We start from the raw sequence: 72,089 nt of genomic DNA, 5'->3' as shown, positions 1-72,089 counted from the left end.
TTCGTTTTTCTTGATCTATAATAGCAAATTTTACTTATTTAATTGTTACATTGTTCAAAACATCCCATAAATCATACTTTGGAAAAATTATAGTTTTGCCCCTAGGCTCGTAATTACATTGTTCAAAACAGCCCATAAATCATACTTTAATATAATTACAAATTAGCCCCTAGGCTCGTAAAATGAAATGTGTTCATTTTCTTTGTTACTCAAGCCTAGCTGAACTTATGTCATACTTATAACAGCCCACATTTTCTTTCAAATAAAACTTTTACAACCTATTTTACAACTTTTACAAAAAGGTCCTTTTTAGGTGTTTTCATAAAAAACCACTTAGTAAAAGATGTTTATCATACATCAAACTTTCATATTCCTCCATTAAAAATTAAAATACATGCATGTCATACATGGGTAATTTTTTAACATGAACCCTAGCTCAAAAGAATGGTAGAAATAGCTAGATTGGTTGATACCAACTTCAAAAATGCAAAGAATATTAAAAACGGGGCTAGGGTGTACTTACAATCGAGCTTGAAAGTTGAAGAAAAACCCTAGCTATGGCTCTTCTAATTTTTGGCACACACTTGAAAAAGATGACCAAATTTTGCTCCATTTTTCCCTTTTTATTCTTTTATTAACCAAATGACCAAAATGCCCCTTTAGTGCCTTTCTTTCAAATTTTCCTATGTCCATTTTTGTCCATAAAAATAGAAATTGGGCAAATTCTATTTAAGAACCTCTAAGTAATAATCCATGGCAATTTCATGCTTAAAGCTTCTAGAACTCACATTTTGTAACCTTTGCAATTTAGTCCTAAATGTCAAATTGGACACTATCAATAAAATTTTTTCATGAAATTTTTGCACAAGCATGCAATCATATCATAGACTTCATAATAATCATAAAATAATTATTTCTACTTTGGATTTATGGTCTCAAAACCACAGTTCCAACTAGACCCTAATTCAGGATGTTACAACTCTTCACCTTAGCGATTTTCGTCCCCAAAAATCTTACTGATAAAAAAGTTTGGGTATTGGTTTCTCATGTTTTCCTTGGTCACCCATGTAGCCTCTTCGACCCCATGTCTTTGCCATAATACTTTCACAAGGGAAATGCTTTTGTTTCTCAATTGTTTGACTTCCCGAGCCAAAATCTTAACCGGTTCTTCGCCATAACTCATATCTGGTCGAATCTCAACCTCTGTCGGTGAAATACATGCGAAGGATCAGATCGGTATCGGCGCAACATAGACACATGGAACACATCATAAATTATTTCCAATTCAGACGGAAAAGCCAACAGATAAGCTACCAGCCCTATCTTTTCGGTAACCTCATACGATCCAATAAAGCGTGGACTTAATTTCCCTTTTTGGCCAAACCTCAAAAATTTCTTCCACTGAGATGCTTTTAGGAATACCTTATCACCGACTTGAAACTCAATCTCTTTTCCTTTCAAGTCTGCGTAGAATTTCTGTCTATCCGAGGTAGCTTTCAAACAATCACGAATTACCTTCAATTTTTCTTCGGTTTCTCTGACTAAATCAACTCTGTGAATCTGATTCTCTCTGAGTTTGGTCTAATACAAGGGTGTTTGGCACTTACACCCATACAATGCCTCATAAGGTTCCATTTTCCAACTCGATTGAAAACTGTTGTTGTAGGAAAATTCTACCAACGATTAATACTTTTCCCAACTACCTTGGAACTCAAGAACAAAATATCGTAACATATCTTCAAGAATCTAAATTACCCTTTCGAATTGACTGTCAGTTTGTGGATGGAAAGCAGTACTAAAATTCATCTTTGTACCTAAAGCCTCTTGCAACTTTTTCCAAAACCGTGAAGTGAACCTTGGATCTTTATCCGATATAATCGAGAAAGGTACTCCGTGCAATCTCACTATTTTGGAAATATACAACTCGGCTAACTTATCAAGTGGATAGTTAATGCATACAAGGATAAAATGAGCCGACTTTGCCAATTGATCTACAACAACCCATACAGCATCTTTCTTTCTCGGTGTCAAAGGCAAACCCATCACAAAATCTATAGTAATACGGTCCCACTTCCACTCGGGAACCATCACAAGCTGAAGTAAACCTGAAGGTACTTGGTGTTCGGCTTTCACTTGCTGACAAATCAAACATTTAGAAATAAACTCTGAAATGTCTTTTTTCATTCCTGACCACCAATACATTTTTTTCAAGTCATTATACATTTTCATACTACTCGGATGAATAGACAAACAACCACTATGTGCCACATGCAAAATCTTTTAAATCAATTCGGTATCTTTAGGAACACAGATCCTATCTCGGAACATCAAACACCCATCCGAACTAATCTAAAAATCTGATTCAATACCCGATTCACATAGGACTCTTTTCGCTTACAAATCACCATCACTTTTCTGAACTTTATAAATTTCTTGGAGAAGCATCGGTCTAGCTTTTAACTCAGCTAGAATCGAACCATCATCTGATAAGGCCAACTAAGTGTTCATAGCCCTCAAAGCAAATAATGACTTCCTACTCAAAGCATCGGCGACCACGTTCGCCTTTCCCGGGTGGTAGTCAATCACTAACTCGTAATCTTTAACAACTCCAACCATCTCCTTTGCCATAGATTCAAATCCTTTTGAGTCATCAACTACTTTAGACTTTTATGATCAGTGAATACTCGACATTTCGCACCATACAAATGATGTCTCCAAATCTTCAACGCAAACACAATGGCAACCAATTCCAAATCGCGTGTCGGATAATTCTTCTCATGCGGTTTCAGTTGCCTCGAGGCATAAGCTATTACCCTTCCTTCTTGCATAAGTACACAACCCAATCCATTCAAAGATGCATCACTATAAACCACAAATTCTTTTCCTGGATCAGGTTGTACTAAAACTGGAGCCTCAGTCAACAATACCTTTAGTTTCTCAAACCTCTATTGGCATTTTTGTGTCCATTCAAACTTGACGTATGTCTGTAACAACCTCGTTATCAGAGTAGCAATCATGGAAAATCCTTTAACAAACCATCTGTAATAATCGGCTAAGCCTAGAAAGCTTCTAACCTTTGACACATTCCTCGGCAGTTTCCATTCAACAACAGCCAAACTCTTACTCGAGTCAACTCTAATACCATCACCCGAAATAATGTGCCCCAAAAATCTGACTTCTCAAAGCCAAAATTCACTTTTTTCTAAACTTAGCATACAACTGCTTGTCTCTGAAAGTTTGCAAAACTGTTATCAAGTGCTTGGCATGCTCAGTCTCATCATGAGAATAAATCAGTATATCATCAATAAAAACAACAACAAATTTATCCAAGTACGGTCTGAAAATTCGGTTCATTAAATCCATAAATATAGCGGGAGCATTCGTTAAACTAAATGGCATAGCTAAAAATTCATAGTGACCATACCTCGTCTGAAAAGCAGGTTTTGGCACATCCGAGTTTTTAAGTCTCAACTGGTAGTAACAGGACCTCAAGTCAATCTTGGAAAATACTGTGGCTCCCTTCAATTGGTTAAACAAGTCATCGATTCTTGGCAAGGGATACTTGTTCTTTATGGTTACCTTATTGAGTTGCTGGTAGTCTATACATAGTCTCATTGAACCATTCTTCTTCTTCACAAATAACACCAGTGCGCCCCACGGAGAATAATTAGGTCTCGCAAAACCTTTATCTGTTAATTCTTGCAACTGAACTTTCAACTCTTTTAACTTTGTCGGAGCCATCCTATACGGAGAAATCGAAAAAGGTGCAGTACCAGGAATTAACTCAACACCAAACTCAACTTCCCTAATTGGAGGCAATTCGGGCAACTCTTTCGGAAACACATTTGGATACTCACATACTACCGCCACTGACTCAATTTTCAACTCAGACTCTTTTGTATTCAACACAAAGGCAAGATAAGCTTCACAACCCTTTCTCATTCATTTTTGAGCAGTCATAAAAGTAATCACTATAGGCAAGCTTTCAGATTCATCTAATTCAACCCGAAGAATATCTTCATTTTCACATTTTAGTTCAATAAATTTTCTTCCATAATTTACAATCACATCATGAGCAGTTAACCAATCTATACTAAATATTATATCAAATTCATCAAATGGCAAAAGCATAAGATTAGCCGGAAACAATGACCTCTAATTATTAAAGGACAATTCTTACATACTTTGTCAACTAACACATACTTGCCTAGAGGGTTTGACACTTTTATCACAAATTCTATAGACTCAATAGGCATATTCATGCTAGACACCAATTTCACACAAACATAAGAATGGTTAAATCCCAGATCTATCAAAGCAACAGAAGTATCATAAAGAGAGAAAGTACCCGTAATCACATTAGGAGATGAAGCCTCTTCATGAGCACGAATGGCATAAGTCCTCGCAGGTGCTCTACCCTCAGTCCTCAGCCAGATCTCTAGGTGCACTCTCGCTACTCGCTCCATTTCCCGAATTTTTCTGTGGCCTCTCTCCAAAAGCTATATTACCAAATCTTGCACTCTGAAATTTCTCTTTTTCAACCATCTCAGGACAATCCTTGATTAAATGATCATGTGATCCGCACTTGAAACATGCCCGGTTATTCATCCAGCACTCACCAGGGTGACATCTGCCAGAATGTTGACACTCAAATCTATTAGGTCAAGCATTACCCACACTCGCTATCGAAGTAGTCTGAGCCTTATGACCTGAATACTGTTTCCCATGGTTTCTGTTCGAAAACCCAACTGAAGCACTTGATCGAGTATTAAACTCTCTCGATTTCTTAAATAAAGACTGAAATGACTTACCCATCTGTCTCTTATTCAAATCTCGATACTCTAACTCAACTTTCCTTTTCTCTTTAGCCAATTCCTCGGCCTTACAAGCTCTCTCTACGAGCACAACAAATTCTTTCACTTCAAGGACAACCGCCAACAATCAGATGTCTTTGCTTAACCCATCTTCAAGTCTTTTACATATGAGGGCCTCAGTTGATACATATTCTCAAGCGTATTTGCTCAGTCTCATAAACTCACGCTCATATTCTGTTACTGTCATTCGGCCTTATTTTAACTCGAGGAATTCCTTTCTTTTCTGATTAATAAATCTATGGCTAATTTACTTTTTACGGATTCTTCTTGGAAAAAATCCCATCTAATTCTCTCCCTTGGTACAACCGACACGAGGGTGTTCCATGTAACACCCCTAACCTGTATCCGTCGCCAGACTAGGGTTAAAGGCATTACCGGTCAAATCAGAACATTTAATATTCATTTCACAATCATCATAGTATCATAGTCAAACATCAATATAAAGTCCCTTATATAGGTCATCGAGACCTTAATCATGCTTTAGAAAAGGAGCCAGGACTAAATCGAGCTCATACAAATTTTTTTGAAATTTAAACATTTTTTTAAAGTTGTACAGGTTACACGCTCGTGTGAACAGGCCGTATACCTCACACAGTTTTAGACACACTCGTGTGTCTAGGTCACTTCAAAACAGGGCATACATACTGACTTGTCCACAAAGCTACAAGACATGTCCGTGTGTCTAGCCCATGTTCGAAACTGACTTGGCCATAGAGCCTAGCACACGCCCATGTGTGTGACTGTGTGGTCTACCCTGGCTCATTTCGAAATGGCCCTCAAGCAACACGGCTGAGACACACGCCCGTGTCTTTACCCATGTGGGCAAAAATAGGCCATTTGCACGGCCAAATTGCCACCCAATTTGGGTCATACCTACAAGCATAAAACCAAACACATTTTCACTATAATTTCAGTCAATTTCAAACCCAAATCATGCATCTTTCATGCCATTTCATTATCAACAATTTCCACACTTGTAACACATATTAAAACCTATCATTCTATAAGCAAGAATCCTAACAAAACATATGGTTTATAAACCTTAATATACTTATTCAATTTCATACCATATTCTTACCAAACTTACCATTTCTCTTGGCCAATCATTAACTATCAAACATACCACCATCACATCACATATCATATACCAAAACTTATACATATACACCACCAAAACCAAGCCAAATCACATGGCTAGATATATACATTTCACAAAACATATCCAAATATTTCTAGCCTATACATGCCATACTTTAATATATACATTTTAAAAAGGTACCAAAATTTAGTTCAATAGTGTGGTGACGATCCTCGACAATCCCCAAGCTCCCGTGTAACGCCCCAAAAATCCCGAAACCCAAAAATCCCAAAATCTTGAACTTTCTTTATTTTCAATTTTGATAAAAATTGTGTTTTATGTTCCTAGCCATGTGATAATTATAATAGGTCTTAATTAAGGTTTGAGTTCGAACCTAGGAATAAATGAAATTATAGTTTACTTATTAAAAGAATCAGGGTTGGCAAGTAGGTGGGCTTTTAAATAAAAATAGGGGAAAAATAGCATCAAAAAGCCTTGTGGAGGAGTGGCTAAGTGACGCCACTTAGGGAGTAGGGAGGTGGCGTTAGTAGCTAGCAAGGAGATCCATGGTTCGAATCCTAGCTTAGTATTTTTAGGAGTTTAATGTTGGCCTTCTAGAAGGATGGAAGTGGCGTGAAGATGGACTCCAAGGGGAGTGTTCAGAAGAGAAAATTAAGGAAAAAATCAAGGGGTTATCAGGGAGAAAAATGAGGAGATGAGAAGGGAGAAGTAATGGAGCCGAATTGGGAATTGGGCATGGAAAATTCAGCAATAAGGGCTATAAATAGGGGCCGAATACAGGGTTGCCAGGCTACTTCCGAAATTTTTCTTCACCTTGTTGCCAGAAACCCCTTTCTCCAAAAGCCGAAAGCCCTTTTCTTTTCAAGATCCAAAAGGCCAAAACCCCTTTTATTTTTCTTTCTTTTCTTCCTGCCGATTTCTATTCTTCTCTACACAATTTTCTTTGCTTCACTTAGCCAATTTCTTCTTCTACTCTTCTTCTTTAATCTATACCAAAGAAACATTATTCATCATACTAAGTTTGAAAAGCCGAAAAGCCAAATCTCCCAAGGGCTGAATACTCTTTGACCGAATCTAGTGTAAGTGTTACTCTTCCAATCGGTTTTCTTTGCTAGGTATCGATTATTGTCCCTCACTCTTTCAATGAAATTTGGTAGGGAATTAGTATCAGATCTCAGATCTTAGCTCTCTGCTGAATTGCTCTTTAACTGTTTGCGGTTTTGGTAAGTATTCCTCATCCATTGGCTAAGGTTGGCCGAATAGCCATAGTAAGGTAAGGGGACTTGTGTTGGATACGAGTCACCTATTCATCTGGTTTTAATAGTTATGATTGTTGCAGATCTAGGAGGTGATCATGGTTAGCGAAGGGGTTGTTATACTTATCGCGCAAGGTAAGGTTAAGGTGAGATTCTGGCTTTTGGTAAAGTATTCGATAAGTTTGTAAGATTAATCTTTGAGTGATATCGATTGTAGGTTTGGGCTAAGGAGATCGCATCACGCTTTCTTACCAGGTGTGTACATACACTGCACGCACATTATGTATCGGTAAAAGCCGAAATGTCGAAAAGCCAAAATGCCGAAATGCTGAAATGCCAAAAAGCTAAAAGTTTGGCTACGATAGTCTTGTGAGTGCACGAAAACTCGTAAGAGGGAGACCGATAGGTTGCTTGAGGCCCACGGGCGATTCCATGGACTTAGGTTGTGATTTGGCCATATAGGTCGAAATGGGCTAAATGGGCTCGATGTGCTATTGGGCTCATAATAGACAAAAAATGAATGTTGATGCTATGTGATAGGAACTTGTATGTGAGCATGAATATGAATGTGATTGGGCCTAATGGGCCATATAAATGTGATTTGGGCCTAATGGGCCATATACAGGTGATTTGGACCTAATGGGCCATATGAATATGATTGGGCTTAATGGGTCAGATACAGGTATGTGAAATTGTTTGGGTTTTGCAAGGGGTTTTGGGCCTAGTACATGATACCCACATAAGACTTAATTAATATATTGCGACCGTGGACAAGTCAAAGGGTTAAGGTGTGGCAACGGGTATATGCATGTCTAGGATTGGATCTAGGGAGAGTTTGGTACTTAAGCGGTCTTAATGACTCACCTCCTCTTCTCTGGAATCCTACCTGGTGCATAGTGTTCGTTCATCTTAACTCACGGGACTCGTTAACGGGCCAAGGTAAGTGAAAACCATAATTAAGGGAAAATTATCGAAATGCCCCTTAAGGGTAAAAATGACCAAAATACCCCTAGGTGTAGAATGTAAGTTTTATGGATGTGGCATGCATACATATGATATTCTGCTTAGGTTGCATATGGGTGGGAGTTATGGAACGGAGGAAGTATTTGATGTAACACCCCTTACCCGTATCGAAGGCTGGAACAGAGTATGAGGCATTACCGGACTTAACAATACACATAGATGAAAACCAAGCCATAAAATTTCATTTAATTCAAAACTTTTCGAACGCATGCATAACAAACAAAGCTAACTATATCATCACATCAAAACATAGGACACGACACGATTAATTAAACTTATAAACCATAATGGATAAGGACTACATCTCATGATCATATACGATAACTCAATGCAGACTGATACGTATGGTCAAAATCATAATAAAAATACATATCACAAACCAACTTCCTATACATGCCACTCACTTGATACTTCTAATATTTAAATTAATTCTCCCAAAATGATAGTTTGATAGTGTGATTTTGCCTCCGACGATCTCCAACCCCGAGCCGACCTGCCAATACTAAAGAAATGGAGAGGATGGGTAAGCTTTACACTTAGTAAGTTCATATGAAAATAATAAGCAATTATTACCACGCTTTTCAAGATAAAACACTATAATTGTACAATTACACATGTTCAGGTTAAGCTGTGTTATTGAGTTATAGTTACTAAATAATTCATATATGAAGCTAAATTTAGTTTCGTTAATTTTTCTTGAAACTAGATTCATATATCTTTCTCCCGTAAAATTTCCAGAATTTTTGGTTTAGCCAATTAGTACAGTTTATTCATTAAAGTTTCCTCTGTTTCAGGGTAAGGCACTCTAACCCCTGTGAACTACGAACCAAATTTCTCCCCGTAAAGAATTTCAACGACGATTCTGTTTGTTTCCCTAAAAACTAGACTCAATAAAGAATCCATGAATGTAAGATATGACTCTTAATAATTTTTATACAATTTATGGTGAATTTCTAAAGTCAGAATAGGGGATCTCGAATTTATTCTGACAATGTCTCACAAAAATTATAATATCACATAATATGTAACTCTTTTTCTCCCCATGTTTCTTTTATATGAAAATAGACTTATTAATCTTTAATTCAATAATTTTTTTGAAATTTAATTCAACTTACACAATTTTTGGTAAATTTTCAAAGTCATGCATTGCTGCTGTTCAACACTGTTTTACTACTAAAGTTCACTTTTACACAATTCACTTAATCCATTCCATTTTACCGAGGTTCGCTCAAATATCGATCATATTGCTCATAAATTCAAATAAACATATACTTGCACTTGTTCATCACATAATCACTTTCACATATATTTTCATTTAATTGATTTCCCGTTGAACTCATCGGAATAATAACAGATACACAATTTCCTGCACATTTTCCCATTTCCACACTTGTAGCCGAAGCTATCTGGTACGCATAGTAGCCTGCACTTAGTACTACACATGCGACCAATAATCTGCTACACGTAGTAGCCTACACTTAGTACTACACACGTGATCACAGTTTTTGGGAATGCATAGCAGCCTGCACTTAGTACTACACATGCGACCAATTATCCGGTACACGTAGTAGCCTGCACTTAGTACTACACATGTGACCTCACAATAGTTCATTTGTATCATTTCTATTTTTAAGGTTCAACCGAGAAATTCCTCACTTTTGAACATTTTACTAAATTGTCCGTAATTAATTTAAATTCATAACTTACATCAAATAACCATTTGATAGGCAGCCATATTTTATATGATATCAAAATATAATAACATAAAAAGAATCGATAAATTATTTATGTACGAACTTACTCAAAGTGTCGATCTCACTATCCATAGTACCAATTGTCTATTCATAGTATAATAAGACACAACTCAAATATCAAATCAGCTTTTAAGAATTTACATAACCTATATCACATATTTCATATATCACTTGTCATGTATCATCATTTTTTTTTGCATTTCATGTAACATTCTTTCATGTCATATTTCCATATCATAAACACCATTCTATCAACTTTTCCAATATATTAAATCATACAATATATGCAATAATAGTAAGAAATATAATTCAAACATAACATTGCATTATTATTATCATACGAACTTACCTCGATCCAGAAACGGCAATTTACCATAACCTTGTATTTTCCCGATTTAAGCCCGAATCTCAATTTCCTTCATCTATAATATCACATTTAGCCTAATAATTAGTCACACTATTCATACGGGTCCAAAAATCATATTTTTACAAATTTTCATTTTGACCCCTAAACTTTTGCATATTTGCACTTTTTCCCCAAGGTTTGGAAATTAAACTTCATCCTATTTTCTTATGTTCTACGACATGCTGATCATTTTTCCCTTCTATGGCAACATCAAATTCTCACTCTAACATGTACTTATGACTATTAGGTATTTTTACTAATTAAGCCCTTCTACTCGTTTTCACTTAAAACCGAGTAACACAAGTTGTCTAACATAATTTAAAACCTCATATTCTATGATAAAACACCAAAATACACAAATTTCACATATGGGTATTTTTCCAATTATGAACCCTAGGTTGAATTATTGCTAGCATAAGCTAAATCAAGTTACTAGGACTCCAAAAACGTAAAATCATTAAAAACGAGGCTAGAACGGACTTACAATCAAGCTTGGAAGCTTGGAAACCCTAGCCATGGATTCTCCCTTGGTATACACGTCCATGGTGAAGAAGATAAACAAAATTGGCTTTTAATTTTGTATTTTAATTCATTTTACCCCTAAATGACCAAAAAACCCTTTTTACTAAACTTTCCAAAAATTCCATCCATGTCCAATTTTTGTCCATAAACTTAGAAATTGGTCAAATTGCTATTTAAGACCTCCTAATTAATATTTCAAAGAAATTTCATACTAGAAACTTCTAGAATGCAAGTTTTGCAACTTATTCAATTTAGTCCCTAACTTCAAATTAAGCACTTTATGCATAGAATTTCTTCACGAAATTTTCACACAATCACGCAATCATATCATAGACCTAAAAATAATCATAAAATAATTATTTCTATCTTAGATATATGGTCACAAAACCACTATTTCGATTAGGCCCTAATTATCGCATGGTTGCTTGACATTCGTGGATTCACCGATGGCTTTCAAAGCCCAATATGTAAATGAAGGTAGTTCCGTAACCGGGCTACCATAATGTGTGGGCTAGGTGAGTCGATATTTATATCCCCACATGGTGTGACGGGGGACAGAGTTGGTGTGTAGCAGTATAACGCCCCAATTTTCGAGAATTCTGTGTATATTGGTAGAAATTTAAAATTTCTGTGTTCTGTCTGTTTGGTGTAGGTTCAATTATGTTAGTGGGCCTCTAGAAGGCCCAAGCTTAGGTTAAAACTCGATAATTTTAGTTAACTTTAGTTCCATAAGGAAAAAGGGGTTCTGGTTAACTGGGTTTTTAAGTATTAGTTGGGCAAAATAAAACACAAGGAAGCAGGTGGCAGAGTGGCATGTGACGCCACTGGGAAGGCTATAAAACTGGTGTGTGGATGCTAGGGAGAACCAAGGTTCAAGTCACAATGGGAGCATATTAAGGGAAATATTTTTTATGTTTAGAAGGGGTAAGTAATGGAACTCAAGTAAAAGACTGTCAAGAGGAGTTTGAGTTGCTCAGGTGATTGAGTAAGGAGGGGATAAGGGAGAGGATCTAGGAGCTGATTAGGGAGAGAAGTGTTGGCCGAATGGTGGACTCTTGAGGAGCAAGGGTTGGTCGGTCAAGGGTTTTTCTTTGGGGGGTAAGTTTCGGCTAGGTCAAATGCCAAGGATAAGTTCGGCATTAGGGGTAAGTTGTGCCGTTTTCTGACCATCCTTCCTCCTCTTCTCTTCTTTTCTTTTTCTCTCCATCTATTTTCTCCTCTTCTTTTCTCAATAGCCGAATTCTTCTACCACTCTACTCTACACCACATTCTCACTATTACTTTTAAGCCTTACAGCCGAATATTACAAAAGCCAAAATCCCGAAAGTTCATGTTGTCTATGCCGAATTCTCCTAGCAAAAACCTACTGATTTTCTTCATCCTTTTTGATCAATTCTTTCTTTTTCTGAATCCTAAACCTCTGTCGACAAAGCCATTACAAAACCCTCATATTTTCTTCACTGTTACAAAAAGCCGAAAACGCATAGCCATAGGGACATAGCCGAATTCTAAGATTACTAAAGGCTCGACTTTTGTTATCATTTGAGGGGTTAGATCTGCATCATAATCGAGTAAGAGTTAATTGGAATCATTGACTGAAGGAACCGGTGGTAAGTTTTTGAACTTAATCTTTATTTCAGGTTTTTAGAAAAGCCGAAACCTCTAAAGGTTAGGGAGGCTGTCGATTTGGGTTTGTAGCTCTAAGGGTTGTTATAACTATTTTATTTTGATAATAGTGGGATCTAGAGGCTTCTGATCGAAGGCTTGGACAAGTGGAAGACTGGATCTAGACATAATCGCTAACTTCGGTAAAGGTAGGATCGCTAGTGCCTAAGGTGCTTTTGGCCGAATGTGGTAAGGGGTTAATACATAGTTCATTTTTGATAGTTAGATGAACGTGTTAGTAATCCAATTGTAGGCAGTTCGTGTGTGGATCTTGTCAGCATATCGTCGCAAAATAGGTGTGTAACTGACACCCTTTTATAGACTAGATCGGCAAAAGCCGAAAAGCTGAATTGCCGAAAAGCCGATATTTTTAGAACTTGCGAGTGTATGAATGCTCGTGAGATTAATAGTTTGACGTATATGGTAAACTAAAGTGATAAGGTTGCAAAGTCCACGATTCCCTGCATTTCGATGTTTTTGGGCTTAATGGGCCAAAATCGGGATAATGGGCCAACGGGCCCAATTCGGTAAGAAAACGCGATAAGTATTCCTGGTCGTACGTAAATGGCTATGTTATGCATGAAAACCTTAAGAATAGTTAAATTACTTGAATACCCCTATATATGGAAAATTACTGTTATACCTCTAGGTGCAAAATTACCATTATAACCCTAGGGTTACTTTTGACTGAAAAACATGATGATCTGATTCTGTATGATGTATGCCATGATTGTATATCTGTTGCATGGGGACATAGGTTATATTATGGAGGAAGCGTCCTGGTGGCTACGCCACAATTATCTGATCTGGTGGCTCTGCCACATATATCTGTTCTGGTGGCTCTGCCACGATTATCTGTATCTGGTGACTCTATCAAATTATCTGTCCTGGCAGCCATGCTGCATATTTCTATGGCGTGTAGCGGTTGGGTGGGTCGAGTAGTCTCCCCACATGGTGAAAGGTTGGTATAAGGGTGCATATGGTTGGATATGGGTTGGGTTTTGCATAAACATGTAATATCTATTCTGTTCTGTTATGGGCCTATGGGCTTTATTTTGAGTTATGTTCTGGGCTAAGGCCAACTTATTCTGTTTACTGTGGTTTGAACTGATATGGCTATGGTTGGATTAATTTACACACTGAGTTTCCCCAAACTCACCCTTTTATTTTCATCCATACAGGTAATCCCCAACCATAGTGGGCTTAGAGCTGTGAGGGATTCGGAGTGGCCACACGTTCTGTAAGTTGGTTTTATTCTAGTGAACTGGACATCCTTTTTATTTACGTTTAAGGTTTTGGGTTTTTTTTTAAATTGTAATAAGGTCGCTTAATTATTTTTTTTGATGGTTTCAATATGTTTTATTAAGGTAGGTATTACTTATGTTTAACTGTTGAAATTGGATAGCTTTAGGGCGTGTTTTCAAAAACAGTAATTGATTTCAAAATAACATGACAACAAGCAAAGCTTCCATAATAAAAATATTTTCCAAAATTAATCACTTTTCCTAAAAAGGACTTAATCAAATTGGCATCCTGGAAATATACATGACGTTAAGGTGTGGCAATGGCGGTGTGCATGTCTAGGATTGGATCCGAAGGGAGCTTGGTACTTAAGCAGTCCGATGGACTCACCTCCTCTTTCCCGGTTTCCTACCTGGTGCACAGCTTCTATTCACTTTAACCTGCAATGAAACTATCTTTTAAAACACTAAGTTTTCTAGATCAACAATATAAAATGTTTTGAACGCTTCGATGTGGCACGTCGGATCCGGCCATAACGTCTAAGCCGGGTTTGGGGTGTTGCATTTAGTGGTATCAGAGCCAAGTTGCAACAACTCGGCTGTGGAATGGGTTTACAAAAACAAAGATTTTCAAAAACAAAAAATTTATAAAAATTGAAAAAAAACTGAGTTTTCAAAATTTAGATCTTTAGAAGGTGGCATTCTAAATCTCCGGCCCAAGCCTGTAAGTATTACTCTGAACTTTTCTAAATATTTTCCTGAATTATCTGTCTGTACGGAAACTCTACTATGATACTCTAGATAGGATGATACTGAAACCATAGGGAAATTTGATAAGAGACTGAAACTGTAGCTAGACTTTGATTCTGCGAAAACAAACTCTGAATTACTGTCTGATTCATAAAACATCTGTAATAAACACTAGAATATTGAATTAATGCATAAAAATTCATAAATAGATAATACGATATACGTACAAGAGCCGCTCGTGGATGAGGCCGTGGACGGGGCCGAGGAAGTGCTCGAGCGAGATCTTCATCTTCGAGACATATGACGGCAGCGAATACACCGGTACCACTAACAACAGAGGTGGAGTCGCATGACCTCAGTGCCGGGGATGATGCCCTGTCGCAGGCAATGCTTCGTGTTCTGGAAAGGGTTGCCAGGGCAAGTACGGGCAACAAAATTTGGGGATCTATTTCTGAACGACTTCGGGCTAACGGAGCGGAGATCTTTAAGGGCGTGTCTGGTGTAGCCCCGAATGTGGTGGAATATTGGTTGGAGGCCACAGAACAGATTATGGATGACTTGGACTGCTCTGTGGAGCAGAAGTTGAAGGGAGTCATATCGTTGCTACGGGACGAGGCTTATCAGTGGTGGCTCAATGTGAGAGAAGGGACCCCAGCTAATAGGGTAACTTGGGAACTGTTTAAGACAGCCTTTAAAGGGAAGTATGTTGGGGCGAGTTATGTGGACGCCTGTAGAAAGGAAGTCTTGAATCTAGTGCAAGGAGGTAAAACAGTTACTGAGTACGAGACCGAGTTTCTGATGCTGAGCCCGTATGCCATGGGCATAGTCGCTACGGAATATGAGAGAAGTGTACGCTTCGAGGATGGTCTTAGAGATGACCTTAGGGTGTTGATTGCTCTGCAGAGGAAGCAGGACTTTGCGGTCTTGGTGGAGAAGGTGAAGATAGCTGAGGAGATTAAGCGTGCTGAAAAGCAAAATCGGGAGAAGGATTAGAACCGTTTTCAAAGGGATTCAGGACCCCCGAGTGGTGCTAATAGAAATGTTAAGAGAGCTAGAGTGGAGGAACTAGTTCGAGCAGTGCTGATGAATGTTGTTAGACCACCAATCTGTGGAGACTGTGGTAAGGTACATTTGGGCGAGTGTAGGAAATGTTCTGGTGCTTGTTTTCGATGCGGAGCTATGGAGCATAGAGTTAAGGACTGTCCTCAGAGAGCTGATCAGGCTCAAGTTGCTGTATAGAGGGTTGCTCAACCCATGGGAGGTGGACCACAACCACCGAGGGGACGTGGACAAGGTAGGGGCAAAAATGGAAGTGGTCGAGGTCAAAGGGCACCTGGCAAGGGCACCGAAAATGCTGAAGCTCGATAGCCAGTGTTGGTGTATGCAGCTCGTCATCGAGAGGAGGGCGACGCACCTGACGTCATAACCGGTACGTTTTTGGTTTCTAGCATGCCGTATACTGCTTTGGTGGATATTGGATCTACTCATTCCTATGTTGCATGTGCCATATCTGGGTCGTTGGGTGTGCACTCTAAGAAGATTGTGAGTGGAGTATCTGTGCTAAGTCCTTTGGGCCACTCGGTTAGGGTAAACAAACTGTATAGGGATGTACCCTTAGAAACTCAAGGTAGGACTTTCCCTAGAGATCTGATAGAGTTACCGTTCGGAGAGTTTGATTGGACTGGCTTGTTAAGCATAAGGCAACTTTGGATTGTGCTGTTAAACGAATGGTGTTAAAGACCACAAAGGATGAGGAGGTTATGGTGATAGGTGAGCGAAGGGATTATTTGTCCAATGTGGTGTCGACATTAAGAGCTGAAAAGTGGATTCGGAAAGGTTGTGAGGCCTATTTGGCATTTGTAAGTTAGTCGGAAGAGGAGGGTCTGACAGTGGATAAGGTTAAGACCGTAAAGGAGTTCCAAGATGTTTTTCCGGAGGAGCTTCCGAGATTGCATTCGAACAGAGAAGTTGAGTTTGGAATCGACTTATTGCCTGGAACGGCGCCCGTGTCCATCGCACCGTATAGGATGGCACTGAAGGAGTTAGTGGAGTTAAAGGCACAAATTCAAGAGTTGTTGGATAGAGGCTTCATTAGGCCAAGCGTGTTTCTATGGGGAGCACCGGTGCTATTCGTGAAAAAGAAGGATGGTACGATGCGGATGTGCATTGATTATCGCCAGTTGAACAATCTGACGATTAAGAATAAGTATCCACTACCAAGGATTGACGATCTATTCGACCAGCTTAGAGGAGCTTCTGTATTTTCCAAGATCGACCTTCAATCTGGATATCATCAGTTAAGGGTCAAGGAGGCAGATATCCATAAGACGACATTCAGGACTCGGTATGGTCATTACGAGTTTCTGGTTATGCCATTTGAACTAATGAACGCTCCTACAGTGTTTATGGATCTGATGAATCGTGTGTTTCAACCATTTTTGGATCGGTTCATAGTCGTCTTTATTGACGATATCTTGGTATATTCTGAAACGGAAGTGAAGCATGATGAGCATCTCCGTATAGTGCTATAAGTGTTAAGGGAGAAGGAACTCTATGCGAAGTTTAGCAAATGTGAATTTTGGTTGAGGGAAGTAACCTTCTTATGACATGTGGTCTCTGCTGAGGGGATTAGGGTGGACCCTCAGAAAATTGAAGCAATTTTGGAGTGGAAGTCGCCTAGGTCAGTGTCAGAAATACGGAGTTTTCTAGGATTGGCAGGATACTACAGAAGGTTTGTGGAAGGTTTTTCTGGGATGGCAGCACCTCTGACAAAACTCGTAAGGAAAGGAGTACCGTTTGTATGGACTGAGAAGCAGCAGGAAGCTTTTGAGAAGTTGAAGAAAGTTCTGACGGAAGCATCTATGTTAATTCAGCCGGAGTCTGGGAAGGATTTTACTGTGTACAGTGACGCATCACATGTAGGTTTGGGCTGCGTGTTAACGCAAGAGGGTAAGGTGGTTGCATATGCATCACGACAGCTTAAGCCTCACGAGGGTAAGGTGGTTGCATATGCAAGAGAGCAATGTTTGATTGTCTGAGTCTATATGATGATGGAAGTCTGTTGGCTGAGTTGCAAGTAAGGCCAACCTGGGTGGATCAGATTAAGGAAAAGCAGATGAACAATGAGTCTTTGGTCGCTCGTTTTCAACAAGTTAAGGAAGGTGAAACGTTTGAGTTTGGGTTAAATGGCGATGGAGTTCTGTGCTTCCGAGGAAGAATTTATGTTCCGAAGGACTCTGATTTAAGGTAGACAATATTTAAGGAAGCTTATGGGGGACTTTGTGCCATGCATCCTGGACAGAACAAGTTGTATCACGACTTGCGAGAATTGTACTAGTGGCCTGGACTTAAACAAGAAGTAACGGAGTTTGTAGGAAAATGTCTGACATGCCAGCGAGTGAAAGCTGAGCATCAATTACCTTCTGGATTGTTGCAGCTAGTGAAGATACCTCTTTGGAAGTGGGAGAGGATAACCATGGACTTTGTGAGTGGGCTTCCTTTGACACCATCGAAGAAAGACTCGGTGTGGGTGATTGTGGATAGGTTGACCAAATCGGCCCATTTCATACCTGTACGTACTAACTTTTCACTTCAAAAGTTAGCCAAGTTGTATGTGGCAGAGATTGTGTGACTTCATGGAGTCCCAGTTTCGATTATCTCTGACCGGAATCCCAGTTCACATCTCAGTTTTGGTAAAAGTTGCATGAGGCGTTGGGGACGCAATTGAACTTTAGTACGGCTTTCCATCCCCAAACTGATGGTCAGTCGAAAAGGGTTATTCAGATTCTTGAGGACATGTTGAGGGGATGCGTAATGGACTTTCGAGGTAGTTGGGAGGAGTACTTGCCATTGGTAGAATTTGCGTACAATAACAGTTACCAGGCGAGTATTCCGATGGCACCGTATGAAGCACTGTATGGACGAAGGTGTCGTACACCTAGTTGTTGGATTGAACTAGGAGAGCGACAAGTTCTTGGACCAGAGTTGGTAGCTGATATTGAGGATAAGGTCAGAATAATTAGGGATCGGTTAAAAGAAGCATCTGATAGGTAAAAGTCGTACGCAGATTTGAAGCGTAAGGAGATTGAGTACTCAGTAGGTGATATGGTCTTCTTAAAGGTTTCTCATTGGAAGAAGATATTAAGGTTTGGTAAGAAGGGCAAGTTGAGTCCACAGTTCATTGGGCCTTAACGGGTTTTGAAGCGAGTAGGCCCAGTGGCTTATCAATTGGAATTGCCTCCAGAGTTAGACAGGAGTCATGATGTTTTTCACGTCTCCATGTTAAGGCGTTATCATTCTGACTCTGTTCATGTCGTGCCAATTGCAAAAATTGAAGTTCAGACTGATTTGACCTTTGAGGAAGAGCCTATGCAGATATTGGCTCGAGATGTTAAGGTTCTCAGAAGAAAATTTGTCCCGTTAGTGATAGTGCTTTGGCGTAATCATGGCAGAGTGGAAGCTACTTGGGAGCCAGAAGAGGCGATGCAACAGCAATACCCTCATCTGATTGGATTAGGTAAATTTCGAGGATGAAATTTTTTTAAGGAGGGTAGAGTTGTAACGCCCCAATTTTTGGGAATTCTGTGTATATTGGCAAAAATTTAGAATTTCCGTGTTCTGTCTGTTTGGTGTAGGTTTAATTATGTTAGTGGGCCTCTAGAAGGCCCAAGCTTAGGTTAAAACTCGGTAATTTTAGTTAACTTTAGTTCCATAAGGAAAAAGGGGTTCTAGTTAACTAGGCTTTTAAGTATTAATTGGGCAAAATAAAACACAAGGAAGCAGGTGGCAGAGTGGCATGTGACGCCACTGGGAAGGCTATAAAAGTGGCGTGTGGATGCTAGGGAGAACCAAGGTTCAAGTCACAATGGGAGCATATTAAGGGAATTATTTTTTTATGTTTAGAAAGGGTAAGTAATGGAACTCAAGTAAAAGACTGTCAAGAGGAGTTTGAGTTGCTTAGGTGATTGAGTAAGGAGGGGATAAGGGAGAGGATTTAGGAGCTGATTAGGGAGAGAAGTGTTGGCCGAATGGTGGACTCTTGAGGAGCAAGGGTTGGCCGGTCAAGGGTTTTTCTTTATGGGGCAAGTTTCGGCTAGGTCAAATACCAAGGATAAGTTCGGCATTAGGGGTAAGTTGTGTCATTTTCTGACCATCCTTCCTCCTCTTCTCTTCTTTTCTTTTTCTCTCCATCTATTTTCTCCTCTTCTTTTCTCCATAGCCGAATTCTTCTACCACTCTACTCTAGACCACTTTCTCACTATTACTTTTAAGCCTTACAGCCGAATATCACAAAAGACGAAATCCCAAAAGTTCATGTTGTCTGTGCCAAATTCTCCTAGCAAAAACCTACTGTTTTTCTTCATCCTTTTTGATCAATTCTTTCTTTTTTTGAACCCTAAACCTCTGTCAACAAAGCCACTACAAAACCCTCATCTTTTCTTCACTATTACAAAAAGCCGAAAACGCATAGCCATAGGGACATAGCCGAATTCTAAGATCACTAAAGGCTCGACTTTTGTTATCATTTGAGGGGTTAGATCTGCATCAGAATCGAGTAAGAGTTAATTGGAATCATTGACTGAAGGAACCGGTGGTAAGTTTTTGAACTTAATCTTTATTTCGGGTTTTTAGAAAAGCCGAAACCCCTAAAGGTTAGGGAGGCTATCGATTTGGATTTGTAGCTCTAAGGGTTGTTATAACTATTTTATTTTGATAATAATGGGATCTAGAGGCTGCTGATCGAAGGCTTGGACAAGTGGAACGACTAGATCTAGACATAATCGCTAACTTCGACAAAGGTAGGATCGCTAGTGCCTAAGGTGCTTTTGGCCGAATGTGGTAAGGGGTTAATACATAGTTCATTTTTGATAGTTAGATTAACGTGTTAGTAATCCAATTGTAGGCAGTTCGTGTGTGGATCTTGTCAGCATATCGTCGCAAAACAGGTGTGTAACTGACACCCTCTTATAGACTAGATCGGCAAAACCCGAAAAGATGAAATACCGAAAAGTCAGTATTTTGAGAACTTGCGAGTGTGCTAATACTCGTGAGATTAATAGTTTGATGTATATGGTAAACTAAAGTGATAAGATTGCAAAGTGCACGATTCCATGAATTTCGATGTTTTTGGGCTTAATGGGCCAAAATCGGGATAATGGGCCAACGGGCCCAATTTGGTAAGAAAACGCGGTAAGTATTTCTGGTCGTACGTAAATGGCTATGTTATGTAACGCCCTAATTTTCGGGATTTTTTTCGGGTTTCTGTGATTTTTGGTAAATTTTGAAATTTTGGTGCTCTGAATATTGGAATGGTGTTTAAATGTGTTAATAGGTCTTTAGAAGGCCCAAGCCTAGGTTAAACATGGTAAAATATCAAGGTTGGATTTTAAGTGAATAGGAGACTAGGTTAAGTGGGCTTTAAGAAGAACTTCGTAAGTCATGACAGAAATAAGGCTTTGGTAAAGTGGCAAGGTGGCGCCACTAGATTCCTAAAAAAATGGCGCATAGGAAGGAATTGAAGGTCCAAGGTTCGAGTCGCAAGGTAGGCATGTAGTTACTTTTTAATTTTGGACATGTGCTGGGCACATGATCACTCAAGAGAATTTCGGCAAGGGCCTTAGAGAGGTTGGGCCGATTGCTTTAGTTGATATTAGGGTTAGGTTCTTTTCTTTTTCTGCCTTGGAGGATTAGGGTTAGCCACCTGAAAGTTTTCATTCATTCATTCTGAGTTCTCACAAAAGCCGAAAACGCAAGTTCCTCTTCTTGATGCCGAATTTTCTCCCTCTCTTTTTTTCCATTTTCTTTCTTCCCTTATGCTTCTTCTATTAGCCAAAACCTTCTGATCACCCTACTCACCTTCTCTGTCGATCCCATCCTCCAAAAAACCTCCATAGCCGTTCGCCATAAAAACTGAATCCTGAAACTCACTACTTGTGCCGATTTTTCTAAAGCCAAAATCCTTCGGTATTTTTGTTCCTCTTGATCAACATTCATCTTCTCTAAACCCTTGGTACCGGTCGGCAGCATTATTCCAAGGTTATAGCCTCGAATCATCATCTTCTTCACCACTTAAAAAGCCAAAATACCATAAGACTTAGGGGCTTATAGCCGAAACTTCAGATCTCCTGGATCCGGGTTCTGCCATCGTTTAGAGGATAGATCTACATCAGATCTGCGTAGAAATCAAGGAGGAATAAGTGGTAAGTGCTCATTACTTCAGATCTAGTCTTATTTCTTTCAAGTTAGAAAAAGCCGAAGTCCCAAAAGGTTAGGGAGGCTGTCGATTTGGGCTTGTAGCTCTAAGGGATGTTATAATTGTTTTATTTTGATAATAGTGTGATCTAGAGGCTGCTGATCGAAAGCTCGGACAAGTGGAATGACTGGATCTAAACCTAGTCGTTAATTTCGGCAAAGGTAGGATCGCTAGCGCCTAAGGTGCTTTTGGCCGAATATGGTAAGGGGGTTAATACGTAGTTCGTTTTTGATAGTTAGATTAATGTGTTAGTAATCCAATTGTAGGCAGTTCGTGTCTGTGGATCTCGTCAGCATATCGTCCAAACAGGTGTGTAACTGACACCCTTTTATAGTCTAGATCGGCAAAAGCCGAAAAGCTGAAATGCCAAAAAACTGGTATTTTGTGGACTTGCGAGTGTGTGAATGCTCGTGAGGTAAATCGAGTAACATTTTCAGTAAACTACAATGTTTAGACTGCAGAGTGCATGATTTCTATGCCTTCGATATTTTTGGGCTTTATGGGCCAAAATTTGGATAGTGGGCCAATGGGCCCAATTCGGTAAGAACCCTCGGTAAGTGTTTCTGTTAGTACGCGAAAGGCGGGAATATGTATGGAAACCCTTAAAACTGATAAAATTACTGAAACCCCTTTATAGGTGGAAAATTTAGAGATTTACCCCTAATAGTAAAATTACTGATATACCCCTAGGGTTAAGGTTGACCTGAATGCATGTTTGACTGTTATTATTTACTGCATGCCATGTTATTATTATCTGATGCATGGGACTGGGATATTGATAGAGGAAGTACTGAAAGTGGCTTGTCCACGTACTGGAGGCTTTGCCTCAACTTACTGATAACTAAGCAGCAATGCTACAACTGTGGAGTGTAGGGCTGGGTGGGTTGAGCTATTCCCCCCATGGAGTGTAGGGCTGGTACGGGTGGAGTGTAGCGGTTGGCTATAGGCTGGGTTGTGCTTGCATACACGAATATGTCTGATCTATTCTGGAATGGGCCTTCAGGCCATACTGTTATCTGAAAATGGGGCTAAGGTCCAGTTTATTCTGACAAGGGCTTCGGCCCAATACACACTGTTATCTGAATGGGCTTAGGCCCAATGGGCTTGAGCTGACTTGGGCTTTGAATGGGCTTTCCTTACATACTGAGTTTTCCAAACTCACCCCTTTCCCTTCTATCCTTGCAGGTGAGCCCTAGTTGGTGGACTTGGAGCTGGGCGGGATTCAGAGTGGCCACGAAGATTAATTTCTATTATTTTTAAGTTTCGCAATTATTATTTTGATTATCTTGTTTCTGGTTTAAGTTGTAATAAGGCCGCTCTTCTTATTATTTTATTTATTTTGGGTATTTAAATTGGTTAGCTTTAGGGCACGTTTTATAAAAGTTTCCTATTTTCAAAATATCACGATAACTGAGCAAAGTTTCCGCAATGTAAACGTTTTCACAGGAAATGAATATTTTAATTAGACTTAAACTTAATTGATTATTCGTGAACTAGTAACAGGCTTAAAGTGTGGCAATAGATGTGTGCATGTCTAGGATTGGATCCGTGAAGAGCTTGGTACTTAAGAAGTCCAACAGACTCACCTCCTCTTTTCTGGCTTCCTACCTGGTGCACAGCTTCCGTTCACTTTAACTTAAAACAAAACATTCTTCAAACCCTAAGAAAGATTTTTGGATAAAACATGACTTCTTTAGTAACATTCCCCATGTGACACGCTGAATTTGGCCGTAATGTCTGGGCCGGGTTTGGGGTGTTACATGTTATGCATGAAAACCTTAAGTATAGTTAAATTACTTGAATACCCCTATGTATGGAAAATTACTGTTATACCCTTAGGTGAAAAATTACCATTATACCCCTAGGGTTACTTTTGACTGAAAAGCATGATGATCTGATTCTGTATAATGTATGCCATGATTGTATATCTGTTGCATGGGGACATAGGTTATATTATGGAGGAAGCGTCCTGGTGGCTACGCCATAATTATCTGATCTGGTGGCTCTGCCACATATATCTATTCTGGTGGCTCTGCCACGATTATCTGTATCTGGTGACTCTGTCACATTATCTATTCTGGCAGCCATGCTGCATATTTCTGTGGTGTGTAGCGGTTGGGTGGGTCGAGTAGTCTCCCCATATGGTGAAAGGTTGGTATAGGGGTGCATATGGTTGGATATGGGTTGGGTTTTGCATAAACATGTAATATCTGTTCTGTTCTGTTATGGGCCTATGAGCTTTATTCTGAATTATGTTCTGGGCTAAGGCCAACTTATTCTGTTTACTATGGTTTGAACCGATATAGGCTACGGTTGGGTTAATTTAGACACTGAGTTTCCCCAAACTCACCGTTTTATTTTCATCCACGCAGGTAATCCCCAACCATAGTGGGCTTGGAGCTGTGAGGGATTCGGAGTGGCCACACGTTCTGCAAGTTGGTTTTATTCTGGTGAATTGGACATCCTTTTTATTTACGTTTAAGGTTTTGGGTTTTTGTTAAATTGTAATAAGGCCCCTTAATTTTTTTTGATGGTTTTAATATGTTTTATTAAGGTAGGTATTACTTATATTTAACTGTTGAAATTGGATAGCTTTAGGGCGCGTTTTCAAAAACAGTAATTGATTTCAAAATAACACGACAACAAGCAAAGCTTCCGCAATGAAATTATTTTCCAAAATTAATCACTTTTCCTAAAAAGGACTTAATCAAATTGGCTTCCTGGAAATATACATGACGTTAAGGTGTGGCAATGGCAGTGTGCATGTCTAGGATTGGATCCGAAGGGAGCTTGGTGCTTAAGCAGTCCGACGGACTCACCTCCTCTTTCCCGGTTTCCTACCTGGTGCACAGCTTCCATTCACTTTAACCTACAATGAAATTATCTTTTAAAACACTAAGTAAGTTTTTCTAGATCAACAATACAAAATGTTTTGAACGCTTCGATGTGGCACGTCAGATCCGGCCATAACGTCTAGGCCGGGTTTGGGGTGTTACAAGCAGATGGATAATTTGGATGGGATTGCATTGCATGATTGATGAATGATGTTTTTTTTTGAATGTTTGTTTTCTGTCGAGGGTTGTACACACTGAGTTTGCAAAAACTCACTCCCCTCTTTTATTTTATTTTCAGGTGATGCTCAGTAGAAGGTTCGATGTTTGGAGGGACTTTGGGTGGCCAACTAGCAAGACAACTTGGACTTGTTTCTCTTTTAAAAGCATATAAGTTCTTTATTTTATTAAGTTTTTTTTTTGGACAGGAATGTAATAAGGCTTCCTTCTTATTATTATTTGGATTATTATTATTTTCATTGTAATTATGAGAAGTTGAACATGGGATTCCTAAATTATAGTATGTTTTCTACGTTTCTGCAACTTAAGTTTTAAATGATAAAGTTTTCTTAAATCAAATGTTTTAAACAAGGCTTTCGCAACTGAAAGGTGTGTTTATTTTTAAGTTAATTAAGGTTTCTTTTGTTTAAGAAGAGTTTTCAATGAAAACATGATTTTCGCTAAAACACTTCAATGTGACACGCCAAATTCGGCCATAACATTTGAGCCGGGTTTGGGGTGTTACATCTCGATAGCTACGATATCTATAAAACAATGCAAACACACACAAAGTAAGCTTTCAAAAGCTTAGTAAGCCATATACAAATAAAATTATCATTTAAATTATATAATCATCATTAATTTTCTTATAATTCATAGCCAAATATTATCACAACCTCAATGTTCATATACATTTCATATATTCCAAATTCCTTAGCACATATAGCATATTTTCTCATGCTTGTATCACATATCATCAATTGATTACTAAAGTACATATACATACCTTTTTTACATCAAATATGATACTCATTCCAAACGTACCTGAATCGGATACATTTTCACATCGTAATTCATTTTCTCTGAATGCCCGTTGAACCATTTGGAATCATAAGGATACACTGATAGCTCAAAAAGCTCGTACAATACCAACGTCCCAGACGTGGTCTTACATGTAATCAAATATCGATGCCACTGTCCTAGACGGGGTTTTACACGAAATCAAATATGAAGCCAACGTCCCACACGTGGTCTTACACGTAAATCATAAGTCGATGCCAACGTCCTAGACGTGGTCTTACACGATAACACATATTGGATCCTATGTCACGACATATGTATCCTAACTACTCCTAAGGTTCGTACGGGGCTTTTCAAATGTCGAAACTTTGTCGATACTTTCTCAAATGTCTCATATTCAATGCATAAAGCCATTCATCATTGTTCAATAATATATAAGCATAAATAAACCATTTCAAATACATTTATTTGTATATTGACTTACCTTATAAGAATTCAGATAGACGAAATCGGCTACTCGATGACTTTCGACTTTCCCCGATCTAATTATGTTTTCTTTAATTCTTGATCTATATAAATTCAAATTTACCTTATTCAAACTCACATTGATTCAAATCAATCCATAAACACACATTTAGGGCATTTTACAAATTAGCCCTCACATTTTCACATTTTAACAATTTAGTCCCTAATTCATAAAATCACAAAATACACAAAATTTCCTTTTACACAAGATTAGTCAAATATATATAGTATTCATACAAACCCACATATTTCATTTATTTCACATTTTAGTCCCTCAATTTACAAATCTCACAATTTAGCCCATTTTACTCAAATTCATCAAAAATTCAAAGACAAAACATGTTAACACAATACATATCTTTCATTTTTCATCCATTAACTTCACAAAACTCATAATTTCATCAATGGTATATTTCAAAATCATCAACAAAATCAGAAATTAAGGCAACGGATTGATAGATTACAGAGCAACGATCATAAAAACATAGAAATTATCAAAAATTGATCAAAACACATACCTCAATCAAGTTCTTCAATGGCCAAATGTTAAAACACAAAACCCTAGCTTTTATTTCTTCAATTTCAGCAAGATGATGAATATAATGGCTTATTTCATGCTTTGCTTTATTTTAATTAACAATATTAATTAATTTACCAATTTGCCCTTGCATTAAAACATTTATAAACCATTATATATAAGGCCATTAATGTCCATTAACCATATCAATGGTCCAATTACATAATAAGGACCTCTCATTTAATAAGACAAATCAATTAAACACTTTAACAAACAGTAGGAAACTTTTACATTTTACATGATTAAGTCCTTTTGTCAAATTAAACACACAAACAATTAAATTTTCATACGAAACTTTCACACATGTCAATTCACATATCATAAGCACATAAAATAATATTAAAATATTTTTATGACTCGGATTTGTGGTCTCAAAACCACTATTCTGACTAGGGCCTAAATCAGACTGTTAAATTCCGCCACTGATAAGCCGAGTCTCTCAGGAGGGACACAACACATTTCATGCATTCCTCAGGTTTGCATGACAACTCATCAAATACCTTGATGGTATTCTCAAGCTAGAATTTTGCCCTCTTGGGAACATCATCTATACCTGCTCGGAACTCTTCGACTCCTTGTTTTCATATCTTATCAACTAGAGGTCTATTCAATCTTATGAAATCCCTACCTTGGGGTGCTACGGGGATAGGTTGAGGAATAGGCGGGGGTGGAGAGGGTTGAGCATCCAGATTCATTCGAACGAACTTTGTATACCATGCATCCATCATATGGTGGAAGGCTTCCCTAGCCTCTTCTCCTCCTTCCTGACTCACGGTCACGGGCTTACTCTCAACTGGCACTGCCCCTTGAGCGAGAGCCGACGCATTACATTCTACATCATCAGCTTCAGGCCGATTGGGATCCATTACTATATAAAAGCACAATTTAAAAGGTCAGGAGTTATCACACTATCATAATTCATTTATGGCATGTATAGCTAGACTCGTATAGATGCTACGTTAGTCCAAGAATCGACTAAACCGTAGCTTTGATACCACTAAATGTAACACCCCTTACCCATATCTGACACCGAGACAGGGTCTGAGGCATTAACAGACTCAAACATAAACATTCAAATGAAATCGGGCCATAAAATTTTGCCCGAGTTAAAACCATTCTTACACAAGCATATTGTCCTTTATAAGGCCCACGAGGCCCAAAACATACATTGACTATGGTTCGGGACTAAATCAAGAACCTTTGAAACTTTTGCGACACTTAGAAAATATTCTTGTTTTGGAAGGTCACACACCCATGTGGGTAGGCCGTGTGATTGCACACGCCCGTGTGGCTTGAGACACGCCCGTGTGGCTTGAGACACGCCCGTGTGGCTTGAGACACACCCGTGTAACTCTCTGTTTATGACATCATCAACACAATTAGGGTCACACGGCCAAGTCACACGCCCATGTACTTAGGTCGTGTGGCGAATTAAATTAAAAAATTTAGGTACGGACTTCACACGGCCTGGGCACACGCCCAAGTCCTGAAGCCGTGTCCTTCACACGGCTGAGACACACAACCGTGTCTTTACCTTTGTATTTACTACTAGGCATTCTGTTTTACCTAATTAGGGTACAGGGGACACACGGCCGGATCACACACCCATGTCACACAGTTTAGAAAAATGCTCGTGTGCCTCCCCGTGTGGACAACTTTGAGGCTATTTTCCAAGCCTTTTGTCACCCTCAATAACATATGCACACTTAAACATCTCAATGACATCCTACATGGCATGTATGAGCACTTACACATTCATAAACATGGCTCATGCATATTAACTTCTTATCAATTTTTGCTAGCTTAAGACTTCATCTTTTATTTAGACCAAGTTTACCAAATCATGTGCAATATGTAACATCAATTTACTTCCATTTTATATATTCATGCCTTAGTTGTTATTATACCATTTACTGACAATTCCATCATCAAACATCCATGATCATATTCACAATTCATCCATGCCAAATCCATTAACTTCACAAAATTTATAATTTCGTTAATGTATATTTCAAAATCATTAACAAAATCAGAAATTAGGGCATGGGCTTGATAGATTACAAAGCAACGATCACAAAAACGTAGAAATTTTCAAAAACGGATCAAAACACATACCTCAATCAAGTCCTTCAATGGTCGAATGTTAAAACACAAAAACCTAGCTTTTATTTCTTCAATTTCGGCAAGATGATGAACATAATGGCTTATTCCATGCTTTGTTTTTTTTAATTAACAATATTAATTAGTTTACCAATTTTCCCTTTTATTAAAACATTATAAACCATTATATATAAAGCCATTAATGTCCATTAACCATATTAATGGTCCAATTACATAATAAGGACCTCTCATTTAATAAGACAAATCAATTAAACACTTTAACAAATAGCAGGCAACTTTTACATTTTACGCGATTAAGTCCTTTTGTCAAATTAAACACACAAACGATTAAATTTTCATACGAAACTTTCACACGTGTCAATTCACATATCATAAGAACATAAAATAATATTAAAATATTTTTTACTCAGATTTGTGGTCTCAAAACCACTACTCTGACTAGGGTCTAAACCGGATTGTTATAATTCTCTCCCCTTAGGGATTTTCGTCCTCGAAAATCTTACCGCTAAACATATTAGGATAGTGTTGTCTCATAACATCTTCAGGCTCCCAAGTAACCTCTTCAACACCATGTCAATGCCATAATACTTTTACTAACTGAATTTTCTTGTTCCGCAATCCTTTAACCTCGCAAGCTAAGATACGAATTGGTTTTTCATCGTAGGTCATATCAGAATGAATCTCAATCTCAGGCGGAGGAATTACATGCGAAGGATCGGATATGTATCATCGAAGCATTCGTACATGAAATACATTATGAATCTCTTCCACCTCTGATGGCAACAACAAACGATAGCAACTGGCCCAATACGCTCGATAATTTCATACGGCCCAATAAACCTTTGACTCAATTTGCCTTTTCTACAGAACCGAAGTACTTTCTTCCATAGGGATACTTTCAAAAACACTTTTTCGCTGATCTCAAGTTCAATATCTTTTCTTCTCAAATTCGCATATGATTTCTGACGATCGAAAGCTGCTTTAAAACTATTTCGAATCACTTTTACTTTCTTTTCAATCTCTTTTATCAAATCAACCTCGTGAATCTTATTCTCGCTGAGCTCAGTCCAATACAGAGGTGTACAACATTTGTGACCATATAAGGCTTCATATTGTGCCATTCTAATACTCGACTGAAAACAATTATTGTAAGCGAATTCAATCAAAGGCAAATACTGTTCCCACAAACCTTCAAACTCAAGAATGCAACATCTCAACATATCCTTGAGTATCTGAATAATCCACTCGGGTTGACCATCCGTTTTCGGGTGAAAAGCAGTACTGAAGTGTAATTTCGTACCCAGAGCATCTTGCAATTTCTTCCAAAATCGCGATGTGAACCTCAGATCTCTGTCTGACACAATGGATGATGGCACACCATGCAATCTCACAATAGCGGAAATATATAACTCAGCTAACTTATCAAGTGAGTAATCAGATCGTATTAGAATAAAATGGGTTGATTTCGTCAATCGATCAACTATAACCCAAATTGTATCTTACTTTCTCGGAGATAGGGGCAAACCCGAAACAAAACCCATTATCACTCTATCTCATTTCCATTCTGGAATCATAATCGGTTGTAAGAACTCGGATGGCACCTGATGTTTAGCTTTAACTTGCTGACAAATTAAACATTTAGAAACAAAGTTAGAGATATCTCTTTTCATTCCAGACCACTAGTAATGCTGTTTTAGATCACTATACATTTTCATACTTCCCGGATGAATAGATAACGACTGTTGTGAGCTTCGTTCAAAATCATCCTAATCAACTCTGGATTTCTAAGTACACAAATTCAATCTCAGAATCTCATACAATCATCTTTATCAACTCTGAATTCTGAATTAGAATCTAAATCACACTGAGCTCGTTTTGCTATTACCTTATTATCATCTTTCCGAGCATCAATAATCTATTGAATGAATAATGGTCTTGCTTTTAATTCGGCTAAAACAAAACCATCATCGGACAGAACCAAATGAGCATTCATCACATGCAATGCAAATAATGATTTTCGACTGAAAGTATCAGCAACAACATTTGCCTTTCCGGATGATAATCAATCACAAGCTCATAGTCTTTTAGTAACTCTAGCCATCTTCTCTATCACAGATTTAAATCTTTTTGAGTTATTAGATATTTCAAACTCTTATGATCAGAATATACATGACATTTCTCGCTGAATAGATAGTGGCGCCATACTTTTAAAGCAAACATAATCGCAGCTAACTCAAGGTCGTGCGTCGGATAGTTCTTTTCGTACAGCTTTAACTGTCTCGAAGCATAAACAATATCTTTACCTTCCTGCATCAAAACACAAACCAGACCATTCAATGAAGCATCACTATAGATCATAAATTCTTTAACTGTTTCGGGTTATATTAACATTGGAGCTTCAGACAATAGAGCTTTCAACTGATCAAAGCTTTTCTGACACTTTTCAGACCAATCAAATTTTACATCTTTATGAAGCAATTTTGTTAATGGAGTTGCAATCATAGAGAAGCCTTTTATGAACCATCTATAATAACCGGCAAGTCCCAGAAACTGTAGACTTCGGAGTTATTTCTCAGAGGCTTCCAATCCAAAATAGCTTAAATTTAGCTCAGGTCAACTCGGATACCTAATGCTGACACTATATAGCCCAGAAAATCGACTTCTCGTAACCAAAATTCACATTTGCTAGACTTCGTATATAGTTGCTTATCTCGTAAAGTTTGTAGCACTATTCTCAGATGTTTAGCATGCTCGGTTTCATCAAGTGAATAATCAATATGTCATCAATGAATACGACAACAAATCGATCTAAATACGGTCTAAAAATTCTATTCATCAAATCCATAAAGATATCAGGTGCATTAGTTAATCCGAAAGGCATAACTAAAAACTCATAGTGGTCGTACCTCATTTTGAATGCAATTTTCGGAATGTCTGAGTCTTTTACTCGCAATTGATAATAGCCTGACCTCAAACTATCTTCAAAAACACAGTAGCTCCTTTTAATTTATCAAACAAATCATTAATTCAGGGTAAAGGGTATTTATTCTTAATAGTCACCTTATTCAACTGACGATAATTTATGCACATTCTCATCGTATCGTCTTTCTTTTTCACAAACAGAACAGGAGCACCCCAAGGTGAGAAACTCGGTCTAGCAAACCTCTATCAGTCAACTCTTGCAACTGAGACTTTAATTCTTTTAGTTCGGTTGGAGCCATTCTACACAGAGCTATCGAAATCGGAGTAGTTCTCGGTACTAACTAAATGCCAAATTCAACTTCTCGGATTAGAAGTAATCCTAGAAATTCTTCAGGAAACACATCAGGGAATTCACAGACAACAGGCACTGATTCAACTTTCGTAACAGCCTAATTTTAGGCTTAGTCAGAAAAGTGGTTTCAAGACCACAAATTCGAGGCTGAGAAATTATTTTTACTATTATTTTGGTGTCATAGTATGATTATATGAGTGCATGAAAAATTTGTTGAGTTAATTTTAGCGTTTGTGAGCTTAATTGAGAAAAAGGACCAAATCGCATAAAGGGTAAATGTTTTTTTATTAGTTATGTAACACCCCTAACCTGTATCCGTCGCCAAATTAGGGTTACGAGGTATTACCGATCAAAATATAACTCAGATCAAATTTGATTTTTAAATATCTAACAAAAATTCATATATCATAATTATAAAACTTCGATTCAATATTACAAATAAACTCAGAGTTTTATACACAACAATGCCAATAATTACTTATGAATATTAAACATTAACTTCTAACCAAGAATATGTATTAATTTACAAACTCATCAAATATGTACATCTCAATTTTTATGACTTTTAAATAATACTAATGATAAATATATCTTAAAAATCATGTAAATGTCATGTGCATGTCCTATGCAACCAAGTACACATCATTTCATAAAATAAAATATTGCATGGTAACATTTCTTCATCAATCTATAACATTTACAAATCATGAATATAAATATTTATAATACAACCTCCAGCTCAAACATTTGTACTACTCAAATAAACCAACTAGAATTTTTACATAAATGCACCATTTAAGTTCAATACATAATCATATCCACCTTTCCTCAATTTGGCAAACACAATTAACCCTTACCGAAATACAAATTTGGTAACATAATATTCGTATATGCTTCATAGAATTACATGCATGCATATTTCAAAACACATTATCCACCCATAATATAATAATACGGAAAATACTATATCATAGATAAGTTAATTCATTATATGAGCAAATAGATACATAAACATATACCTTTTACCAAGTTAGTTATAACCATCTCATTTATACCTGGTCAATATACGAATCTTGCATACTTTGTAATAACATATCAAAGCATATTTATCTCACATTTGCATCTGAAAATTTAATCTTTAATGTGAAACTACTAAATTATACCTTATTAAAGCACCCCAACTGAATGATCACATACTTTCACTTAACAAGAATGATATTCAAAACCTTTGAATATATATATATCCTAGGTATACATGTTACGGTCAATATGTTCATACCACATCCAAGTCACTAATCAACTTTAATACACAACCAAGCACATATCACAAATATTATTCATTATAGCATAAAATACCATAGCTAAAATAAACGCAAACCATAAGCAAACAAAACTGATTCTAAACAAGATGGTTAAACCATTTTCGCATGGCTAATATATAAATTCATTTCCAAAATAACTAACCCCAAAGCCAGCCTATACATGCCATAATTTAAGTTTAGCTTCAAGGTACCAAAGCAGTAGACAGTGTGATGAGCTTAGCTGACAATCCCTGAGCCTACAATTGACTTCCAAAATCTATAAAACAGAGTAACATAATACATAGAGTAAGCTACCACAGCTTAGTAAGTCATAAGCAAATAAACAACTCATTATCATAATTGACTCATATTAACTAAACAAATTGCATTAACATTATCAACCACCTGTTCCGAATACTTATATAATCATTTAAACTAATATAAATCAACTTCTAGACCTAATAGGCATAATAACTACACATCCATTTATTCTTTTATGCAACTTAAGAATCAATTAATAACATCTCATGTATATTTAATACTTAAGTAGCCGAATATACATATTTAATAACATTTCAATGTTATGAAAATTATTCATTCACAAGCTGAATACACATATCAGTACCCATGAATTCTTCATTTGCATTGTACATGATTTACAACACATAACAATAGTACTTTCTTACCTTATCTTAAATAGATATCAAGTTAACTCGTACCTGACCATTTAGCTCATATTATACAATCCGTACACGATTACCTTTACCCGATGAACCATTCAAAATTGGATAGGACACTTAGATAATCACATAAATAGTACAATGTCAATGTCCCAGACATGGTCTTACATGTAGCCACATATCGATGCCACTGTCCCAGACAGGGTCTTACTCATAAACACATATCGGAATCACAAATCGATGCCATGGACTTACTCCCACACATATATCAGAATCCTATGTCATGACATATGTATCTTAGCTATTCCTAAGGTTCATACGAGGCTTTCGAACGTCGTATCTTGGTCAAATCAAACTCGAAAGTGTCATAGCCAAATTTAAACATATTCCGGCATAGTATATTTTAATTCTAACATTTCATAACACCATGTAAATATAACATTAAATTACCAATAAACACATCTATTTTCTTATAAACTTACCTAAGACGATACAAAATGGAATCGGGCAGCTAGTCGACAACTTTCATTTTTCCTCGATTCAAATCCGATTTCTTTGGTTCTTGATCTAAACATATTCAAATTAAGCTCATTCAAACATATTTTCATTCAATTAGTCCAAAAACACATAAATAGGAAAATTACCATTTTACCCCTAACATTTACAATTTTTACAATTTAGTCCCTATTGCACAAAACACAAAATACACAAAAATTCCCTATGCTTATGTTGGGCCGAATTTTACCCACTCCCAAACAAGTCCATATATTCAATTTATTTCACATTTTAGTCCATCAAATTTTTATTTTTGCAATTAAGTCCTAATTACTCAAAATCATCAAAAATTCCAATACAAAACATGTTAATTTAAAACATATCTTCCATTTTTCACCATCAAACAACAAAAATCACAAGTTATCAACAATGGCACAATTCAAAATATTCATCACACTCAAAAATTAAAGCATCGGTCTTGAAGATTACTAAGCAACGATCTCAAAAACGTAGAAATTATCAAAAACCGAACAAAAACGAACCTTGATTGAGCTTGAATGTATGCCGAACCCTAGCTTAGTTTTCTTTCTTTTTCTTTTGTTTATATTCGGTGCAAAAACAAATAAAAACAATGTTTTTATGGCTTAATTTCTTATGATATATTAACATATATATTAAATTATTACTATTTTACCTAACTACCCTTAATGAAATAATAATAATATTTTATAACCCAAGTCCATTACCGTCCAACATCATATATAATGGATTAATTTCATCATAAAGAATCCAATTTAGAAAACCATTAGCAATTCGGCCCTTATACAAGTTACCACTTAATTTTTATTTTACGCGATTAGGTCCTTTTATTTAATCGGACACCTAAACAACAAAATTAAATCACGAAAATTTCACAGATATAAATTCACACCAAATAAACACAAAAAATAATTTTAAAATATTTTTTTGACTCAGATTCATGGTCTCAAAACCACCGTTTCGATTTGGGTCTAAATCAGGCTGTTACAACTCTCCCCCCTTAGGAATTTTCTTCCTGGAATATCTTACCGGTGAATAGGTTCGGATAACGTTCTCTCATTGCATCCTCTGGCTCCCATGTTGCTTCCTCAACTCCATGCTTATGCCGTAATACTTTAACTAAAGGAACCTTTTTATTCCGCAACTCTTTAACCTCACGAGTCAAAATGCGAATCGGTTCTTCTTCGTAGGTCATATCAGGCCGAATTTCAATCTTAGACGAACTAATCACATGTGAAGGATCAGATCGATACCTCCAAAGCATTGAAATGTGGAATACATTGTGGATCATTTCTAACTCAGGTGGCAACGATAATCTTTAAGCAACTGGCCCGATATACTCTATTACCTCATACGGCCCAATAAACCTTGGACTCAATTTGCCTTTACGACCGAATCTGAGTATTTTCTTCCACAATGAGACTCTCAAAAAGACTTTGTCTCCAATCTGAAACTCTATATCTTTACGTTTCAAGTCCGCATAAGATTTCTGACAATCTGACGTTGCTTTCAAACTTTCACGGATCACTTCCACTTTCTGTTCAGTTTCTCTGATCAAGTCAACCCCATGTATCTTATTTTCACTAAGCTCAATCCAGTATAATGGTGTACGGCATTTACCACCATACAAATCCTCATAAGGTGCCATTTTGATACTTGATTGATAGCTGTTATTATACGTAAATTCAATCAGAGGTAGGTATCGTTCCCACGTACCTTCAAACTCGAGAATGCAACATCTCAACATATCCTCAAGTATCTGAATGATTCGCTCAGACTAGCCATCTGTTTGCAGATGGAAAGCAGTACTGAAATGTAATTTCATACCTAGTGCATCTTGCAGTTTCCTCCAAAACCGCGATGTAAACCTCGGATCTCTATCCGAAACAATAGATATAGGCACACCGTGTAATCTCACAAACTGAGAAACATACAATTCAGCCAGCTTATCAAGTGAGTAGTCTGTACGTATCGAAACAAAATGAGCTGACTTAGTGAATCTATCAACAACAACCCAGATTGCATCTTTCTTGCTCGGTGTCAACGATAAACCAGATACAAAATCTATCGTAACTCAATCTTATTTCCACTCAGGTATTATGATAGTCTGAAGTAATGCTGAAGGCACCTGATGTTTAGCTTTGACTTGTTGACAGACTAAACATCTTGCAACAAAGTTAGAAATGTCTCCTTTCATACCATGCCACCAGTAAAGCTATTTCACATCATTATACACCTTTGTACTACCTGGATGAACGGACAATCGACTACTGTGAGCTTCATTCAAAATCATCTGAATCAACTCTGAATTCTTCAGAACACATATTCGGTCTCTGAATCTCAAACAGCCATTAGCATCAACTCTGAATTCTGATTTTGCATCCGTCTCACACTGAGCTCATTTTACGTTCAATTCATTATCAATCTTCTAGGCATCACAAATTTGTTCAATTAATAATGGTCTTGCTTTCAATCCAGCTACTATCGAACCATCATCAGACGTAGCCATATGTGCATTCATTGCACGCAAAGGAAACAATGATTTTCGGCTTAAAGCATCAACAACAACATTAGCCTTCCCCGGGTGGTAGTCAATCACAAGCTCGTAATCTTTTAGCAATTCTAACCATCGACGTTGTCTCAAATTCAAATCTTTCTGAGTCATCAAGTATTTCAAGCTCTTGTGATCAGAATAAACATGACATTTTTCATCGAACAAATAGTGGCGATATATCTTTAATGCAAACACAATAGCTGCCAATTCTAAGTCGTATGTCGGATAATTTCTTTCATGTGGCTTCTACTGTCTCAAGGCATAAGCTATAACTTTGCCTTCCTGCATTAGAACACAACCCAAACCATTCAAAGATGCATCACTATAAATAACAAATACTTTACCCGATTCTGGCTGAACTAGTACTAGAGCTTCGGTCAAAAGAGCTTTCAACTGATCAAATCTTTTTTGGCACTTCTCTGAGCACTCAAACTTAACATCTTTCCGTAATAGCTTTGTCATCGGAGCTGCAATCATAGAGAAACCTTTCACGAACCATCTATAATAACCAGCAAGTCCCAGAAAGCTTCGAACTTCAGAAACATTCTTCGGAGGTTTCCAATCAAGTATGGCTGAAATTTTGCTCGGATTAACCCAAATACCTGATGCTGATACCACATGACCCAGAAACTTACTTCACTTAACCAAAACTCACATTTATTGAATTTCACATACAACTGCTTATCTCGTAAGGTCTGCAACATAAGTCTCAAATGTTCGGTATGTTCAGCTTCATCATGAGAGTAGATCAAAATGTCATCTATAAAGTCAACCAAAAACCGATCCAGATACGGTCTGAAGATTCAATTCATCAAATCCATAAAAACAACAAGTGAATTAGTGAGTCTGAAAGGCATAACCAAAAACTCATAGTGTTCGTACCTCGTTCTAAAAGTAGTCGTTGGCACATCAAAGTCTTTTACTCACAACTGATAGTAGCCTGATCTCAAATCTATCTTCAAAAATACCGTATCTCCTTTCAACTGATCAAACAGATCATCAATCTGTGGCACCAGATACTTATTCTTTATAGTCACCTTATTGAGCTGTCTATAATCAATGCACATTCTCATAGTTCCGTCTCTCTCTTTCACAAACAACATAGGTGCACCCCACAAAGAGAAACTCGGTCGTGCAAAACATCTATCTGTCAATTCTTGCAACTTAGCTTTCAATTCTTTTAATTCTGTAGGTGCCATTCTATACAGAACTATAGATATCGGAGTCATCCCAGGCATTAACTCAATACCAAACTCTACTTCCAAAATAGGTGGCAAACCTGGTAATTCTTCTGGAAACACATCTGGATACTCACATACAACAGGTACTGATTCAATGTTTCTTTCAGCCACTTTACTATCGAGCAAATAGGCAAAATAAGCTTCACACCCTTTTCTTACATACATCTGAGCTAGCATCGAAGAAATCACTGTTGGTAATCCATACAAATCACTAGATTCAATCTGAATAACTTTATCATTTTGGCTCCGTAAATCGATGGTCTTTCTTTTGCAGTTCACAATAGCATTATGTAAAGTCAGCCAATCCATACCCAAAATTATATCAAACTCATCAAATGGTACCAACATCAAATCAGCCGGAAAGCACAGATCTCAAACCATTAAGGGACAAGTCTTACACACTTTATCAACCATAATACACTGGCCCAAGGGGTTTGACACTTTAATCACAAACTTAGTAGACTCAACAGGTAGAGTCTTGCTGAATACTAATGTCTCACACACATAAGAATGAGTAGAACCAGGATCAATCAATGCAATTACATTAGTATCATAAAGAGTGAATATACCAGTAATAACATCTGAGGATGAAGCCTCCTCTCACGCTCGAATGGCATAGGCTCTGGCAGGTGCACGAGCCTCAGATCTGACTGTTGTATCTTTAGTCCCTCTCTGACTACCACTGTATTACCAGCATTTTTGGGTGGTCTACCTCGAGGTGCAGTATTACTCGATCTCTTATTCTGCACTAGATTTTCTTCAGCTAACATTGGGCAATCTCGAATATAATGATTTGTTGATCCGCACTTAAAATAGGCCCGATCATGCAATCTGCAACTATCGGGATGTCATTTACCATAATGTTTACACTCAGGTTGATTTGATCTGACATTACCCACACTCGCTATTGAGATAGCTCTTGAGCTCACTGGTGGTCTATTCTGATCCCGTATGGAGTAACCTAAAGTGGCTTTAGAACTGCTGAAATCATCTCGAAACTTCTTTGATGCCGACTGGAATGACTTACCAAATGTTCTTTTGCATGCATCTCTAGCTTCAAAGTCAGCCTTTCTTTTCTCTTTCCCAAGCTCTTCAACCTTGCAGGCTCGCTCAACAAGTACCACAAACTCTTTTATCTCAAGTATGCCAACTAACAATTTAATATCTTTATTCAGCCCATCTTCAAATCTTTTACACATTATGGCTTCAATGGAAACACTCTCGGGCATACCGACTGAGTCTCACGAATTTTCACTCATACTCTGTCACTGTCATCCGACCCTGTTTCAGCTCCGAAAATTCTTTACACTTCTGATTGATAAATCTCTGACTGATATATTGTAATAGCCCAAAATTGGGTCTAGTTGGAACAGAGGTTTCGGGACCACAAAATCTGAGATATAAATAATTATTTTATGATTATATTGAGGTCTATGATATGATTGCATGATTGTGTGAAAATTTTGTGAAGAAATTCTATGCAGAAAGTGCTTAATTCGAAGTTAAGGACTAAATTGAATAAGTTGCAAAACTTGCATTCTAGAAGTTTCTAGTATGAAATTGATTTGAAATATTAATTAAGAGGTCTTAAATAGCAATTTGACCAATTTCTAAGTTATGGACAAAAATTGGACATGGATGGAATTTTTGGAAAGTTTAGTAGTAAGGGTATTTTGGTCATTTAGGGGTAAAATGAATTAAAATACAAAATTAAAAGCCAATTTTGCTCATCTTCTTCACCATGGACGTGTATACCAATGGAGACTCCATGGCTAGGGTTTTCAAGCTTCCCAAGCTCAATTGTAAGTCCGTTCTAACCTCGTTTTTCAAGTTCTTTACGTTTTTGGAGTCCCGGTAACTTGATTTAGCTTATGCTAGCAATAATTCAACCTAGGGTTCATATTTGGAAAAATACCCATAAGTAAAATTTGTGTATTCTGGTGTTTTATGATACAATATGAGGTTTTAAATTATGTTAGACAACTTGTGCTACTCGGTTTTAAGTGAAAATGAGCAAAAGGGCTTAATCGGTAAAAATACCTAATAGTCATAAGTATATGTTAGAGTGAGAATTTGATGTCGCCATAGAAGGGAAAAGTGATCATCATGTCATAAAACATAAGAATAAGGGATGAAGTTTAATTCCCGAGCCTAGGGGCAAAAGTGTAAATATGCAAAAGTTTAGGGGCAAAATTGTAATTTTTCCAAAGTTTGAGTTAAGGACTATTTTGAATAGTACATTAATTAAATAAGTAAAATATGATGTTTTAGATCTCGGAAAACGAGATTTGAACCTAGAATGAGAGAAAAATCAAAAATTGGGAAAGTTGGTAAAATGACTGTTTTAATATCAAGGTAAGTTCATATGTATAATAAGCATTAATTTATGCATGTTTCAATGGAAATTGATATATTTACTATGATCTCCGAGGTGTTGAAAGTATGTAAGTTGGTATGATAATAATACAACAATAATGCTGTAATTTATATTTGAAAGTTAAATTTAGTGAATTAATTGAATTATGTTAAATTAAATGATTATGGTGCCAAGTTTATGAATTGATTTAAAAATATGTCTATGGTACATGAAGTGCATTGAGTTATCATACATAAATGTGATTTCTATGATTATGGATATTATGGGAAATTGTAAGTTCATATGATTTTTAATAAGACAATGTGTAATTTAATGTTATTGCGTTGATATTAAATGAGATGTAAGTTTATATGTAAGTAATACATCACTATTACTTGTATTATGATATTTATAAAAATGTTGGAAATATGTTTGTGGATAATTACTTGATTGGTGAAATTGTTGGAAAAGAGAGAGAAATCCCGGTTGAACCTTCGGAAAGATTGGATGATACAGATGGTATGTAGCTAGGTCACATGTATAGTGCTGAATGCACATTATGTGTACAAGAGAGCTACAAGACATTATAATGTAGCTAGGTCGCATGGGTGATACTATGTGTACACCATGTAGACAAGAGAGCTACGGGATATATGTAGCTAGGTCGCATGCGTGGTTCCAAGTGAAGGATACCATGTAGACAAGAGCGCTATGAGATAAACTGGCTAGGTCACATGGGTGGTACTAAGTGTTCACCATGTGTACAAGAGAGCCGAACTATATGATGAGTGGAGCTATGTGCTGAAACCACCAAGTATCGAGGATTGATCCGAAGAGTTCAACGGGAGACTCTCTATGTATTGCTTTGTGAGTTTTGTGATGAATAAGTGCAGGAACTTGGTTTTGTGAATGATGTGTTCATTAAGTGACCAGGATGTGGTAAGGTTATAAACAAGTAAGTTATACATGAGGATGATTTTATGGTGACCTTGTGATCATGGGCCTATACTTGTGTTGTATGAAATGTGGTGAAAATGATTTGTGATATGTATGTTAAAATGAGGTTAATACAAAGAAAGTGTGAAAGAGTGAATTAGCAATAAAAATGTTTTGGACAGTAGTAGTGACGTGATTTTGAAAAATCACCAAAAATAGTATAAATTGAATCAGAGACTGAATGAGATATCAAATTAAATATTAATGAGTGTATTTTCATATAAAAGAAACATAAAAAGCAAAGGAGTTCTATATTTTGGAGATATTTATGTTTTCGTGAGAATGATTCAGAATGATTACGCGATCCCCTGTTCTGACTTTGGAAAATCACAAAAATTTGGAGAAAAATAATTAGATGCTCAAAATTATATTTTTAAAATCAATAATGAGTCTATTTTCAAGATAAATCAACAAGAACATTATCCGAGTTCTGTACTGTGAGATAATTATTTTTTAGTGAAGAGAGGTCAGAACTGTCAGAAAGTTAAACATGGGAAAATTTAATGAATAAACTGTACTAATTGGCTAAACCAATATTATGAAAATTTTATGATAGAACAATATGTGAGTCTAGTTTTAGGGGAAATTTACGGATCTTAATTTGGAGCTCTGTAGCTCGAATTATAAATAATTAAGTGACTATGACTCGTGTGGACAGTTTGATGTGATCATTTATTAGTAAATTGTGAAATCATACTTACAAGAATGCTATATACATTAAGGATGTGGAATGGAGAGGAGGAGGAGGAAAATAAATATATGTGGAATACATGGATACTATGGTATATGAAATATTGATATAATGAAATAAATGATATGTGTTTATAAGAAAACAAAAAGAGAATGTTATGTATCATGACATGTATATATATATATGACTAGTCTCAATGTAATGCTTGTTGGGTATCGAATTGAATTGAAATGTTTCAGGCAAACATGTTATTCTGCGCATCTGAATCGTGGTATTTTATAAAGATATGATCTAGCTTTAAATATGAATGCTTGATGATTAAGCTGAAGATATTTGGTAAGATGATAATCTTGGTATAAATGTATAAGTGGTACTATAATAAACAAGGTAAAATGAGTATGAGAGACACATGTATGATGACAAACAAATGCTATGTGTAACACCCCTATCCCGTAACCGTCGCCGGAATAGGTAAGGGGCATTACCGGGCTTGTAACTCATGTCAGAACCGTAAAATTTTGAACTTTTTCTTGAAATAAAGGTCATTCATTTAGATAAGTACTAAGCACAGCCAGGGATAAAATTTAAACTTCTCTAAGTAAACATTCAAAAGATGCCATTTTCGCATGGCTTATATACATTAACCAAAATATTCTTCCGCCACTAGTCTATTTTATACATGCCATAAGATAATCCAAAACATAGCAGTACCAAACAGTGGATAGTGATAGTGTGACTAGTTGCTGATGATCCCCGAGCCTGTAGCTTCCAAATGAGATCTATAAAACAGAGGAAACAGAGTAAACGGAGTAAGCATTACAATGCTTAGTAAGTTTTAAGCAGTGTCAACAGATAACAATCAAATTATAACATAGTTGTTCGTATTTTTATTTCACTCTTCCTTCGGGCATACCATCCCTTTACCGAATATGCACATCTCATCATATACAATAGGCAGATAAACTTTCACATAAAAGTGAGCTCATGTGACATAGATATATCGTATGATTTCACATAACCTCTCACACTGATCCGATGTCACATAATCATAGGAATAGTCTCATAGATTGCTCTCGTATGCATCACATAACTACCTTATGATTTAGTGCAAATCAAGCTCACATATAAACTTGGAGTACATACCTGTTTAACCTTTCGCATTGAATATATTTATAAGCAATTCTTATTACGAAGTCTTACCTGGACATAATCTCCACACGAAGTTATCGGGTCTTACCCGGACAAAATCCCCACACGTAGTCATCGGGTCTTTAAAGCTCGGATATAGTACGAGCACGAAGCTTACGGACATTAATCAGTGATAATATTCTCGCATAAAGCCTGCGGGGTTTTAACCCGGATATAGTACTGACACAAATGCCCTTCGGGACTTATCACATTTATACACTTTCACATCCATCACGTTGGCCACTCGGCCCTGTCACATATATACACTTTCACATTCATCACATCGGCCATTAGGCCTTATCACATATATACACACTTTCACATTCATCACATCGGCCATTAGGCCTTATCACATATATACACACTTTCACATTCATCACATCGACCATTAGGCCTTATCACATATATACACTTTCACATTCATCACATCGGCCATTAGGCCTTATCACATATATATACACTTTCACATTCATCACATCGGCCATTAGGCCTTATCACATATATACACTTTCTTGGCTGAATCTACATCTATCATTTTCCAATATCACAATTTAGAATTCACGTATGGGTTTAATCAGTAGCTTATGAGCAACTAAAACAAGTTTATCAAGGTTTACAACACAATCTCAAATTCAGCACAAGCTGTTTTTCCTGAGCAATAGTCACTAAATTATTTATAACTGGAGCTACAAAACTCCAAATCACTTTCCGTTAATTTTTCCTGAATTTAGACTCGTATATCTTCCATCCATAAAATTTCCATAATTTTAGGTTTGGTCAATAAATACCAGATTTTTCTTAAAGTTTCCCCTGTTTCACTGTTTGACTAATCTGACCACTCTTCACTACGAATCAAATTTCTCATTTTACAGAATTCAAAATGTGTTGTTATTTGATTTCATTTGAAACTAGACTCATTAAGGAGTCTAAGCATATAAATTTTATCTTATAACCATTTTTGTACAATTTATAATGATTTTCTAAAAACAGAACAGAGGATTACAGTGTCATTCTGCGCTGTCTCACACAACTTTAAGTATCTCATTATCGGAAATTCCTTTGCTTACACGGTTTCTTTTATAAGAAACTAGACTCATTAAGCTTTAATTTCATGTCTCATTCATCCTGTAATTCAAATCCATAAATTTATGGTGATTTTCTAAAGTCACGTTACTGCTGCTGTCCTAAGCAGACTATTTCAAATTACCCTTAACTTCCCAAGCTCAAACACTTAAGAACTTACCATTTGAGCTTAGAACATATCATGGCCACATCATATCTTATTAAATCAACTCATCATGTCCTATTATAATTGAATTTACTCAACGTTTAATCACTTAAAACTTACCTCGGATGTGGTCGAACGATCTCGGCGGCTATTCGATCACTTTTTCCCTTCCCTTATCCAACTTTGGTCCTCTAAGCTCTTGAGCTAATTCAAACAAATTTAACTTATTAAAGTCTCATTATGCTAGCTTATGGCCGAATATGACAAGGAGTTTGATAGGTCATATGGCCACCTTTAGCTCAAACACAAAATGGTCATACGCATTTTTAATCACATCAAGCAATTTAATACAATTCATTCGAACATCAAAAGAAAACCTCAAGGTACTTAGCCCATATATACTTTAGGCATTAGAGTCACATATATGTATATGGAATCATGAATCAAACTCAACATTTTAGCTAATATTTCCCCTTGGCCGAATTTTCTAAGTCAAGCTAAAGCCATCAATAGGCTACCTATGGCCGAACATACACATAACTTATGTACTTATTCATGTGGCCGAACATACATGTCTATGTTGGGGCCGATTGCAACACTTAATACATTCTACAAGTATGGTCACTTGTATTGACTAAACACCATTTTGTTTCAAGTTCAAAACTTGGCTAATACACACATATACACTAGTAAATCAAGCACTAACATTTGCACTTCACCTTACTACCATTTCTCATCCAATAACGTGAACAACAACCATACCATTTCAATTTTTGGTCATGGTTGAACGAGGAAATTAATGTCTCACTCAAAGATGCTAAAAAGAAGATTCAAGAGTCATCAATCCACCATCACATGCATCATTACAAGCTTCACTTTTAGCATGCAAATAACATCAACACAAATCCACCTTAGCCGAATATCATCTCCATGACATAGTAAGGATTTGAACCATGGGCTAGTTAGAACTCAAGCTAAAAAAAAACATGCATGAATCTCATGGCACAACATCAAACTTACCTTCACCTAGCTACAAGCATGGCCGAATCTCTTTTAACATTTCCTCCCTTCTTTCTTTTGAATTTTCGGTCAAGAAGAATGAAAAAAGAATGGACACATTTTTTTTTCTTTTGTTTTCATCCTTTTCTTTCTCTTTTTTTTTCTTTCTCCATTTCTTTATTACTAACTTTATTTTATTGTTTCCTCCCATGATGCACCAACACAACATGTCTATGACATGTTTTTAGCCATAACATCTTGTCCACCCATGCTCTTTATTTTATTAATCCTTACATAATGCACTACCCCAACATGTTTATGACATGTTTTTAGCCATAACATCTTGTCCACCCATGCTCATGGCCGGCCACTACATATTAGGGGGGAAAATTGACATGCAAGTCCTCCCTTTTGATTACATGCACTATTAGGTCCTTGTAGATTAGCCTATCACATTTCAAAAATGTCACCCATAAGTCCTTTTGACTAAATTCACATGCAATTTACTAAATCGAAGCCTAAAACTTTCACACCTTCATAATCACATATTTTAGACAATAAATATCACATTCAAATAATTTGGTGACTCGGTTTAGCAGTCCCCAAACCACTTTCTGACTAGGGTCATTTTAGGGCTGTCACACTATGTTTGTGATTTAATTGAGGATGTTTAATCATTAAATGAATACCATGTTATATGCTTTTGATTTTGCATAAGTGTGTAAGAGATCAAGGTTGACCAAAGCTTGGAAAATAGCCTAGCTATATTCCACACAGGCAGAGACACGACCATGTGTCTCAGCCGTGTATGGAACACGACTTTGGGACACGGGCTTGTGGAGCCTTAAAGCATGAAATTTCCAAGATTTTCGTAAGTTCTCGGTTTAGTCCCAAACCCTTTCTAAAGTATGTTTTGGGCTCCGTAGACTCAAATAAAGGACTATGTGTAAGAGAATGAACGCTTTGAAATATGAATAAAATTTTATGGCTCGTATTTTAGTTTAATATTTGTATGTTTGTCTGGTAACGCCTCGTACCTTAGCCCGGCCTCGGATATGGGTAAGGGGTGTTACATATATTTCTTACGGAACTCAGTCTGAAAGAATGCCCAGGCCACCTGCTCTCTCGAAACTACTGATACTAAGGTATGCCACCAGTGATATGTTGTGTCTCAAAGCAAGGACATAGCACATTTCAAACATTCATCAGGAGTACAAGATAGCTCATCAAACACATGGATGGTATTATCAAGCCAGAACTCAGCCCGTTCATCATCATCATCATTAGTGGCTTTAAACTCTTCAACTCTATGTTTTCTGATTTTATCAATAGGTGGTCTATTCAATTGCAACGGATCTGTAACACCCCTTACCTGTATCCGAGGCCAGGCTAAGGTACGAGGTGTTACCAGACAAACATACAAACATTAAACTAAAATACGAGCCATAAAATTTTATTCATATTTCAAAGCGTTCATTCTCTTACACATAGTCCCTTATTTGAGTCTACGGAGCCCAAAACATACTTTAGAAAGGGTTTGGGACTAAACCGAGAACTTACGAAAATCTTGGAAATTTCATGCTTTAAGGCTCCACACGCCCGTGTCCCAAAGTCGTGTTCCATACACGGCTGAGACACATGGTTGTGTCTCTGCCTGTGTGGAATATACCTAGGCTATTTTCCAAGCTTTGGTCAACCTTGATCTCTTACACACTTATACAAAATCAAAAGCATATAACATGGTATTCATTTAATGATTAAACATCCTCAATTAAACCACAAACATAGCATTTGTATGTCATCATACATGTGTCTCTCATACTCATTTTACCTTGTTTATTATAGTACCACTTATACATTTATATCAAGATTATCATCTTACCAAATATCTTTAGCTTAATCATCAAGCATTCATATTTAAAGCTAGATCTTATCTTTATAAAATACCACGATTCAGATGCGCAGAATAATATGTTTGCCTGAAACATTTCAATTCAATTCCATACCCAACAAGCATTACATTGAGACTAGTCATATATATATACATGTCATGATACATAACATTCTCTTTTTGTTTTCTTATAAACACTTATCATTTATTTCATTATATCAATATTTCATATACCATAGTTTACATGTATTCCACATATATTTATTTTCCTCCTCCTCCTCTCCATTCCACATCCTTAATGTATATAGCATTCTTGTAAGTACGATTTCACAATTTACTAATAAATGTTCACATCAAACTGTCCACACGAGTCATAGTCACTTAATTATTTATAATTCGAGCTACAGAGCTCCAAATTAAGATCCGTAAATTTCTCCTGAAACTAGACTCACATATCTTTCCATCATAAAATTTTCATAATTTTTTATTTAGCCAATTAGTACAGTTTATTCATTAAATTTCCCCTGTTTCACTTTCTGATAGTTCTGACCTCTCTTCACTAAAAAATAATTATCTCACAGTACAGAACTCATATAATGTTCTTGTTAATTTATCTTGAAAATAGACTCATTATGGATTTTAAAAATATAATTTTGAGCCTCTAATTATTTTTCTCCAAATTTTTGTGATTTTCCAAAGTCAGAACAGGGGATCACGTAATCATTCTGAATCAGTCTCACAAAAACATAAATATCTCAAAATATAGAAATCCTTTTCTTTTATGTTTCTTTTATATGAAACTAGACTCATTAAGATTTAATTTTATATCTCATTCAGTCTCTGATTCAATTTATACTATTTTTGGTGATTTTTCAAAATCACGTCACTGCTACTATCCAAAACAGTTTTATTGCTAATTCACTCTTTCACACTTTCTTTGTATTAACCTCATTTTAACATACATATCACAAATCATTTTCACCACATTTCATACATCACAAGTATAGGCCCATGATCACAAGGTCACCATAAAATCATCCTCATGTATAACTTACTTGTTTATAACCTTACCACATCCTGGTCACTTAATGAACACATTATTCACATAACCAAGTTCCTGCACTTATTCATCACAAAACTCACAAAGCAATACATAGAGAGTCTCCCGTTGAACACTTCGGATCAATCCTCGATACTTGGTGGTTTCAGCACATAGCTCCACCCATCATATAGTTCGGCTCTCTTGTACACATGGTGAACACTTAGTACCACCCATGTGACCTAGCCAGTTTATCTCGCAGCTCTCCTGTCTACATGGTGTCCTTCACTTGGAACCACGCATGCGACCTAGCTACATATATCCCGTAGCTCTCTTGTCTACATGGTGTACACGTAGTATCACCCATGCGACCTAGCTACATCATAATGTCTTGTAGCTCTCTTGTACACATGATGTGCACTCAGCACTATACATGTGACCTAGCTACATACCATCTGTATCATCCAATCTTTCCGAAGGTTCAACCGGGATTTCTCTCTCTTTTCCAACAATTTAACCAATCAAGTAATTATCCACAAACATATTTCCAATATTTTTATAAAATATCATAATACAAGTAATAGTGATGTATTACTTACATATAAACTTACATCTCATTTAATATCAACGCAATAACATTAAATTACACATTGTCTTATTAAAAATCATATGAACTTACAATTTCCCATAATATCCATAATCATAGAATTCACATTTATGTATGATAATTCAATGCACTTCATGTACCATAGACATATTTTTAAATCAATTCATAAACTTGGCACCATAATCATTTAATTTAACATAATTCAATTAATTCACTAGATTTAACTTTCAAATATAAATTACAACATTATTGTTGTATTATTATCATACCAACTTACATACTTTCAACACCTCGGAGATCATAGTAAATATATCAATTTTACATTGAAACATGCATAAATTAATGCTTATTATACATATTAACTTACCTTGATATTAAAAAGGCCATTTTACCAACTTTCCCAATTTTCAATTTTTCTCTCATTCTAGGTTCAAATCTCGTTTTCCGGGACAATTGAGCTTGGGAAGCTTGAAAACCCTAGCCATGGAGTCTCCCTTGGTATACACGTCCATGGTGAAGAAGATGAGCAAAATTGGCTTTTAATTTTGTATTTTAATTCATTTTACCCCTAAATGACCAAAATACCCTTACTACTAAACTTTCCAAAAATTTCATCCATGTCCAATTTTTGTCCATAACTTAGAAATTGGTCAAATTGCTATTTAAGACCTCCTAATTAATATTTCAAATCAATTTCATACTAGAAACTTCTAGAATGCAAGTTTTGCAACTTATTCAATTTAGACCCTAACTTCAAATTAAGCACTTTATGCATAGAATTTCTTCACGAAATTTTCACACAATCATGCAATCATATCACAAACCTCAAAATAATCATAAAATAATTATTTATATCTCAGACTTTGTGGTCCCGAAACCTCTGTTCCAACTAGACCCAATTTTGGGCTATTACAGGATCACTTACTTGAGGTACAACATGTAATGCCTCAAAAATCCTGAAATCCTGAACTTTTTTTTTTCGATTTCGATAAAAGTTGTGCTTAACATTCCTAGTCAAGTGTTAATTATGTGATAGTAGGTCTTGGTTAAGGTTTGAGTTCGAACTTAGGGGTGAAGGAAATTATGGTTTAATTATTAAAAGAACATTGTTGGCAAGTAGGTTGGTTTTTAAATAAATGAAGGAAGAATTGGACACAAAAAAGACTTGTGGTGGAGTGGCAAGTGGTGTCACATGCATGACAAGGAGGTTCGGGGTTCGAATCCCTCCTTGCTCAAAGGAAGGATTTATTTTTGCTTAAAGGATGGACAGTGGTGGCGTTGAATATGAACTCTGTAGGGAGTGATAAGAGGAGAAATTTGAGGAGGGGATTAAGGGGTTATCAGGGAGAAAAATTAAGAGATGAAGAGTGTAAAGAGGTGGAGCCAAATTAGGGATTAGGGGATAGGAAATTTGGCTAGACGCTATATATAGATGCCGAATGTGAGGTTGTCAGGCTAATGTCGAATTCCCCCTCACCTTGTTGCCAGGAAACACCTTTGTCTCCAAAGATCTAAAAGTCGAAAATCCCTTGTTTTTCCTTCTTTTTCTTTGTGCCGAATCTCCATTCTTCCCTACTGAAAGTTTTATTTTTGATTCACCTCTGGTTTTAAACTATTTCTACTTTTCTTTGTGCCAAATAACCTTTTTCACCATACAATTTTCAAGAGCCGAATATCCTCTATGCCATCATTACCCTTTCCACTCGGTCAATTCTAGTGTAAGTGTTTTGCTCTCTTAATCGATTTTGCTAGTATTGATCACTCTGTCCCTCACTTCTTCTAATCGGTTTTGGTAGGATTAGTATTGAATCCCAGTCCTTTGAATCCTTACCGATTTGCTCCTTAGGTGTGAGATATTGGTCAGTATTCTTCAATTCGGTAAAGGTTGGCCGAATAGGCTTTAGTAGTAAAGGGTGACATATGATGTATACAAGTCACCCATTATCTTTTTAACGATAAAGGTTAATGCAGATCTAGGAAGTACTTGTCATTAGTGATCAAAGGAAAGCTATTAAGGCTTGGCATTTCAGGTAAGGTTAAGGTGACATTTCAGCTTTTGGTAAAAGTATTCGATAAGTATGTGTGATTAATCATTGAGTAACATCGATTGTAGGTTCCTGGCTAGGGAGATCGCAGCACATTTTATTACCAAGTGTGTACATACACTGCACACATAGGCAAAAGCCGAAATGCCGAAAAGTTGAAATGCCGAAAAGCTGAAAGTTTGGGTACGGTAGTATTGTGAGTGCGTAAACACTTGTAAGGGGGAAACTGATAGGTTATTTAAGGCCCCATGGACGATTCCATGAACTTGGCCCGTGTTTTGGCCAACCAAGCCTGGATGGGCTAAGTGGGCCTGATAGGCTGTTGGGCCCAAATAGGCAAAATTGGAAACTTGATGTTAAGTGGTGGAAATTATATGAAAGCATGTATATGAATGTGATTTGGGCCTAATGGGCCATATGAATGAGATTGGGCTTAGTGGGCCACATGCCTGTATGTAGACTTGTTTGGGCTCTGTAAGGGGTTTTGGGCCTAGTATCTGACAACTGTTTAATTGACATAAAACTTAATTAATTAATTGCGACTGTGGATGAGTCATAAGGTTAAGGTGTGGTAATGGGTATATGCATGTCTAGGATTAGATCTAGGGAGAGCTTGGTACTTAAGCGGTCTTAATGACTCACCTCCTCTTCTCTGGAATCCTACCTGGTGCATAGTATCTGTTCACTTTAGCCAATGAGGACTTGTTAACAGGCCAAGGTAAGTATTAAACCTAATAAAGAGAAATTACTGAAATGCCGCTAAGGGCAAAAATGACCAAAATACCCCTATGTGTTGAATGTAAGATTTATGGATGTTACATGTATATCTACTGCATACATACGATATTCTGTTTAGGTTGCATATTGGTTGGGAATTATAGAACGGAGGAAGTATATGAGGATCGCATGGTTGCTTGACAACTGTGGGTCTACTGACGGCTTTTAAGCCAATATGTAATTGGCAGCTTGATGCAATGAAGGTAGTTCCACAACCGGGCTACCGTTGATGTGTATCGGATGGGTGGGTCAATATTTATATCCTCATATGATGTGTATCGGGGGACAAGGTGGATGTGTATCAGTTGCTAAATGTAATACCCCAAACCCGGCCCAGACGTTACCACCGGATCTAGCGTGTCACATTGAAGTGTTTTATCAAAAACCTTGTTTTCATTGAAAACCCTTCCTTACAATGAAAAACCTTAATTACTTTGTAAAGTCTCTTTTCAGTGGCAGAAGCTTTATTTAAAACATTTGATTTATGAAAACTTGTCATTTAAAAATTTAGTTACAGAAACGTAGTATTCAATAAAAACAGTTAAGGTTTAGGAACCCATGTTCAAAAATAAATATAAAGCATAAAAATAATAGACCTAATTTGGAATAATAACTAGAGGAAAGGCCTTATTACAATTCGGTCTAAAATAACTGAATAAACTAGAAACTATATAAAAAAAAACATGTCCAAGTCGTCTTGCTAGCTGGCCACCACAAAGTCCCTCCATCCGTAACTAAATTTTAAATACAAGTTTCCATAAATCAAATGTTTTAAATAAAGCTTCTGCCACTGAAAAGAGACTTTACAAAGTAATTAAGGTTTTTCATTCTAAGGAAGGGTTTTCAATGAAAATAAGGTTTTCGATAAAACACTTCAATGTGACACGCTGGATCCTGTCATAACGTCCGGGCCGAGTTTGGGGTGTTACACAGCAGGCATGGAAGATGGATTGATCGAGGGTGGAGGTTGTTGTGCAGCCGGGTTAGTCCGGATATATTGAGTGAACCAATCATTCATCATTTGATAGAAGGCATGTTTAGCCTCACTTTCTTGATTACTCGGAGTCGGTCAAGAATCAGCCTGCGTTGTCCCTTGCGTGGGAGCAGGCGCTACACTCTCGACATAATCAGCTACAGCTCTGTCGGGATCCATTTACTATATGAAAACACATTTCAAATGTCAGAAGTCATCACACTATCACAGTATATAATTATGGTAAGTATAGCTAAACTCGCACACGCTATGTTAATCCTAGAACAGACTAAATCGTAGCTCTGATACCAATAAAATGTAAGACCCCTAACCCATATCCGTCGCTAAATTAGGGTTACGAGGTGTTACCGATCAAAATATAACTCAGATCAAATTTGATTTTTAAATATCAAACAAAAATTCAAATATCATAATTATCAAACTTCGATTCAATATTTCAAATAAACTTTAAGTTTTATATATAACAATGCCAATAATAACTTGTGAATATTAAACATTAACTTCTAACCAAGAATATATATTAATTTACAAACTCATCAAATATGTACATCTTAAATTTTATGACTTTTAAATAATGCTAATGATAAATACATCTTAAAAATCATGTAAATGTCATGCGCATGTCCTATGTAACCAAGTACACATCACTTCATTTCATAAAATAAAATATTGCATGGTAACATTTCTTCATCAATTTATAACATTTACAAATCATGAATATAAATATTTATAATACAACCTCCAGCTCAAACATTTATACTACTCAAAAAAACCAACCAGAATTTTTACATAAATGCACCATTTAAGTTCAATACATAATCATATCCACCTTTCCTCAATTCGGCTAACATAATTAACCCTTACCGAAATAAAAATTTGGTAACATAATATTCGTATATGCTTCATAGAATTACATGCATGCATATTTCAAAACACATTATCCACCCATAATATAATAATGCGGAAAATACTATATCATAGATAAGTCAATTCATTATATGCGCAAATAGATACATAAACATATACCTTTTACCAAGTTAGTTATAACCATCTCATATATACCTGGTTAATATATGAATCTTGCATACTATGTAATAACATATCAAAGCATATTTATCTCACATTCGCATCTGACAATTTAATCTTTAATGTGAAACTACTAAATTATAACTTATCAAAGCACACCAATTAAATGATCACATACTTTCACTTAACAAGAATCATAGTCAAAACCTTTGAATATATATCCTAGGTATACATGTTACGGTCAATATGTTCATACCACATCCAAGTCACTAATCAACTTTAATACACAACCAAGCACATATCACAAATATTATTCATTATAGCATAAAATACCAAAGCTAAAATAAATGCAAACCATAAGCAAACAAAACCGATTCCAAACAAGATGGTTAAGCCATTTTCACATGGCTAATATATACATTCATTTCCAAAATAACTAACCCCAAAGCCAGCCTATACATGCCATAATTTAAGTTTAGCTTAAAGGTACCAAAGTAGTAGACAGTGTGATGAACTTGGCTGACAATCCCCGAGCTGCAGCTGACTTCCAAAATCTATAAAACAGAGTAACATAATACATAGAGTAAGCTACCATAGCTTAGTAAGTCGTAAGAAAATAAACAACCCATCATCATAATTGACTCATATTAACTGAAAAAATTGCATTAACATTATCAACCACCTATGCTGAATACATATATAATCATTTAAAGCAATATAAATCAACTTCCAAACCTAGTAGGCATAATAACTACACATCCATTTATTCTTTTATGCAACTTAAGAATCAACTAATAACATCTCATGTATACTTAATACTTAACTCGCCGAATATACAAATCTTATATACACATATTAAATAACATTTCAATGTTATGCAAATTATTCATTCACAAGCCGAATACACATATTAGTACCCATGAATTCTTCATTTGCATTTTACATGATTTACAACACATAACAGTAGTAGTTTCTTACCTTATCTTAAATGGATATCAAGTTAACTCATACCTGACCATTTAGCTCGTATTATACAATCCGTACACGATTACCTTTGCCCGATGAACCATTCAAAATTGGATAGGACACTTAGATAATCACATAAATAGTACAATGTCAATGTCCCAGACATGGTCTTACATGTAGCCACATATCGATGCCACTGTCCCAGACAGGGTCTTACTCATAAACACATATCGGAATCACAAATCGATGCCATGGACTTACTCGCACACATATATCAGAATCCTATGTCATGACATATGTATCTTAGCTATTCCTAAGGTTCATACGAGGCTTTCGAACGTCGTATCTTGGTCAAATCAAACTCGGAAGTGTCATAGCCAAATTTAAACATATTCGGGCATAGTATATTTTAATTCTAACATTTCATAACAGCATGTAAATATAACATTAAATTACCAATAAACACATCTATTTTCTTATAAACTTACCTAAGACGATACAAAATGGAATCGGGCAGCTAGTCGACAACTTTCATTTTTCCTCGATTCAAATCCGATTTCTTTGGTTCTTGATCTAAACATATTCAAATTAAGCTCATTCAAACATATTTTCATTCAATTAGTCCAAAAACACATAAATAGGAAAATTACCATTTTACCCCTAACATTTACAATTTTTACAATTTAGTCCCTATTGCACAAAACACAAAATACACAAAAATTCCCTATGCTTATGTTGGGCCGAATTTTACCCACTCCCAAACAAGTCCATATATTCAATTTATTTCACATTTTAGTCCATCAAATTTTTATTTTTGCAATTAAGTCCTAATTACTCAAAATCATCAAAAATTCCAATACAAAACATGTTAATTTAAAACATATCTTCCATTTTTCACCATCAAACAACAAAAATCAAAAGTTATCAACAATGGCACAATTCAAAATATTCATCACACTCAAAAATTAAAGCATGGGTCTTGAAGATTACTAAGCAACGATCTCAAAAACGTAGAAATTATCAAAAACCGAACAAAAACGAACCTTGATTGAGCTTGAATGTATGTCGAACCCTAGCTTAGTTTTCTTTCTTTTTCTTTTGTTTATATTCAGTGCAAGAACAAAGAAAAACAATGTTTTTATGGCTTATTTTCTTATGATATATTAACATATATATTAAATTATTACTAATTTACCTAACTACCCTTAATGAAATAATAATAATATTTTATAACCCAAGTCCATTACTGTCCAAAATCATATATAATGGATTAATTTCATCATAAAGACTCCAATTTAGAAAACCATTAGTAATTCGGCCCTTATACAAGTTACCACTTAATTTTTATTTTACGCGATTAGGTCCTTTTATTTAATCGGACACCTAAACGACAAAATTAAATCGCGAAAATTTCACAGATATAAATTCAAACCAAATAAACAGAAAAAATAAATATAAAATATTTTTTCTGACTCAGATTCGTGGTCAGAAAACCACCGTCCCGATTAGGGTCTAAATCGGGCTGTTACAAGTTAAAGGTGTAAAATTGCTGGAGAACCATAATTGGAGGGGTTTAAAGAGTAAATAAACCCTTTAGAAGCTGATGGCCGACCATGGGGGACAAGAAAATCAAATGGTTAAATGGGTAGGTGACTTAATGTACAATAAAATATTACCCTAGTTACTAGCGATCATCTTTTTCATTTTTCCTTTCTCCTCCACCAAAATTTTCAGCAAAAATGGGGTTTTTGGAAGCTTGAAATTTCAGAAACTTATCACCTTTGAAAGTAAGTGATTTTCACATTCATTGTTGATGATTTTTGTATTTTTAGGACCCTTGTAGCATGAACTTTCCATTGAGGGGACTATTTTGCAAAATGGTTGATAGTCTAGGGATTTTCCAAGAAAGAATTTATCATGTTTGCTGAGTTTTTATGGAAGAAAATGAACCCTGGTTGTTCAGTAAAAAATAGGGATATTTTGTAAGATTTTTAAAATAAGTGGTAATTGTGTGAAAGGTGTAACACCCCTTACCCGAAACCGTTGCCGGAGTCGACCACGAGGCGTTACCAAACTTAGCTTACTAATTCAGGGCATAAAAATTTGCTTTAAAAATTAATATAGTTTCATTCATTCATTATGTCCCTAAAAAGGGTCCTCAAGACCCTAAAACATGAAATTGAAATGGTTCAGGAACAAACCGGAATCAATAAAAATTTCCCAATCACTTAAACAAATCAAAACAATTTATTTCATCTTTCATAAATAAACTGTCCATCTAGTCATAGTCACTAAATAAATCATAACTCGAGTTACAAAACTCAAAATTCATATCCGTAAATTTTATCTGAAACTAGACTCGTATTGCTTATTACTAATTGTTTTTAAGAATTTTTGGTTCTAGCTAATGAGTACAGTTTATTAGTTAATGTTTTCCCTATTTTAGTGTTCGGCTGCTCTGACCTCTGTTCACTATGAATTAATCTTCTCCCTATACAGAATTCAAATGACCATGCTATTTTTTTCTATTAAACTTAGACTCAATAAGGAATCTATAAATATAAAGTATAACTCCTAATTATTTTTGTACAATGTTTAGTTAATTTATAAAGTCAGAACAGGGGATTCAGAAATCACTCTGACCCTGTCTCACCAAAATTTAAATATCTCATAAAATACAACTCCTTTATTTACTGTGTTTCTTCATATGAAAATAGACTCAATAATATTTAATTATATATCTCATTCACTATTTAAATCCATTTCTACTATTTTTAGTGATTTTTTAAATTCACGTCACTACTGCTGTCGATACTGTTTTAAAGCTAATTTCACCTTTTTCATGATTTCCATGGAATAACTAGCATTTAGGCATACATAACACCAAACATGTCCTTGATTAGCTATTCCAATAGCTAAACATTATCAAGCATTTACGTACCATTCATTATCCATATCATAAGATCATACATACAAAATGGCTACGATGTTATACATGCCATACTCAAAATGAAACGTCTAGCTATACCAAAAATAATCCTTGTGATAGTGTTCTCGGACCTCCGACATACTTTACCATCCCCCAGTTAGCTTGACAAAACTATAAAAAGAAGGAAAATCAAGGGGGTGTAATATCCTAGCTTAATCGGAATAGTGGTTTCGTGACCACAAATCTGAGATAGAAATAATTATTTTATAATTATTTTGATGATTATGATATGATTGCATGATTGTGTGAAAATTTCGTGATGAAATTCTATGCCTAAAGTGCTTAAATTGAAAGTAGGGACTAAATCGAATAAGTTGCAAAACTTGCATTCTAGAAGTTTTTAGTATGAATTTGTTTTGGAATATTAATGAGGAGGTCTTAAATAGCAATTTGACCAATTTTAAGTTCATGGACAAAATTAGGACATGGAATGAATTTTTGGAAAGTTTAGTAGTAAGGGTATTTTGGTCATTTAGTTATTAAAATGAATTAAAAACAAAATTAAAAGCCAATTTTTGTCCATCTTCTTCATTAGGCCGAAATTTCAAGGGTTATCCATAGCTAGGGCTTGTTTCAAGCTTCCAAGCTCCATAGTAAGTGATTCCAAGCCCCGTTTTTAATGTTCTTTACGTTTTTGGAATCCTGGTAGCTCGATTAAGCTTATGTTAGCAATAATTCAACCTAGGGTTTATATTTGGAAAAATACCCATCGGTGAAATTTGTGTATTTTGATGTTTTATGATAGAATATGAGGTTTTAAATTATGTTAGACAACTTGTGCTACTCGGTTTTGAGTGAAAACGAGTAAAAGGGCTTAATCGGCAAAAATACCTAATAGTCACAAGTATATGTTAGAGAGAGAATTTGATGTTGCCATAGAAGGGAAAAGTGATCAGCATGTTATAAAACATAAGAATAAGGAATAAAGTTTAATTCCCGAGCATAGGGGCAAAAGTGTAATTATGCAAAAGTTTAGGGGTAAAAGTGTAATTTTTCCAAAGTTCGTATTAAATGCTATTTTGATGAATGTATGTATTAAATAAGATTAATTTGGCATTATAGATCAAGAGAAACGAGATTCAAGTCGCGATCGAGGAAAAGAAAAGATTGTGGACTAAATTGTAAAATCTTTATATTTTGGTACCAAGGTAAGTTCATGTGTAAATAATGTAGCATAATTGTTATTTTTAAGTTATTGATGTTAATTATATGATACGCTGATTTTTAATCGTGAAATATTATGCTTTCTGGTTAATGTTGAGTAATATGCAAATTATGTTTACTACTTGATAAATATGAATTGCTACCAAGTATCGGTTCCGATATTCCATGGAAGACGACAAATATAAGATCGAGGGAAAAAGCCCGTTTGAACCTTAGGAATAGATTAGGATACAAGTGACATGTCACTAGGATGGTTGAACATCCGAACTCGTTGAGTTGAGTCCGAGTTCACCTATGGATGCGAATGTTCGAACTCGTTGAGTTGAGTCCGAGTTCGTGAGATGTAACTAGGCATCCGAACTCGTTGAGTTGAGTCCGAGTTCACTTATGGATGTGAACGCCCGAGCTCATTGAGTTGAGTCCGAGTTCACTTAGGGGCGGGTTACATGATTTCTTGATTACATATGAGGCACTTATGTGCAAATTATCCGTGTATCCGAGTTGTATTCCGATGTGTTCAACGGGTGAAATTTCTAGTGAAATGGAAGAACACTTAAGATGCAAGTGACGTTTTGGTAAGTGTTGTGAAATGGACACTTTGGACAGGTATGTTCTTAACCTTCGGGTTAAAAATAGATACAACAACGATAAGGTGGTAAGATGATGAATGATGTTTAGAAATGTGATATATGTTTTGGTGATACCATGCTAAAGTTGTTTGGTATATTTGTATTGTTATGTTACTTGTTATTTACATATGAACTTACTAAGCATTTATGCTTACTCCTTCCTTTTCATTCACTGTAGTTTTGAACAAGCCGGCTCAGGAATTGGGACAGGTCGAAAGTTCGATCACACTATCCAAAGGACTTTTATCTTGGTAAATGGCTTGTACAACTACTTAAGTATGGCATGTATAGCAATATACCTATTTTGTGTAAATAATTTTATGATATGGCCATGTTTGGTTGAGAAAATGTTTGATATTGATAAGTCATGGTGATGGCTAATTTAGATCATGTTTGATATTATGGAAGTTTAATAGGTTATCTAGTTCATAAAAATTCATGGAAAGATGAAACTTGCCTTAAAACAGAATATTGCTGCAGCAATGACATGAATTTGAAAAATCACTAAAAATAGTATAAATGGAACTAAATAATGAGTAAGTTATGAAATTGAATCTTAATGAGTCTATTTTCATGTGGATTGAACAAAACAGGCATATAAATTATATTTTATGAGATATTTAAACTTTTGTGAAACAGGGCCAGAGTGATTTCTGGATCCCCTGTTCTGACTTTAAAAATTCATAATAAATTTTAAAAAAATAATTATAAGTTTTTTATTTATATTTAAAGATTCCTTATTGAGTCTAGTTTTAAGAAAAACAAACCTTGTAGTCATTGAAATTTTGTATTGAGAGATATCTAATTTGTAATACACATATGTCAGAGCAGTCGAACCCTGAAACAGGGGAGATTTTAACTAATAAACTGTACTAATTTTCCCAACCAAAAATTCTAGAAACAAATTAGTAAATAGATATATGAGTCTAAATTTACGAAAAATTTACGGATCTTGATTTCGAGTTTCATAACTCGAGATATGATTTTTCTTGTAACTGTGATGCGAGTAGCTAGAAAGCTGTGAATGTAGAAACAAATGATTTGAAGTTCTTAAATTGATAAATTATGTTCGGTAACCCCTCAAGCTTGACTCCGATGATGGTCTCAGGCGTGGGGGCGTTACATTTGGTGGTATCAGAGCAGGTTTAGTCGGTTCTCGGACTATGTGTTGTATGTACGGATTTTGCTATACATGTCATATGTATGAATTGTGATAGTGTGACGACTTCTGACCTTTTTAAATGAATTTTTATATAGTAAATGGATCCCAATCCAGCTGTGGCAGATGAAGTAGAGAGTAATGCGCCAGCTCCGGCTGAAGGGGCAGCGCCGACTGAAAACCCACCTCCTACTGTTGGTCAGGGAGGAGGAGAAAGGGATCAGGAAGCCTTTCTCCAAATGATGAGTGCATGGTACACTGAGTTCGTTCGTACGAACCCAAATGTACGACCTCCCCCACCTCCCCCAATTCCTTAACCTATGCCTCCAATGCCTCAAGGAGTGGATATGATAAAATTTCACAGAACCCCCGTTGATAGAATTCGTAAACAAGGGCTGAAGAATTTAGAGCAAATATTGATGATGATGCAAAGAAAGCAGAGTTCTGGCTTGAAAATTCTATCCGGGTATTTGATGAATTATCTTGTACACCTGAAGAATGTTTGAAATATGCTACATCTTTTTTGAGAGATTCAGCCTATAATTGGTGGAAGACTTTGATTTCAGTGGTACCGAAAGAGAGGGTAACTTGGGAATTCTTTCAAGAAGAGTTTCGGAAGAAATATATTAGTGAAAGATTTATTGATCCGAAATGTAATGAGTTTCTTGAGCTAAAGCAAGGTAATATGACAGTCTCAGAATATGAAAGAGAGTTTGTTCGTTTAAGTAAGTATGCCAGGGAATATGTTCCTACAGGAGCCAAGATGTACCGACGATTTGAAGACGGGCTTAACGAAGACATTAAGGTATTTGTTGGGATCCTTGAACTAAAAGAAATGGTGGTACTCGTCGATCGAGCTTGCAAGGCTGAAGAATTACTGAAGGAAAAGAAAAAGGTAGAATCTGAAACACGAAATTGGAAGAAAAGACCAATGAGTAATGCACCCTCACAGCAAATCGGAAAGTCAAGAAATATGAATCCTCGTTCCCAAGTTTCAGCTGGGCAATCATATGGAAATTTTAAGAAGCGAAATGTAGGTCCTAAATCTCAAGCTACTTCTGCGGCTAGTGTGGGAAATACGAGATTTGTTAAACCCGAGTGCCAGCGGTGTGGTAGAAATCATTTTGGTCCGTGCAGAGCAAATGAATGTTTTCGATGTGGTTCTCCAGATCATTTTATTAGAGATTGCCCAGAGAGAGCTGAGAAAGAAAAATTTCAGAATGTAAAATCTAGTGGTGCAGACTCGAGGGGAAGGTATCCGAGAAAAGCTGGAAGTGAAACAAGCAGTAAGAATGTAGCCAGAGATGCAGCAGTTAGATCTGAAGGAAGAGCTCCGGCTAGAACCTATGCTATTAAAGCGCGTGAAGATGCTTCCTTACCTGATGTGATTACCGGTACATTTTCTCTTTATGATACTAATGTTATTGCTTTGATTGATCCCGGTTCTACTCATTCATATGTATTCATGAAACTGGTGTCTAGTATGAATATACCTGTTGAGAACACAGAATTTATGATTAGAGTGTCGAACCCGTTAGGCAAATGCATGATAGTTGATAAAGTATGCAAGAAATGCCCTTTAATGATTCGGGGTCATTACTTTCCGGCCGACTTGATGTTGTTGCCGTTTGATCAATTTGATGTTATTTTGGGTATGGATTGGTTGACATTGCATGATGCTATAGTAAATTACAAAGAAAAGGTTATAGAATTAAAATGTGTAAGTGGTGAAATCTTGTGGGTTGAACCAGACAAATCAAAGGCAATATTTAGTATGATTTCTTCGATGTCGGCTCAGAGATATTTGAGAAAGGGTTATGAAGCTTATTTGGTGTATGTAATTAATACAAAAGAAGTTGAAAAGAAAGTTGAATCAGTGCCGGTTGTGTGTGAATTTGCGGACGTATTTCCAGAAGAATTGCCGGGTTTGCCTCCAGTCAGGGAAGTAGAATTTGGTATAGATTTGATACCGGGAACAGCTCTGATCTCGATTGCTCCATATAGAATGGCACCAACAGAGTTGAAAGAATTAAAGTTGCAGTTGCAAGAGTTGACTGATAAAGGCTTTGTGAGACCAAGTTTTTCACCTTAGGGTGCTCTCGTGTTATTTGTGAAAAAGAAGGATGGTTCTATGAGATTATGTGTTGATTATCGGCAGTTAAACAAGGTGACAATCAAAAACAAGTATCCATTGCCGAGAATTGATGATTTGTTTGATCAGCTAAAAGGAGCGACATGGTTTTCAAAGATTGACTTGAGATCTGGGTATTATCAGCTGCGAGTAAAAGAGTCAGATGTGCCTAAAACTGCTTTTAGAACAAGGTACGGTCATTATGAATTTTTAGTTATGCCATTTGGGTTGACAAATGCTCCTGCTGTGTTTATGGATTTAATGAATCGCATATTTCGGCCATACTTGGACAGATTTGTTGTGGTGTTTATAGATGATATTTTAATTTATTCAAAAGATGAGATAGAGCATGCTGAACATTTGAGGATAGTTTTGCAAACTTTGAGAGATAAGCAGCTGTATGCTAAGTTTAGTAAAAGTGAATTTTGGCTCCGGAAAGTTGGATTTTTGGGTCCTATTGTTTCAGGTGATGGTATACGGGTTGATCCTAGTAAAATTTAAGCCATTGTTGATTGGAAACCACCGAAAAATGTAACTGAAGTTAGGAGTTTCTTGGGGCTAGCTGGGTATTATCGGCGGTGCATAAGTGAATTTTCTATAATTGCTGCTCCTATGACTAGACTACTCCGAAAGGATGTTAAATTTGAATGGACGGAAGAATGTCAACAGAGTTTCGAAGAATTGAAAAAGTTATTAACTGAAGCACCAGTGTTGATACAACCCGAATCAGGTAAAGAATTTGTGGTGTATAGTGATGCTTCTCTAAATGGTTTGGGGTGTGTACTCATGCAAGAAGGAAAAGTGGTGGCTTATGCTTCGAGGCAGTTAAAACCTCATGAGAGGAATTATCCTACTCAGGATTTGGAATTGGCTACAGTGGTGTTTGCTTTGAAGATTTGGCGACATTATTTGTATGGTGAAAAGTGCCGAGTATATACCGATCACAAAAGTCTTAAATACTTGATGTCAAAAAAAGACTTGAATTTGAGACAGCGAAAATGGTTAGAGTTATTGAAAGATTACGAGCTTGTTATTGATTATCATCCGGGAAAAGCGAATGCGGTTGCCGATGCTTTGAGCAGAAAGTTGTTGTTTGCTTTGAGATTTATGAACGCTCAGTTCAAAATTTCAGATGACGGTTCGATTCTAGCAGAGTTAAGAGCAAGACCGATGTTTTTACAAGAGATTTTTGAAGCTCAAAAAAATGATCAAGATTTGCTAGCCAAAAGAAAACAGTGTGAAGCTGATACGGGATCAGATTTCAGAATCGGTTCTGATGGTTGTTTGATGTTTAAAAATCGGATTTTTGTACCAAAAAATGATGAGTTTATTCAAAAGATTTTGCATGAAGCACATAATAGTTGTTTGGCGGTTCATCCGGGCAGTACGAAGATGTATAATGACTTAAAGAAAATGTACTGGTGGAGTGGAATAAAAAGAGATATTTCCGAGTTTGTATCAAAGTGCTTAGTTTGTCAACAAGTGAAAGCTGAACACCAGGTACCTTCGGGATTACTTTAGCCTATTATGGTTCCTGAATGGAAATGGGATAGGATTACTATGGATTTTATATCAAGGTTGCCGTTAACTCCAGGGAAGAAAAATGCCATCTGGGCAATAGTTGACAGACTGACTAAATCGGCTCATTTTATTCCGGTACGTACAGATTATTCTCTTAATAAGTTGGCTGAATTGTATATCCGAGAGATTGTTAGACTTCATGGGATACCTTTGTCAATCATTTCGGATAGAGATCCGAGGTTTACCTCACAGTTTTGGCAAAAGTTGCAAGAGGCATTAGGTACAAAGTTAAATTTCAGCACTGCCTTTCATCCACAAACTGATGGACAATCAGAGAGAGTAATTCAGATTCTTGAAGACATGCTCAGATGTTGCGTATTGGAATTTCAAGATAGTTGGGAAAGGTACTTACCATTGGTAGAATTTGCTTATAATAATAGTTATTAGACGAGTTTGAAGATGGCACCTTATGAAGCATTATATGGTCGTAAGTGTCGGACGCCATTGTATTGGACTGAATTCAAGGAAAATCAAATTTATGGAGTTGATTTAATAAAAGAAACCGAAGAAAAGGTGAAAGTGATTCGAGATTGTTTGAAAGCTGCTTCAAATAGACAGAAATCTTATGCGGATTTGAAACGAAAAGAAATGGAGTTTCAAGTTGGTGATAAGGTATTTTTGAAAGTGTCTCCATGGAAGAAAGTCCTTAGATTTGGACGAAAGGGCAAGTTAAGTCCGCGTTTTATTGGACCGTATGAAATAACTGAAAAGGTTGGACCGGTAGCATATCGGCTAGCGTTACCACCCGAATTAGAGAAGATTCATGATGTGTTTCACATATCTATGTTACGCCGGTATCGTTCGGATCCTTCACATATAATTTCACCGACAGAAATTGAACTGCGACCAGATATGACTTATGAAGAAGAACCGATTAAGATTTTAGCTCGAGAAGTCAAACAACTAAGAAATAAAAGTGTTGCACTTGTGAAAGTGTTGTGGCAAAAGCATGGGGTAGAAGAGACTACATGGGAACTTGAAGAAACTATGAGAAACCAATATCCACACCTGTTTACCGGTAAGATTTTCGAGGACGAAAATCCTTAAAAGGGGGGAGAGTTGTAATATCCTGAATTAGGGCTTAATCGAAATAGTGGTTTCGTGACCACAAATCCGAGACAGAAATAATTATTTTATAATTATTTTGATGATTATGATATGATTGCATGATTGTGTGAAAATTTCGTGATGAAATTCTATGCCTAAAGTGCTTAAATTGAAAGTAGGGACTAAATCGAATAAGTTGCAAAACTTGCATTCTAGAAGTTTTTAGTATGAATTTGTTTTGGAATATTAATGAGGATGTCTTAAATAGCAATTTGACCAATTTTAAGTTCATGGACAAAATTAGGACATGGAAGGAATTTTTGGAAAGTTTAGTAGTAAGGGTATTTTGGTCATTTAGTTATTAAAATAAATTAAAAACAAAATTAAAAGCCAATTTTTGTCCATCTTCTTCATTAGGCCGAAATTTCAAGGGTTATCCATATCTAGGGTTTGTTTCAAGCTTCCAAGCTCCATAGTAAGTGATTCCAAGCCCCGTTTTTAATGTTCTTTACGTTTTTGGAATCCCGGTAGCTCGATTAAGCTTATGTTAGCAATAATTCAACCTAGGGTTTATATTTGGAAAAATACCCATAGGTGAAATTTGTGTATTTTGATGTTTTATGATAGAATATGAGGTTTTAAATTATGTTAGACAACTTGTGCTACTCGGTTTTGAGTGAAAACGAGTAAAAGGGCTTAATCGGCAAAAATACCTAATAGTCACAAGTATATGTTAGAGAGAGAATTTGATGTTGCCATAGAAGGGAAAAGTGATCAGCATGTTATAAAACATAAGAATAAGGAATAAATTTTAATTCCCGAGCATAGGGGCAAAAGTGTAATTATGCAAAAGTTTAGGGGCAAAAGTGTAATTTTTCCAAAGTTCGTATTAAATGCTGTTTTGATGAATGTATGTATTAAATAAGATTAATTTGGCATTATAGATCAAGAGAAACGAGATTCAAGTCGCGATCGAGGAAAAGAAAAGATTGTGGACTAAATTGCAAAATCTTTATATTTTGGTACCAAGGTAAGTTCATGTGTAAATAATGTAGCATAATTGTTATTTTTAAGTTATTGATGTTAATTATATGATACGCTGATTTTTAATCGTGAAATATTATGCTTTCTGGTTAATGTTGAGTAATATGCAAATTATGTTTACTACTTGATAAATATGAATTGCTACCAAGTATCGGTTCCGATATTCCATGGAAGACGACAAATATAAGATCGAGGGAAAAAGCCCGTTTGAACCTTAGGAATAGATTAGGATACAAGTGACATGTCACTAGGATGGTTGAGCATCTGAACTCGTTGAGTTGAGTCCGAGTTCACCTATGGATGCGAATGTCCGAACTCGTTGAGTTGAGTCCGAGTTCGTGAGATGTAACTAGGCATCCGAACTCGTTGAGTTGAGTCTGAGTTCACTTATGGATGCGAACGCCCGAGCTCGTTGAGTTGAGTCCGAGTTCACTTAGGGGCGGGTTACATGATTTCTTGATTACATATGAGGCACTTATGTGCAAATTATCCGTGTATCCGAGTTGTATAACGATGTGTTCAACGGGTGAAATTTCTAGTGAAATGGAAGAACACTTAAGATGCAAGTGACGTTTTGGTAAGTGTTGTGAAATGGACACTTTGGACAGGTATGTTCTTAACCCTCGGGTTGAAAATAGATACAACAACGATAAGGTGGTAAGATGATGAATGATGTTTAGAAATGTGATATATGTTTTGGTGATACCATGCTAAAGTTGTTTGGTATATTTGTATTGTTATGTTACTTGTTATTTACATATGAACTTACTAAGCATTTATGCTTACTCCTTCCTTTTCATTCACTGTAGTTCTGAACAAGCCGGCTCAGGAATCGGGATAGGTCGAAAGTTCGATCACACTATCCAAAGGACTTTTATCTTGGTAAATGGCTTCTACAACTACTTAAGTATGGCATGTATAGCAATATACCTATTTTATGTAAATAATTTTATGATATGGCCATGTTTGGTTGAGAAAATGTTTGATATTGATAAGTCATGGTGATGGCTAATTTAGATCATCTTTGATATTATGGAAGTTTAATAGGTTATCTAGTTCATAAAAATTCATGGAAAGATGAAACTTGCCTTAAAATAGAATATTTCTGCAGCAATGACATGAATTTGAAAAATCACTAAAAATAGTATAAATGGAACTAAATAATGAGTAAGTTATGAAATTTAAGCTTAATGAGTCTATTTTCATGTGGATTGAACAAAACAGGCATATAAATTATATTTTGTGAGATATTTAAACTTTTGTGAAACAGGGCCAGAGTGATTTCTGAATCCCCTGTTCTGACTTTAAAAATTCATAATAACTTTTAAAAAAATAATTAGTAGTTTTTATTTTTATGTACAGTTACTTATTGAGTCTAGTTTTAATAAAAACAAACCTTGTAGTCATTGAAATTCTGTATTGAGAGATATCTAATTCGTAATACACATATGTGAGAGCAGTCGAACCCTAAAATAGGGGAGACTTTAACTAATAAACTGTACTAATTTGCCCAACCAAAAATTCTAGAAACAATTTAGTAAATAGATATATGAGTCTAGATTTAGGGAAAATTTACGGATCTTGATTTCGAGTTTCATAACTCGAGATATGATTTTTCTTGTAACTGTGATGTGAGTAGCTAGAAAGCTGTGAATGTAGAAACAAAAGATTTGAAGTTCTTAAATTGATAAATTATGTTCGGTAACCCCTCAAGCTCGACTCCGGTGATGGTCTCGGGCGTGGGGGCATTACATTTGGTGGTATCAGAGCAGGTTTAGTCGGTTCTCGGACTATGTGTTGTATGTACGGATTTTGCTATACATGCCATATGTATGAATTGTGATAGTGTGACGACTTCTGACCTTTTTAAATAAAATTTTATATAGTAAATGGATCCCGATCCAGCTGTGGCAGATGAAGTAGAGAGTAATGCGCCAGCTCCGGCTGAAGGGGCAGCGCCGACTGAAAACCCACCTCCTACTGTTGGTCAGGGAGGAGGAGAAAGGGATCGGGAAGCCTTTCTCCGAATGATGAGTGCATGGTACACTGAGTTCGTTCGTACGACCCCAAATGTACAACCTCCCCCACCTCCCCCAATTCCTTAACCTATGCCTCCAATGCCTCAAGGAGTGGATATGATAACATTTCACAGAACCCCCGTTGATAGAATTCGTAAACAAGGGCTGAAGAATTTAGAGCAAATATTGATGATGATGCAGAGAAAGCAGAGTTCTGGCTTGAAAATTCTATCCGGGTATTTGATGAATTATCTTGTACACCTGAAGAATGTTTGAAATGTGCTACATCTTTGTTGAGAGATTCAGCCTATAATTGGTGGAAAACTTTGATTTCAGTGGTACCGAAAGAGAGGGTAACTTGGGAATTCTTTCAAGAAGAGTTTCGGAAGAAATATATTAGTGAAAGATTTATTGATCAGAAATGTAAAGAGTTTCTTAAGCTAAAGCAAGGTAATATGACAGTCTCAGAATATGAAAGAGAGTTTGTTCGTTTAAGTAAGTATGTCAGAGAATGTGTTCCTACAGAAGCCAAGATGTGCCGACGATTTGAAGACGGGCCTAACGAAGACATTAAGGTATTTGTTGGGATCCTTGAACTAAAAGAAATGGTGGTACTCGTCGATCGAGCTTGCAAGGCTGAAGAATTACTAAAGGAAAAGAAAAAGGTAGAATCTGAAACACGAAATTGGAAGAAAAGACCAATGAGTAATGCACCCTCACAGTAAACCGGAAAGTCAAGAAATATGAATCCTCGTTCCCAAGTTTCAGCTGGGCAATCATATGGAAATTTTAAGAAGCGAAATGTGGGTCCTAAATCTCAGACTACTTCTGCGGCTAGTGTGGGAAATACAAGATTTGTTAAACCCGAGTAGATAAGCAAATTTTGTCTTTTACTACATTATAATAGACACATTAGAATAGACTCTTTGCTCATTTTACCAGCGATGTGGTAGAAATCATTTTGGTCCGTGCAGAGCAAATGAATGTTTTCGATGTGGTTCTCCAGATCATTTTATTAGAGATTGCCCAGAGAGAGCTGAGAAAGAAAAATTTCAGAATGTAAAATCTAGTGATGCAGACTCGAGGGGAAGGTATCCGAGAAAAGCTGGAAGTGAAACAAGCAGTAAGAATGTAGCCAGAGATGCAGCAGTTAGATCTGAAGGAAGAGCTCCGGCTAGAACCTATGCTATTAAAGCGCGTGAAGATTCTTCCTTACCCGATGTGATTACCGGTACATTTTCTCTTTATGATACTAATGTTATTGCTTTGATTGATCCCGGTTCTACTCATTTATATGTATGCATGAAACTGGTGTCTAGTATGAATATACCTGTTGAGAACACAGAATTTATGATTAGAGTGTCGAACCCGTTAGGCAAATGCATGATAGTTGATAAAGTATGCAAGAAATGCCCTTTAATGATTCGGGGTCATTACTTTCTTGCCGACTTGATGTTGTTGCCGTTTGATCAATTTGATGTTATTTTGGGTATGGATTGGTTGACATTGCATGATGCTATAGTAAATTGCAAAGAAAAGGTTATAGAATTAAAATGTGAAAGTGGTGAAATCTTGCGAGTTGAACCAGACAAATCAGAGGCAATATTTAGTATGATTTCTTCGATGTCGGCTCAGAGATATTTGAGAAAGGGTTATGAAGCTTATTTGGCGTATGTAATTAATACAAAAGAAGTTTAAAAGAAAGTTGAATCAGTGCCGGTTGTGTGTGAATTTGCGGACGTATTTCCAGAAGAATTGCCGGGTTTGCCTCCAATCAGGGAAGTAGAATTTGGTATAGGTTTGATACCGGGAACAACTCCGATCTCGATTGCTCCATATAGAATGGCACCAACAGAGTTGAAAGAATTAAAGTCGCAGTTGCAAGAGTTGACTGATAAAGGCTTTGTGAGACCAAGTTTTTCACCTTGGGGTGCTCCCGTGTTATTTGTGAAAAATAAGGATGGTTTTATGGGATTATGTGTTAATTATCGGCAGTTAAACAAGGTGACAATCAAAAACAAGTATCCGTTGCCGAGAATTGATGATTTGTTTGATCAGCTAAAAGGAGCGACATGGTTTTCAAAGATTGACTTGAGATCTGGGTATTATCAGCTACGAGTAAAAGAGTCAGATGTGCCTAAAACTGCTTTTAGAACAAGGTACGGTCATTATGAATTTTTAGTTATGCCATTCGGGTTGACAAATGCTCCTGCTGTGTTTATGGATTTAATGAATCGCATATTTCAGCCATACTTGGATAGATTTGTTGTGGTGTTTATAGATGATATTTTAATTTATTCAAAAGATGAGACAGAGCATGCTGAGCATTTGAGGATAGTTTTGCAAACTTTGAGAGATAAGCAGTTGTATGCTAAGTTTAGTAAAAGTGAATTTTGGCTCCGGGAAGTTGGATTTTTGGGTCATATTGTTTCAGGTGATGGTATACGGGTTGATCCTAGTAAAATTTAAGCCATTGTTGATTGGAAACCACCGAAAAATGTAACTGAAGTTATGAGTTAAAACCCCATGAGAGGAATTATCCTACTCACGATTTGGAATTGGCTGCAGTGGTGTTTGCTTTGAAGATTTGGCGACATTATTTCTATGGTGAAAAGTGCCGAGTATATACCGATCACAAAAGTCTTAAATACTTGATGTCACAAAAAGACTTGAATTTGAGACAGCGAAGATGGTTAGAGTTATTGAAAGATTACGAGCTTGTTATTGATTATCATCCGGGAAAAGCGAATGTGGTTGCTGATGCTTTAAGTAGAAAGTTGTTGTTTGCTTTGAGAGTTATGAACGCTCAGTTGAAAATTTCAGATGACGGTTCGATTCTAGCAGAGTTAAGAGCAAGACCGATGTTTTTACAAGAGATTTCTCAAGCTCAAAAAGATGATCAAGATTTGCTAGCCAAAAGAAAACAGTGTGAAGCTGATACGGGATCAGATTTCAGAATCGGTTCTGATGGTTGTTTGATGTTTAAAAATCGGATTTTTGTACCAAAAAATGATGAGTTGATTC

This window comes from Gossypium hirsutum, chromosome A01, assembly GCF_007990345.1.
Source record: "Gossypium hirsutum isolate 1008001.06 chromosome A01, Gossypium_hirsutum_v2.1, whole genome shotgun sequence".
Taxonomy (NCBI): Eukaryota; Viridiplantae; Streptophyta; class Magnoliopsida; order Malvales; family Malvaceae; genus Gossypium; species Gossypium hirsutum.
This window is presented reverse-complemented; position numbering follows the sequence as displayed.